The sequence below is a fragment of the Primulina huaijiensis genome, chromosome 5 (genome assembly GCF_012295235.1).
Source record: "Primulina huaijiensis isolate GDHJ02 chromosome 5, ASM1229523v2, whole genome shotgun sequence".
NCBI lineage: Eukaryota > Viridiplantae > Streptophyta > Magnoliopsida > Lamiales > Gesneriaceae > Primulina > Primulina huaijiensis.
The window spans coordinates 953,943-1,014,983 of NC_133310.1; the positions used below are offsets into that span (position 1 = coordinate 953,943).

The 61,041-nt window shown below is 32.4% G+C and overlaps 10 protein-coding genes across 16 annotated transcripts in view; 6 read left to right on the forward strand and 4 right to left on the reverse strand.

Annotated features, from left to right (window-relative positions):
- The window catches only part of LOC140976152 (uncharacterized), a 2,287-nt gene extending 2,049 nt beyond the window's left edge, over positions 1–238 (forward strand). The window contains exon 2 of one of the 2 annotated variants that reach the window (XM_073440072.1): positions 1–238. This exon is cut by the window's left edge and continues 75 nt beyond it. The gene's annotated coding sequence lies outside the window, so the exon portion shown is untranslated. The other variant, XM_073440071.1, reaches the window with a different exon arrangement.
- An 8,142-nt stretch (positions 239–8,380) lies between these two features.
- On the forward strand, positions 8,381–9,338 carry LOC140976155 (basic leucine zipper 43-like). Its single transcript, XM_073440076.1, has one exon. The coding sequence runs from the start codon at positions 8,541–8,543 to the stop codon at positions 9,039–9,041; it is 501 nt and encodes a 166-aa protein (XP_073296177.1). The 5' UTR covers positions 8,381–8,540; the 3' UTR covers positions 9,042–9,338.
- Positions 9,339–10,514: 1,176 nt separating this feature from the next.
- LOC140976154 (probable galacturonosyltransferase 9) lies at positions 10,515–13,546 on the forward strand. The gene is made up of 3 exons (XM_073440075.1): positions 10,515–10,860; positions 11,647–12,885; positions 13,001–13,546. Exons 1-3 carry the CDS (start codon positions 10,702–10,704, stop codon positions 13,274–13,276), a joined length of 1,674 nt encoding a protein of 557 aa, XP_073296176.1. The 5' UTR covers positions 10,515–10,701; the 3' UTR covers positions 13,277–13,546.
- A 2,469-nt stretch (positions 13,547–16,015) lies between these two features.
- On the reverse strand, positions 16,016–16,342 carry LOC140977426 (protein GLUTAMINE DUMPER 6-like). Its single transcript, XM_073442171.1, has one exon. The coding sequence runs from the start codon at positions 16,340–16,342 to the stop codon at positions 16,016–16,018; it is 327 nt and encodes a 108-aa protein (XP_073298272.1).
- A 5,033-nt stretch (positions 16,343–21,375) lies between these two features.
- LOC140977427 (protein GLUTAMINE DUMPER 5-like) lies at positions 21,376–21,705 on the reverse strand. The gene has a single exon (XM_073442173.1). It carries the CDS (start codon positions 21,703–21,705, stop codon positions 21,376–21,378), a length of 330 nt encoding a protein of 109 aa, XP_073298274.1.
- Positions 21,706–28,318: 6,613 nt separating this feature from the next.
- On the reverse strand, positions 28,319–30,692 carry LOC140976156 (S-adenosylmethionine decarboxylase proenzyme-like). 3 transcript variants are annotated; one of them, XM_073440079.1, is made up of 4 exons: positions 30,555–30,692; positions 30,348–30,415; positions 29,830–29,986; positions 28,319–29,721 (listed from the first exon to the last, which is right to left on the reverse strand). In XM_073440079.1, the coding sequence occupies exon 4, from the start codon at positions 29,562–29,564 to the stop codon at positions 28,485–28,487; it is 1,080 nt and encodes a 359-aa protein (XP_073296180.1). In that variant the 5' UTR covers positions 29,565–29,721; positions 29,830–29,986; positions 30,348–30,415; positions 30,555–30,692; the 3' UTR covers positions 28,319–28,484. The 3 variants fall into 3 exon arrangements, with proteins under 3 accessions (XP_073296180.1, XP_073296179.1, XP_073296181.1); XM_073440078.1 differs by having other exon boundaries at positions 30,537–30,690; XM_073440080.1 differs by having other exon boundaries at positions 30,576–30,666.
- Positions 30,693–36,609: 5,917 nt separating this feature from the next.
- Positions 36,610–38,576, reverse strand: LOC140977569 (proline dehydrogenase 2, mitochondrial-like). The gene is made up of 4 exons (XM_073442319.1): positions 37,972–38,576; positions 37,232–37,880; positions 36,924–37,164; positions 36,610–36,811 (listed from the first exon to the last, which is right to left on the reverse strand). The coding sequence occupies exons 1-4, from the start codon at positions 38,521–38,523 to the stop codon at positions 36,772–36,774; spliced, it is 1,482 nt and encodes a 493-aa protein (XP_073298420.1). The 5' UTR covers positions 38,524–38,576; the 3' UTR covers positions 36,610–36,771.
- Positions 38,577–39,608: 1,032 nt separating this feature from the next.
- LOC140976157 (uncharacterized) lies at positions 39,609–42,913 on the forward strand. 4 transcript variants are annotated; one of them, XM_073440081.1, is made up of 6 exons: positions 39,609–39,829; positions 40,040–40,373; positions 40,981–41,126; positions 41,381–41,657; positions 41,804–42,076; positions 42,162–42,913. In XM_073440081.1, exons 2-6 carry the CDS (start codon positions 40,065–40,067, stop codon positions 42,636–42,638), a joined length of 1,482 nt encoding a protein of 493 aa, XP_073296182.1. In that variant the 5' UTR covers positions 39,609–39,829; positions 40,040–40,064; the 3' UTR covers positions 42,639–42,913. The 4 variants fall into 4 exon arrangements, with proteins under 4 accessions (XP_073296182.1, XP_073296184.1, XP_073296185.1 ...); XM_073440083.1 differs by having other exon boundaries at positions 39,622–39,829; positions 40,056–40,373; XM_073440084.1 differs by having other exon boundaries at positions 39,622–39,829; positions 40,063–40,373.
- A 4,228-nt stretch (positions 42,914–47,141) lies between these two features.
- LOC140976158 (2-oxoglutarate-dependent dioxygenase DAO-like) lies at positions 47,142–49,054 on the forward strand. The gene is made up of 3 exons (XM_073440085.1): positions 47,142–47,647; positions 47,849–48,164; positions 48,622–49,054. The coding sequence occupies exons 1-3, from the start codon at positions 47,313–47,315 to the stop codon at positions 48,868–48,870; spliced, it is 900 nt and encodes a 299-aa protein (XP_073296186.1). The 5' UTR covers positions 47,142–47,312; the 3' UTR covers positions 48,871–49,054.
- Positions 49,055–56,346: 7,292 nt separating this feature from the next.
- Positions 56,347–58,243, forward strand: LOC140976622 (glucan endo-1,3-beta-glucosidase 12-like). The gene is made up of 2 exons (XM_073440863.1): positions 56,347–57,797; positions 57,937–58,243. The coding sequence occupies exons 1-2, from the start codon at positions 56,426–56,428 to the stop codon at positions 57,966–57,968; spliced, it is 1,404 nt and encodes a 467-aa protein (XP_073296964.1). The 5' UTR covers positions 56,347–56,425; the 3' UTR covers positions 57,969–58,243.
- The last annotated feature ends 2,798 nt before the right edge of the window (positions 58,244–61,041 follow it).

The window sequence follows — 61,041 nt, forward strand, 5'->3', positions numbered from 1 at the left end:
TTGTTTGCTGATTATCCAAGATTCTTGAGTTTCAAAAAAAGTATGCTTCTATCTTGTCTTCGAAATTTCCCTCGAATTTTTACATTTATTTTCGAACAAGAATCATTACATCTTGATCCATCCCATTATATTAATATTAAATAAATCTTGTGCCTCAGTTGCTGAATTATCATAGCTTGAATTGTGTGTAATCGCTCGGTATCCTTTATGCATAGTCACCTACTTTTTAATTACTGCCTTTTAACTAATTATCCTCATGAGAGCATTCAATATGTCGATATGTATCGCTCTCAACTTGACTTGAGTGCCATAATTGTAATGTCATGTATTTGATGACTATCTTTATTGTACTAACACTGGTCTTTTCGGTTTATATTTTCACTCACACACTCTTTGAGAAACTCTTCAGGGGTGATCAAAATTGTCTCAAGTCAAACATATTTAACTTCAGAGTTTTGTAATTACGAACTCTCGAAAAAATATACATCTTATTGATACGAGTGGTATATATCAAAGCTTTTATATCTCATGTTAGTGTGAAATCAATTTATTCACGCTCCTCGTCGTTCATTCATTGGTGGGATTTTAGTTTTTCAAGTATTAATCACCCATATCACAGACCACATATCGCCTTCGACTCCGTATGCCACAATAATACTATACTCGAGTCGAGCTCAATTCGTGAAAAAATAATACAACTTGAGCTCGAGGTCGAGCTCAAACTCAAATCAACTCCTATTTTCAAGCCCTTCTAGTATTAACATTTTATTTAGAAAACCTTTTTTAAAATTGAGCTTTGAAATATGTAATTAATTATAAACCTTCGGGTAAATGTTAACATAGATAATATACATTTTATCATAATAAATTAAATAGAATGGTGACACTGAGAAAATATCAATATTCTATCTCACAATATTTAATTTTCATTAACTTTTTAGCAAAGTATAACGTAATCTGTCTTTTTTTTTTTTAATATCTTATGCGCGATATATATTTATAAATTCATCACCTTGACGCGTCATATATGCATTAAAAGCAAGTCCACCCTGAAATTCTTTTTTTATGAAATGAATTATTATTAATTTTTCGAAATATATATTGTTGTATCAATGAAATATTTTGCAGGTGAATATATGTACTATGATGAGTTTTGCTTGTGGATCGAGGATATTATTATATTGCAAATAGACAAGAGTTGGCTCCACAAAAGGGTACGTATCCCTAATATTACAAACATTCTTTTTGGATTCGATCCAATTTCGTAACATGCTGATGTTACACTGCTCAATTTCGTGCTACACTAGCTTTATGTTAGAAAATGAACTGAAAATGCGTTTAAAATATATATATCCATTGCCACAATATAATATAAATTTTTATTCAAATTTAAAATATATATATTTCTAAAAGAATATACTGTGTGCCCTAAACTAAATGTTTGGCACCCTGAATTAAAAAGGATGTAGTGCAAGAAAAAGTTAATTCTGAAAGCTGTGAGCTTTTTAACAAGTCGAGGTCCAGCTTTCAGTCTTCTAGCTAGTTCTAAGGTTATGCGAAAGATATAGGAATTCTCAACAATTTTTCTCAACTATGAGTCGAGTTGCTTCACTGAATATTGATTTAGACTATTCTAACATGATGAATCCAAACAGAAGTTAAATTTTTTATTTTGATACGGTATCGATATATATCGTTTTATACCAAAAAAATATCTTTTATTTTTTTAAAATTTAAAATTATTATTTAAATATTTTTAATTTATATATATTATTTCGGTATATATACCGAAAATTTCAAATTACATATCGTTACCGTATCAAATATTTCGGTATCTGTACCATACCTTACCAAAAATTTCGGTATACCAAAAATTTCGATGAATTCGGTATTTTTTTGTACGGTAATTTCGGTATATCGAAAATTCGATATTTTTCGACACCCCTACTCACGGGTCAATTTTGTCAGATGAATTTTATATTTGGGTCACTGATGAAAAAATGTTAAGATGAGTAAGTTTGACCCGTTTCACGAATAAAGATCCGTGAAAACGTCTCAGAAAAGACCTACTCAATTTCAAATATGAAAAATAATGTATACTTTATCCAAAATTTATTTTACATAAATTATACCATACGAATTCGTAGTAATTGAATATATAAATAAAAAGTGGACATGATCACACGTATGACCTTTACGAATCCAGACAAAAACTCGATAGGGCTCACAACATGTTTTTTATTTGTATCGAAATCATTTGCTTTACACAACACCTGAAAGAGAAAACCACATGTAGGTTACGTAAGTGGGATGCATATGCCAACAAATTGACCTTACCACAAATTATTTCATCATAAATTCCCAAGTTCTAATAAATATTTTAACATTTATTCCCAAAATCTTCATGTAATAAAGATTTAATATAATTTCCCGCAAAAATATACTATTAAATATAGATATTCGAGAAGAAAATCAATAGCTCGTCTTAAATTTGTGTCGGTGAGGAAAACGAAACTTTAATTAATTCGGGAAAAAAATCAATAGCTCGTCTTAAATTTGAGAATTTGATGTTAGATGAGAGGTGACGACTTATAACAAGAGGTTAATTATAATGGGAAAGATGATGAGATACGGGAACGATTTTGAAACACAGATAAGATTTGGTTACAGAGGTTGTTCCTTATGATAATTTCTATCATTCACGTCAAAAAGAAGAAGGTTTCCAGCCAACCCTTTTCTTGTTCTTTTTCTTTCCTTGCCTTATATTTTTTGTATTTTTGATTTGAGAAGATAGGAATGAATCAAAAAGCAAAATCTTACGTCTCCAAATCTTTATTTTTAAACTTAAAAAACAATCAAAGGAAACAAATTNTATAAATTGAAATAAAAATTTAAAAGAAAAGCCTCGGAATACATAAAAATTAGAAAAACTAAATTGAGTAAACGAGAAAATTGTAATTTTGATCTCATATGATTCTTCTTTACAATTTTGATAATTTATGTTGTTAAATTTCATTATTAGTCAAGAATCTTTCAATTTTTGGAAATTTTAATCATTTTTTCATTAGAATACTGATGTGTCAAATATGTTTGTGAAACAATTTGAGTTACGTTAGAAAAAATACAAAAAATGTTTAAACAAAGGAAGAAAGGTAGCAGACTAAGATCGAAAATTTAACACGACAAAAATTACCAAAATTGTAACTTGCAAGATGACAATATTTCCTCTAGTAAATTGAAGATAGAGCAAGAGCAACCGATAGCTAGTTCTGAACATCGAATTGCAGTACCGAGTATCAAACTCTTGAATGGTAGACCCCGAGCAGGTGGAAGAGTCAAATCCCAGTTTCTTAATTCAGAACACTCTCGATCCATATAAACTAAAACCTCGATTTAGTGGAGATAAATAGAAGTTGGATCTTACTAAAACATAGTTGATTAGAGACAAGAATTTAATTTTATTTACTAACTAAAATTTATACCATGTGAAACATGCAATTTTCTTGAAATAAATCAGTCTTTTCAAACAGGTACTTTAAGAATCACGGATAACAATTTCCTAAAAGAGTTGATTTCCCGAATTTTCGTGAGACGGATCGATCCGATCCATATTTGGAGTGAAAACTAATATTTTTGACATAAGTTAGGTCAACTAGGAGATTTGTCGTCTCGCAAAATTAATCTGACGACAAGTTAAAGTTGCTTCGGATAGACAAATTAAAAACTAATTAACCAAAGAAGCGAGATAAAATTCAGGAAGATTCAATAATAAGGGAGCTTCTCGTAAGGTAGTCGAAATGAACATATGACTTTTAGGCATTAATCTAACAATACTTTCATATTTATTGTTTATATCACCCTTCCGATAGGATACTGAGAAAATTTGTAAATAACTTCGGTCAAATATTTAATTAAGAAAATAAGGTCATTTTCTTAATTAAATAGTTGACCGAGGTTAAAAAACAAAATATCTTTTCCGATATTATATAAAATGAAAGGGTTTAATCCATTAAATAGCTCATTGCAATAAAACAGACGGAAAAGTTCGTCTCTGAAGACTGATTTTCCGTCTCAAAAGAGAGTTTGGGACAGAATATTTCATTTCAAAAAATCTGTTGCTGAAGACCTTGTCTCTGATTTTGAAATGGAAATATTCCGTTTCAATATTTTCTCGTTTATTTAAAATTCAAGCCATGTTTTCTATTCAAGTAATCCAACTTTTCCGACAGTTGTTTGTTGTTCTAAACACGAAGGAAACAATCATGAAAATTGGAGATGATATCAAAAGCACAGATAAGTACTACTTGTTTATTAAAAAATTCCTTACAATTATTAAAACGTATGTATTAACAAAATTAGGTCTCATAACACAACCTTCCATTGTTTATAATATTAGCATGATTAATATTAAATCACATTCATTGTACTTATCCCGCTTTTAACATCTTTCCCATTACATATCGAACATTAATTAAACACTAATTAAATAATATCACTCTTTTGGATAACACAAAAATTCTTGTGAGACGATCTCATTAGTTAATTTCGTGAGATGGATCGTCAATCCGATACGATTTATGAAAAATTATTATTTGTCATGCTAAAAATATCAATTTTCGTTTTAAGTATGAATCAGGTTGATCCATCTAACATGAAAAAAATATGTGAGGCTATCTTATCAGAAACCTAATTTTAGAGGGAAAAGGTCTTCTGTGAGACGGTCTCACGAATTTTTATCTGTGAGACGGGTCAACCCTACTGATATTCACAGTAAAAAGTAATACTCTTAGCATAAAAGTAATACTTTTTCATGGATGACCCAAATAAGATATCTGTCTCATAAAATACGATTCGTGCGACTGTCTCACACAAATTTTTGATGTTTAGAAGAATGGATAGGAACTATCATTAACTTTCATGTAGCCATTTAGGTATAATATATCTACATATATACAAATCATTTATGTAAGACATCCTTTTCTATCATGTAAAGTTGCACTCATGGCTCTCTGATTTCCAATAACAGAATGAAATAAAACATATGACACTTCGCACGAAAAAATATAAAACCCCTCGTAAAAAGATAGTGGACTCATAAAATACTACATTTTTTAAATATCAGGGATACCTTTTTTATAAATGTGTCTGATTTTTAAATATACAAAATTTAAAAAGATAATTGTAAATTGAATTCATTTTTACAGAGGTTGAAGGGAAATATATTTTCTTTATTTAAATGATATGATTTCTTATCTTAAATAATTTTCCTAATATTATTCTTCCTTGTTGATATGATATTTAATATTTAATTATGGTTTTGTCTTTCTAGATAATTATGTTAAGATTTTATTGTGATATAATTTCTTCCTTAAATTTAATTTTCTATTGATGAGATTATGTGGAATATTGGGTTTTACCTTTCTAGATATTATAAAGATTTTCTAGATATGGTATTTATGATAATAATTTGTATGATATGATATCTTATTCTTGATAGAATTCTTGTTTATCATATCTTGTAGGTTTCCTTGTGGAGATAAACTATAGGAGAGATGAAGTCTATAAATAAGAGAAACAAGGACATTGTTGCGTGTGCTTGAGAGTTTTCGAGGAAGAGAATAAAGGGGGCGAGAAGAGTTTAGTTGGAGGAATTTTTTGTGGAGATTTTTGTGTGAGTTTTCGTGAGAGTGTTTTTCGTGGAAGAGTTTTTTCGTGGAGGAAAGATTTTCGTAGGAGCTTTTTCGATCTATTGATCGTGTGTTTTTCACTCTTCACTTGAAAGTTTTCGTTGCTGCATATTGTGTGCACTTTGCTCGTCGTGAATTTCAGAGAAAAATATACTACAAGGACGTTGCTGTTTTGAAGAGTGCAGTTGCAAGTGTTGCCTTGAATGTTGCCAACATCTTCAGACAACATCCGTAACGAAGTTGACTGAATATCGTGTTTCGTTGATTTTGCTTTTGGGCTTACGTTTTTTACTTTCTTGTTTACGTTTTATTATTGTTGGTTATTTTAGAAAGCATTTGTTTTATCAAAGTATTGAGTTGCCTTGAATTCGTGGAGATCACTAGTGATAGGTTTTTGTGTAAACGATTTGGTTTTCTAGTTATTAATTTTTGTCATAAGGCACCGCACAAGTATTTATACTTGTGCATATTTAATTTTGTCCATCGATTTATTTCAAGTCAATTTGTATTATAAAAAGTTTCCGCTGCATGAAGATGTTGTCCGAGATGTTGTAACATCTGGCACAACATTTAATTCTGATAAAACACAAATTCGCGATTTTACATCCTAGTCTGATATTTTCATTATGTATTGACATCTGTCGACAAAATAATCCTAACAGAGGTGTTAGATGCAGTTCGTCCGAAATAAAACAAATAAAAAAAAGTAAACTTAATTATATTCTTTTTAGTTTTTTTAAAAGTATGAATTTAGTAACATCTTTGGATAAGACAATGAAAAAATTACTTGAGTTAATAGCCAAAAAAAAAATCATTAATTAAATATTTAAAATATGAGATATATGTTTCGTAGAAAAAATAATTTTTTAATAAAAAATTAAAATTGTCAATTTTTGAAATGTAAATGAGAGAAAATAAGATAAAAGGAGAAAAATTATTTTTGAAAATGATTAAAGAGTATTTTTCAAATTATAAAACAATTAAAACCTACCAAAAAGTGAAGAAATTACTACTTCGGCTGACCATTATTATTTGATTGACTTTTAACCCTTTAGCATTTTCTCGCTGAGGCTTTCTCTTCCACAATAAACATTTTCTTTTCCAATTGTCATTCATGTTCCACCCATATTACAAAAATACTTTCTATGTGAAAAGTATAATATACGGTAAATTTCAAATACATGAAGGCAAAAACTTGTGTGAGACACTCTCACGGATCGTATTTTGTGAGACGGATCTCTTATTTATGTCATCCATGAAAAAATATTATTTTTTTATGCTAAGAGTATTACTTTTTATTGTGAATATCGGTAGGGTTGACATGTCTCACAGATAAAAATTCGTGAAACCGTCTTACAAAAGACCTACTCATACATAAAATATAAGAAAAACACAAAAACTCGATAATCAAACTATACAGAGAGTCAAGATTTTTTCGATATTCGAAAAAAATTAAAATTCTTCTGTGTCATTTCTATTTTATATAAGTAATTTTTGTTCAACAAGATTAAACTCACTTAGAGACTCATAATTTTTTTAATTGAGAGGAGATTTCCTTTGATTAAAGAGAATAATATTTTTAGATACAAAATATTTCCTTCGAAAATAACTTTTACTATATTTTAATGTTTTAAATTATATTAAAATATATGCATTGAATACAATAAGACCTAATGTTGTTGTCCGTAGTATTAGTCTCGGTGTTAATTTAAAAAATAGAGAACAAAATATATTGAATAATATATATTCCACTGCTGGCATAGATGAGCTAACTCGCGTTGCGTAGATCCCTCGTCATAATATGTTTTTATTTTTTTTCATGCTGCGACCTAATATATATAATTGAAAGCAAATTTTCTACATTTTTAAAATGAGAGAATAACATTTTTAGTTCTACTACTTATACAATTCTATTTTTGGTCTTATTATAAGTTAATTCATGATTTTAATAATTAACTTATATTTTTTTTTCTTCAATTTATTCATTTTTTTTTATCGGAGTGCTTTTGTGAAATTGAACACGTCAGCGATATCCACGATACTAAGATCTTGAATTGATACTTGATGATAAGGTTGGTGTGCTTTGTCATAGAGGATCCTTGGTTAACTTCTAAATGTCTTCGTATGGTCTACCATGAGATGAATCATGTGGACGAGTCCTGAGGGGCGTTCAAATTTCTATAGGTCTGAGACGGGAGTCCGTAAGCACTAGTAGCACAGGGTGTCGTGAAAGACCTCGAGGGGACCTCGGGTCTAGTCCCTAAAGAGGAAGCTTGAATAATAATTGAACCATGCATATACTATTCTCATCCCTAGTTAAGGTGTTCCAATTAGGTGACGGAGAATCATGGAAGATAGCATGAAATAAAAAAAAATTCTCTCATTTAATTTTTTTTTGAACATCTCCTAAGTTTAAATATTGCTCCACGGCAGAAAATTAAATATTATGACTAATAAATTATTATGCTTGCTTTCTTTACCATTTTTCTACGTAATTGAATTTCAATAATAGTTTTTTTTTTTTTACTTTTAGAAATTTTAGTTTTTTGCGTGTAATATTAATGTGATACTAACATGACAGTGACATATATAGTGCCACAAAAAAAGACCAATAAACAGCCTAAGCCAATTTCACTTAAATACTTGGAGTAATAAATTCTTATTTTGGATTATCCTCTGTGAAACTGAGGTGTAGGTATCCTGGATTAAACATGGGGCAAAAAGTTTCTCCATTTTCATCATACTATAAATTGATCACATCTTCAACCAAAGCTTCACTTCGTCTTCAACCTCCAATTTCTCCTCCATTCAATCCAGATAATCTCAACACATATTCCACCGAATCCAAAAACAATGCAGTCCAGAGAATTTTCAGAGCTCCGCTACCCTCTCTTCCCACAACAACCGTCTCAGTTTCCGCCCCAATTCCCCCTCCCCGGCATCAACCCACCGGCCTACCACCACTTCAACTCGCCGTATCCAAATCATAACTTAATGCAAGAACTCAGCCCCCAACCACTCACGTGTAGTTTCAGCAGCAACTCGACCTCCGACGAAGCCGATGAGCAGCAGCTGAGCATAATCAACGAGCGGAAGCAGAGAAGGATGATCTCTAACAGGGAGTCCGCTCGTAGGTCGCGTATGCGCAAGCAGAAGCACTTGAACGAGCTCTGGTCACAGGCCGTCTGGCTGAGGAATGAGAACAGCCAGCTCATGGATAGATTGAACGACTTCTCGGACCGCCATGATCGAGTGGTGCAGGAGAATTCGCAGCTCAAAGAGGAGGTTTCGGAGCTTCGTCAGATGATCGTTCACATGCAGCTGAACAGCCCTTTGAAGGATTTAGGAGCTTGACGATGAGCGATCCTTGAAATGATTTCGCTTTATGAATGAATAAGCTAAGGAGTGTCTGCAATCTAAATAAAAGTGATTTTTTTTTAAATTTTTTGAAAATTTTCAAATGAAATTCAAATGAAAAGTGAAGAATCACTTTTATTCAGATGTTGCAAACGATCTTCCCTAAGTGTTCAGATTAAGAGTTCTCCAGAATTCAATTTCTTGTTTATTTTTCTTTTTTTTCTTTCGTTATATCGAGGCTGTGGTACTATATGATCATATTAAATGGACTACTATTATCAAGTCGTTAGTTGTATCCAAAGTAATGATTTGTATAAATTTTGGAAATGGAAATCTCCGAGCATTTTTTTGCTTCATAATATAATATCTCGTCTTACAAAATTAACTCATATGTGGATGAAATATGAACGACAAAATATTGAGCGTAAATAACGTTCATCCATTCAATATACAAAATTCAAACTCATATATATATATATATATATATAAAATATGTATATATATTATTATATTCAATGAATATACTGTCCAAGAATATCTTTGTCATATTATGATGCTATGAAACAATTATTGGTTAATATTGATATTTCTTTTTTAAAAAATTTTTCTAAGTTAATGATGATCAATTTATCCTTTTATTAGTTTGCTTATCGATCATTAAATCGTTTATTATATGAATACTGAAAATATTAATTTTATTTGGCTAATGTTATTTGTCTAACTTACGAAGAATATTAGAGTAATTTTCTTCATAAAATGAAATGTAAACAAGAATAAGAGTAATTTTATTTACAAAATTAAGGTATATCACAAAAGTTGGAATGCAAACAACATAATATTTTGACATATATACTAAACTATGCCTTTACTTGGTCTTTTGCTAAAGTAATCTTTTCATGTATTCTTTTGGTTGGGTGGACATAATATGGTTTAAATTGGAAAATCAAAAATAAAAAATTGAACTGAATTGTAACACTATAAAACCGAATCAGACCGTTATAAAATGATTTGGTTATCGAATTCGGTATTTCTAAAATCGTAAACCGAAAAACTGAACCGTAATTACATATAAACCGATCCAGATAGGTGGTTGCTCCTAGTTTTTTATACTTTAAATGTTCCAAGTAAGACAATCAAGTAGTCCTAATAAACACAAACATTTATACTAACTAAAGATGTCTTAATACGAGGCACAAGTGTTCACATGGGAAAAGGAAATGCAGTTTTTTTAAAAGGCTTTATTGTGTGTGTGTGTGTTTTTTTTCAAATAGTCATCTTCTTTGAATTTCAACATATATAGAATGACTATATTTAAAATAATGAGATAATTTTCTTTAATAAAAAGCGAAAGAGAGAAGAAATAGGAGTCTAAATAAAAATCAGGAAAGCATGTGGCCTTATTGCAATTCATAAGAAATAGTGGACCATATTGCTAATATCAAATTATTTATTTAAATAAACCCACCGACGCCAATGCGGCTCGGGTCGAACCGGCTACTGGTCCTTCTGTTCCTCTTCTTCTTCACGCTGTCAGATCTCAATTCCAGATTTTTCACACAAAACCTCTCACGTATCTACAGCCCTAACATTATTCTACGTTTTATATCATCCACTCGAAGAAGGAGAGAATTGAGTAATCTGTGGTTGGACGATCGTGATGGCGGTTGTGGTCCGCGGTGTTCGGGTTGGATCTGGCGGTGGATCCGGAATTCGAAGCTTTTTCAGCTACCGGATCTTTGTTTCCGCCATGTTTACGCTCCTGTTCCTCGCCACTCTCTCCGTGCTGTTCACATCTCATCCCTCCCACGACGAAGCCGTAAGTGCTAGCCTTTAGCTCGCACTTTGTGTATTTTTTCTCTAGCTGTGTCTACATTTGCACCGTTGTTGCATTTTCGTGATTGATTTACCTTTTGCTTGGTTCAATTGACGTTGACAAGGAAACGGTGCGTTTGTTTTATTAAATGGAGTAGTTGATAAGCATCCCGTTAGACTCCCCTGTGTTTGTTTACTTCAAAATTTATGATAGTATTTGCGAGAATGTGGATTTATTTGTGCCGATTGGGGAGATTTGAGTTTGTTTTTCTCGATAATCATTATTTATGCATAGTTGAATGATAACTATATAAATGCAGCAATTTATTTTCTACTTGATGAATTTGGATTATTCTCCCCATGAAATTATGCAGTGACGTGTATTTAGCTTTGTTTAAGATCACCAGAGACTACTATACTAGTTTGCGGCGACTTGAAAATTGGTACTGTTCTTGGGTTAATAATGTGGAAGATTGTTAAAATGGAATAAAGATAAATGTATTCGTTGACACCAATCACTTTATTATCAACAACAAAATTCAATAATACTTGTCCTACACCAGAAATCTAGATCCAAATTCTTTGCAGTTAGTGCACCATAGGGAATGAAATAGATTCCTAAACTTTTAAAAATCTTGCATGCTTTTCCTCTGTGCTTTTATTTAAAATCAGATAAAGTGACGTTTTATTCTTAGGTTTTTAATACACCAAAAAAATCCAAGTGCCAAACATAGAGTTTTATTTATATCCTTGGTGTACCTAAAAGCATGCGTTTTTTTTCTATAAACAGATTATGGAGACAACAGGAAATGCATATGTAAAACGAACTTTTCTAGCATGGCAGTCTGATCCACTGAAGACAAGGCTGGATTTGATACAAAATCAAGCAAATAATCATGTTGCATTGGTGAATGCATATGCTGCTTATGCTAGGAAGTTAAAACTTGAGATATCCAAGCAGCTTAAGATGTTTGATGATTTAGCTAATAATTTCTCGGAACTTCAATTGAATCCAAAGTATGTCACGGCATTGTTCGAATCCAATGGGCCAATTGATGAGGATATTTTGAGGCAATTTGAAAAGGAGGTTAAAGATAGAGTTAAGGTAGCTAGGTTAATGATTGTTGAGTCAAAGGAGTCATATGACAATCAGTTAAAAATTCAGAAATTGAAAGATACAATATTTGCTGTGAAGGAGTTGCTGGTGAAGGCCAAGAAAAATGGGGCTTTTACTAGCTTGGTTTCTGCAAAATCGACTCCCAAGAGTTTGCATTGTCTTGCCATGCGGCTTGTGGAGGAGAGAATTTCACATCCTGAGAAGTACAAGGATGAAGAGCCCAAGCCTGAGTTTGAAGACCCGAGTTTATACCATTATGCGATTTTTTCGGATAATGTGATTGCAATATCTGTTGTGGTTAACTCTGTTGTTAAGAATGCAGATGAGCCATGGAAACATGTTTTTCATATTGTTACCGATAGGATGAATTTTGCTGCGACAAAGGTTTGGTTTAAGATGAGGCCAATTCAAGGGGGAGCCCATATTGAGATCAATGCAGTGGACACTTTTGAGTTCTTAACACCCTCATATGCACCAGTACTCAGACAACTTGAATCCACAAATCTGCAGAAGTTCTACTTCGAAACCAGGGCAGAGAATACCACTAAAGATATGAGCAGCATGAAGTATAGAAACCCAAAGTATTTATCAATGCTCAATCATCTACGATTCTACTTGCCTGAACTTTATCCAAAACTGCATAAGATTCTTTTTCTGGATGATGACGTCGTAGTTCAGAAGGATTTGACTACTTTATGGAAAATTGATATGGATGGAAAGGTGAACGGTGCAGTTGAGACATGCTTTGGTTCTTTCCGACGCTTTTCTGAGTATTTAAACTTTTCTCATCCTCTGATCAAGGAGAAGTTTAATCCCAGGGCTTGTGCCTGGGCATTTGGCATGAACATGTTTGACCTAGATGCTTGGCGTCGAGAGAAATGCACCGATGAATACCATTATTGGCAAAATTTGGTAAGCTGTATATTTAGTTTTTTTATCCTTGCTTGTTTTTCGAAAAATGTTATGTGTTGTTCTTCAGTTTTAAAACACACTTGCTGATTTTTTTTATTGGTTGATGAATAATCAGAATGAGGACCTTGCATTATGGAAATTGGGAACATTACCTGTAGGGCTTCTAACTTTTTACTCTACTACCAAATCATTCGATAAAGCATGGCACGTCCTGGGTCTTGGGATCAATCCGAGTATAAGTATGGATGAAATCAACAAAGCTGCTGTAATTCATTTCAGTGGAGACATGAAGCCTTGGCTGGACATTGCCATGAACCATTACAAACATCTGTGGACAAAGTATGTCGATAATGAAATGGAATTTCTTCAGATGTGCAATTTTGGAATGTAAAGAAGCATCCCCACTTCAACTCGACTGAATAAATTCCAGCCTTTTTTAATGTTCATCGCAAGTTGTAACTTTCAAAGGAAAGGTTTTAGGTATTAATTTCTCCTACATTTTTGTTCCACGTAGTTACCATTTTGTGCAGTTGTTATGTGGTGGCCTGAAGCCAAGATTGATAGTGGATTTATGCTCTGAAGCACATTCTTTGTACAAGATAGTTTATATACCATCTAAAACAATTAATATCTATATAATATGTTCAGTTGTGTGAAGCAAGCAATCAGATGGCTCAAAGTGTTCTTCAACGATACAAATTTTTTTTTTGTTTCTTGTTATTTGTGCTAGTTTAAAAATGATTTTTCCCCTGGAAAATTTGAGAATATTTTGTATCTTCCCAAGTCAGTTGTATCAATGACTGCTGGCATCCTTTTCCCTAACCTTTGATGTTAGAAATGACATGCTTAGAGACCTGTCCCTGATTCTCCTGTCTCACCTCCTCACGTATTAACACACATCTGAATTGGTAATTATACACGTTACCATTCTCGAATCTCCATTCATTTTCTGGAATCGTCGATGCCCATGAATTTCGTTTGTCGATGCATTTTTTTCAAAAAAAATTGTTCTCGAACATGTGCTAGTTTACACCCCTCAGATTAATCTTATTTATTTGGTGTTACGGTGTAAACACACTGTGAATACTGAATTCTCACTCAGTTAAAAGTAATATGATATATAGCCTAAGGTAGTTGGAGTTCAGCAATGGCCGGCTTCCATTGAAGCTTATGTTTTCTTGTTTGTAAAGTAAAAGTGGAATATGCCGTACGTTGATTAGTACTAAATACAAGACAAAGTGTTGATAAGAATGATGATTATTCTTTCTTTGGTGCAAAAACCTGATCCGTTGCTTTTGCACGTCCTTTCCGCGGCGTATATGGCTTTTTCTTTTTGATACAAAGGTTCTCCATATTTTATTTATTATGAATATTCTCCTATGGGGGCAGCTTTTTGTGTGACCACAGAAGCATAAGTGCTTGGTCATTTCGAGAGAGAGGTTGTAAGATTTGCTTTTTTGGCTAATAAACTGTGTTATGCTGCTATGGAACTTGTTTAAAGCGATCATCATCAGAGGATTGAGAACCGAGCTCTTCGCTGCTCGTACTAAAATTGGTCGGTCTCAATCAGCACTTACTTCCACTCATTCGTAATAAATATTCAAAATTATTATACATGCATAATAAAATCTCTTTAGTGTGACTATTGAACATAATTTCCTCTGCGCATGCGTTTTATTAATTGGAGTGACCGAGAAACACCATAGTTGTGATCAAAGAGTTTGACTATCAATTAATATTTATATATCTCACAATTTTGAGGTATACTTTGAGCAAAGCATATGAATCATTCTTGCTGCTTGCATGGTAAATATGAATTTTTTTTTAATATAATTTGGGGATAAAGAATTGGAAACACAAATTTGGGACAAGCCACATTTGAGACATCCCACTTCTCTTTACAACTCCTCACTCATCCTCTTCTTCTCTTTTCATTTATCCAACAATTTGATGGAGCAAAGCCTTTCGTCCCGGGGTGATGAGTGCCATACAAGAAATGTCCCTCCGCCGCACCGCAGAACCAAATGCGCCCCAGAATATCCAATAAGAGATTCGTTTGTCCGCCATAAAAGCAAAAAATGGCCAGCAAGTAAAGGAACTAAAGAGCATTAATGATACCACAGGTGTCTCCCACTAATCATAGCGTATGAAAAGAAGTAAAGAAATAGTAATCCCATTTTCTAATGAAACAAAATTCTCCTACGCCATCATTAAATGTTTGCGTACTCTAGCCGCCGCGTCCGCCTCTCTCTCTTCACATGATTAAAAAAAAAAAAAGCCTTTCAATTTAAATAAATATAATTTATTTTGCCTAATTTAGTCTGTAATATTAAAGATCATTATTATGTATTACACATTTGAACAATTTTTTTTATAATTAATTTAATTTATATTCAAATAAGAGTATAATATAATTATAAGAATTAATGAAGAGACGTATTGTATTTGAAATGATTATTATATATTGTAATTCATATTGATTATATTTAAATGAGGTTCATTTCATAATTAACGTAACCGTGGATTTTTTTATGTTATGCATACACTTAAATAATATTAATAGATACTACAAAATCATCATAATAAAAAGTGATACTTTGTTCTGAATATGCAAGTGTAATCACTAATGTTTAGTGTTAACAGTGATAGAAACAATATTGTAAGATGCACAAAAATTACATAAAATTATTCTTTTTTATTGTTTGAGGTGGAAATTAATTCTAGCATATTTCTCTTCGATTTTTCAATTTAAAAAATCGTTATCGTTTTTTTATGTTAACTTGGACAATTAATATTTACCAATTAAAATTCACTCGGTCGGAATTTTTTTTTTTTTTTGAAGTAAGAAACTAATGGAACTATGACTTGGATGCAATTAACATTTAACATAAATGTCAGATTTCCAATTTAGATTGAATAATTTGTAGTACAATTGTTTTGTAAAGAAAAAAGAAAGTAAGTTTCACCAGATCAAAATTTCTTGATATAAGTACTAAACTACAAGCTCTTTAAATCCATTTACATTCCCTGATAAACTCTATGGAAACTGGAAAAAAACCAAAAACCCATAACTGTTTAGTCAAGAAAGTACTATAATCTAACACCACAAAATTTCTGCCAAAAATCTTGATCAAGGCAGCTGTTTGGCGCTGATCGAGAAAGAAGAAGAGATAGGGACTGCGAGTCGGGTTGGATTATCATCTCCGGCCATGATCACCACAATCTTTGGCCTGTTATCCGAGGCAGAGACGGCGGTGGGTAGCTGAGTGGCCTTGTCTCCGCCATGATCGGTGGAGCGGGAAGAGGATTTCCGGTAGGAACATGCTAAGATGATCAAGGCTGTAGCGATCAACAGAAGCATTAAGCCTAAGCCGCCGAATAAGTAAGGCAATGGAGAATTCCAGTTCAAGAATCCAGAAGGATTATTGTGTGCATCTGCTGTTGGTGTTGGCCTCATATCTCCAACCTTTTCTGTGTGTGATTTTACGTGTTTTTCTTTTTTCTTTGTATGAATTGAGAGGAAATGAATATGATTGTGTGTGATTTATAGTGGTGAAAGATGATGGGATTTGCTTTGCTCTGAAATTACTATTATGTCCTTTTTGTGATATCTCATCCTTCTAATCAGGACAATATTTTTAACTATAATTTATTTTGATTACTTGTGTTCTTTTGGGTTAATTACTTCTATACTTTTTTTTTTTTTCCCATATAAGTTATAAAAGACATTTGGGACACTCAAATATCATCAATTACCGCACGTTTCGCATAAGGGATGTCTTGAAGTTATTTAGATCTAACAAAGATCCTTGAAGCCTCGTCCAATGTCTTCTCTCGGTGTCCCAAACTCTTTTTAAAAAAAAGTAATGTGAAACGATTTCATAGATCACATAATTCATAGATCAATTTTATGAGACGTATTTCCGACTTGACATAACTTATGGAAAAATATTACTTCAAAAATATTATTATTTATGATACTTATAGACTGAATAAACATGTCTCAGCATTGTAGATTCGTGAGACCGTCTCAAAAAATACTTACCCACCAAACTCTCGACAAATGTTTAGCTCATATTTTTCTCAAGCCTTACTAGCGAGAAAATTCTCTTGATATAAATTCAGCGTAGTTGTAAATCATAATTGGGGTCATAATCAAATCACAGGTGAATACTATTTAATTTGTTATGGTAATGATATAATAATTTTTTTTTTGTTGAGAGAGCGATCAAAATATAACGTTTGAATAACTATATGATTTAAAATGGTTGAGTTGAACTATTATAACGAGCCATAAATTTTGGTAAAACGACAAACATTTGATCATACAATCGACATCAAATTTGATAACTTATGTTTTATACTTATTAATTACAAAGAGTGTCGTTATAAATAAGAAGAATATTGAGATCCAATAATTATACTAACTAAAAAACAATTAAATGTTGACAAGTATATAATTTAAAAATATATGATATCGTCTCAAAAAACTTACTGTTGACCAATTTGCCACAATTTAATGCTGGGAATTACACTTTTTACTTTCTGGCCTGCGGTCTCTTCAAGCCAACCTTAAATAAATTCACACTACTTAACCAATCCCCTTTGTCATTGGCTACAACAAATTACACAGCCGAGGCGCCACATATTTAATCCAAGACAAAATCTTATGTGAGACGGTCTCACGGGTCGTACTTGTGAGACGGATCTCTTATTTGGGTCATCCATGAAAAAGTATTACTTTTTATGCTAAAAGTATTACTTTTTATTGTGAATATGGGTAGGGTTGACCGGTCTCACATATTAAGATCCGTGAGACGGTCTCACATGAGACTCACTCTTGATCCAATAAGATCATAATTTTTCCCAAAAAATTAAAGGAAATATTTAAAGTTAAGAATATCTTATGAAAATTTTAAAGTAAGGATATCTTATTGAAATGTCCAAACAATACCGTCAATAGGTTGGGCAGAAACGATCGTTATTTTAAAACTATTTTTTTTAAATAAAAAATAATTTATTTAACCGTCGAAATTGCAATCTAGATCTATTTAATNATATGCATAAAGATAAGTTGTGACGTCTTTCTAATGTGTTATACAATTGCTCATGCTAGGAGAGCGATCGAAATGTGATGTTTTTGTTTAAAAAATTGAAATTTAATCTCTACTATCAGTCATAACTTTCATAAAAATGACAAGTGTTTTATTCTGCATTAGTTTTTGACTTGAGAATAGTTTTTTTTTTATGTTTTAAATTTATTATAAAGTTTATAATACTTATTCTGGTTTTTTATTGTTTTTTTCCTCAATGTGATAATGAATTTTAATTATCTTAAAAATATAAATATAGTTTTCAAAATTTTCATTAGTTTTAATAATAAAAGCTTATTTAAGTTCTTGACGTATGTTCATCGGCCAAATTCCAAAAGGAGACTCCAAGTCAATTACTATCAACTTCCATGAAGACCCCGAGAATGGAAGACAGAAAGTGGTGGAACATTACATCAACAATAATTAATAACAAATATATTTATAAATAGTATGCATCTTCTGATACGATGTCAAATATCTTTATTTGTGAGATAAGTCATAAACTATGCTCATATTTATAATAATAAGTCACACCTTTTCATGATTGACTCAAATAAGAAATATGTCTCACAACATTGATTTCTAAGACTGTCTCACAAAAGTTTTTTTTTGGGTTTATTAATATAGTAATTAATGTGTGTGTGCTTGTGTCTTCCACTAGAGAAATTGATGAGAAAATTGAAGCTTCCTTTAGACTAATTTGCGACAATTTATTGCAACGCAATATGACTTTTTACTTACTTGTCTCTTTTCATTAAACCAACCTTTGACAAAATTTCAAATCGTTATCCAATCAATATCTTTTACTCTTTATTTAGAGGATTTAACAAAATTACATGATCGAGACGCCACATATTTCATCTATCTAACCATTTACAATTAGGGAGGAAATCAAATTTAATTTTTCCATCTATCTCATTGGACTGATCCAATTATTGATTTCTTTACGAAAGATATCTCCATGGAAAAATTATTGAGAAATCACAGTTTGGGAATTGGGATGGTATATGATTTAAAATATTTGAACTGCTATGATTCGATCAAACATAAATATTATTAAAGTGATAAGTGCCCACTTTTAAAATTGATATCAAAACGAAAATCATGCATTTGATTTTCATCCATGTAATTTGAAGTAGGGTATGCAATCTATTAGGAATCAACAATCATCTCAGCTGAGAGATTAATCGATATATTACGCTCATGTAGATATAAAGTATAGAAGATTCAAACTGCACAATTACCACAATTATAAATTTTTTTTTAAATAAAATAGTAATTGTTTGTCTTCTGACAAAAAATGATTTTAGAAATACTATATAAGTTTTATGAAAATAAATTAGATTTACACACTATTTCCAAATTTACATTTTGAATACGATTTTTATATAATTGGTTTTTCAAAACAAACAAACAAACAATTTGGGAAAAAATTGAATGAATCAGCCACCAAATCGCCTTAACTTTTTGAGTAGGTCTCTTGAGAGACGGTTTCACGAATCTTTATCTGTGAGACGGGTCAACCCTACCGATATTCACAATAAAAAATAATACTCTTAGCATAAAAAGTAATACTATTTCATGGATGACCCAAATAAGAGATCTGTCTCACAAAATACGACCCGTGAGACCGTCTCACACAAGTTTTTGCCTAACTTTTTTGTATACCCAGAATTCAAGTTTGGAACAAATTTTAAATCATGATAGTGTGATTTTTTCACTGAATTTTCAACTTAGCAACTTCGAACTTTATTTTAAAATAGATATTCTAAGAATATTATTTATTATGTTATTTAGCAATTTTAAATAATAAAATATTAAATTATAACTTAATATTCATAAAAATTTAAGGGCATTTGAATATATAAGTTTTAACTTTAAAAATTAATTTTAGGCAACATTTTGGAAATTTTTTTTTGTGAAAAAATTAAAATTGTTCTATGTTTCAATATATTATTGATAGAACTTTATAAATCTTTTTAAAGAATACGCGAGACAAAAATTTAATAATCACCCAATTTTTTGCTTTAAAAAAATTTTTTAGGGAAAAAAATCCCTAAAAATTAAAATTATATTTGATTAAAATCACCCTCTTGTTTTTATTTTTAATAATAATAAAAACACGTATATAATTAAAGCCTTCAATTGGGAAGTGGACACTTGAAGCCAATTTACGGAGTTGGACAGGGGAGACCCATTAAGCTTTAACAAGGAACGTACTAGTAATCCTAATGTCTGTTCATCACATGTATTCCATTTTTTATTTTTATTTTTTGTTATCATGTATGGTCGATTTTTGATTGGTTTCCTTAAAAATTGTCCGAATAAATTAGTAGTTGTGCTGTCTATATTTCGTATTACAATAGCACCCGACGGTGTAAATGATGATACATTAATTGATTATTATATATTATCGTTTCATCTAAACTCAAGTTTTAAAATAAATTACTATGTTACTCATATATTATATCTGAGTCGTCATCTCATTCAACAAGCCAAACAACATAATATCATAGTTTGACCACAAAATGACCATATATACAACATGAATCTAAAAAATTTATACTATGAAATAATAATTTAAAACAATCAAAAAATTATATTAGTGATTATTATTCTAATTAATTATGAACAGTCATCTCTAACAATCTTGATTCCAATATAATTTCTAATATTNTTTGTGCAAATAATTACTATTTAATCTCATAATTGTTAGCCTCATACTATTTGATAAAATCCACTTAGTGTTGCCTGACGAAACACAAGAAGCATCGGATCCTGAAACGTGGAGAGGGCCTCCCATGAAAAGATAAGAAATTGTGTAGCATCGAACGTTTTGCGTTTTATCAAAATTTATAGTTGATGATAACGGTGCAACTCAAATCTTTTAAACTGTATAACAGGTCAAACACCACGGTTCGTTGGCTATTACAACAGAGTAAATTATTGCGTCCAACAATCTCGCTATCAATAACTGCATTCATTGCTATCAATGTAAATTAAACTCGTGATATTTGCTCTTATATTAATTATAATATGGAACACTTACCACTTTATCAAAAGCTATAAAAAGTGGTAACAATGCATACAACTCAAATTTTTTAAAGGAATTTAAACACCACAGTTCGATCTCTCTTCCAATAAAGACAATTATTACACCCAATAAACTGATATCATCCAACAATTTTAAGTTTAGGGGTGAATTTTCGAGTGTAGCATAGCAAAAGCAGATATCATGATACAAATTGCTCATTAGTTATTTACAATTCTCCGCATGCCAAAATTAGCAGAAAAATAAATAAAGTAACCTAACCAAACTTAATTATTGAAAGGGAATAAACACACTATATCATGGAGCTCTCACTTTAATATGAAGAAAAAGAAAAAAAAAGTTGTGTCAAACTTCTTGCTGACTGCGTGGAGCAGCGGAGATTGGTTTGGCAAGGTGCGTAGGATTAGTTTCACCTGCCATGATCACCACCATTCTGGGATCCATTTCAGGCTGTAAAGCGTGCTCCGGACTTAGCGATTTATCGTCTCGAGATTGATCAGCCGGTGGCGGTTTTCTGTAAGAGCAAGCGATGATCATCAAGGCCGTGGCGACAAGCCCAAGCATGAGAGCCAGGGCACCGAAGAGGTAAGGCATCGGCGAGTTCCATTGTTGCAACTCGCCACCTGCTGCGGTGGCCGTGGCGGTGGGGGTGGGGTGTTCTGGTATTGGTCTCATTTCTAGGTATTTTGTTTGTGTTATGGGACGAGGATGTTTGTGTGTGTATTATTTATTTATGTGGGCAAAGGTTCAGTGTATCACTATTGCCAATAATAATTATTAATTATATACTATGATATATATAAAATATTACGATTTTGAATTGTAAAATTATTTATAATCATGATCATGAGCTTGAACTTATTTAAGAGATGAAGTTAAAAGTCCAAAAAAATATCATATGTATGATTTTTATGTTAAATATTATACCAAAATATAAAACTATATATGTTTCTTTTTATAAGGTTTTTTTCGTAAATTTTGTAATATTTTCTATTCAAACTTGAATTAGATTTAATAATATTGAGATAGTTTCTGTGCATGTTTTAAGAAGTTTACTTTAGATATTTTCTATACGTATATGTATATAATATGATGAAAATTGTGGGAGTGACCCAAACGAACTTTGCTTAAACTTGGGATTCTTTCTTTTGCTTTTTTTTTTTCCATGAAATTTTCAAGAGTATTGATTTCTTTGCAAGTCACTTCATTGACTGAGTTTCCATATTTACCCTTCTAAATTTCACTATCATGGAAAGTTTAAATTGTTCATCCAATTATTTTATTTGATGATTAAGAGGGCATTTTCATAATTTCGTATGTAGATAGAATCATAAGTTACTCCACAAAGCAAACCAAGAATGAGAATGAGTGTGAAGTTGTCCTAATAAAACCAAAACCAATTTCCTCGAAATGGGCTTTATTAACTCATCCCCGTCGGGCCCACTAAGCGTGTTCATTCGGGTCAAGTATCCGCCGAACAAAGTCTTTCCATTTCTTGAATTCTACCCCAAAATAGTCAAAATATAAGTGGACTACTCCAGCTAACAAGCTAAACATTATGTCAAAACTTATAAATGTTGACAAATACCAAATTTCGTTTCTTTATATTTGTGAGATGATGAAGTCTCATACTAAGTGACAGGTAGACATGAGAGACGTTGCACCCAATTGAATGCCGATTAGAGGGGTTTGTTAGGCCGACGAGTTTGGAGAGGGTCGTATTGTGTACTTGATGATATCACATATCATGTAGAAATCACTCTTATCATCTTCTTGTCGTTGACATAGTTCTCAACAGAGATCAATCATATCATTTTCTTGTTTTTGATGTTATTCCAGCAGATATTAGTCTTACTTATTAAGATTTAACGTATGATCTCTTTTAAGGCTCATATAACCAACCAGATTATACAACATAGCATCACTAGCTTGACGCGCAAGAGCTTCTCAAAAGACCGTCCCATCTCAGTTCGTCTCCCTATCATTCATGCGTATCCCAAACATTATGTCGAGCACAAGTGTTAAAAGTTTTTTAAAAAAAACACAAGTTTTGAAGTGATCGAAACTAGTTAGTTTTCCATGAAAAGACACAATCATGGAAGGATGTTGTTGTGCGTGCGCAAAGAGCAGGAGAACACTACCAAATGTTATCTCCGCAACAAATCGCTCACGGTTTACAACAAAATACACATTATATTCTTAAAGTTAATGTGAATGCCGCATGCAGTCCTTGAATCTATGGATCGCTTCACTGTGAGGATTGTGGGCAGGGACAAAAATGGTCGTCTGATTTTTATTGAAGGAAAAATTATTGATGCACGCGTTCCTCTGCAACTAGCGGAGCTAATTGGTGTCAAAGAAGGTACATTGCAGGCTTTAAACTCGAGTTGGGCGAAGGTGATTTCGAAACCATTGCATTCAAAGTACGTAATTCATACATTATTGCGCTCCTTTCTCCATGGCAGAGCCAATTGCAGAGCATATCCGGATTATCTGCTCGAACACACCTGATATTATACAATACATCACTTTCCGAGAATGGCAAACCAAGTAGCTCAAAATCTGACTGAACGAAGTTTACAACTTAGATGCAATTTGGTGTTTTTGCATCAGATTTCTTTGTTTATCTGTAAATCTGTATACCATGATTTATTGAATTGTTAATGGCAATGGTTTCATATTTTTTAAAAAAAATATTTTCTTTTAAAATCATATGTATTTTTGCAAAAATTTTATATATTTTACTAGATTAGTGTTTATTACTTGAATTGGATTTTCCGCACATGGAGCATTTGTGTTGGATCAATTAAATTTTGATGATTTAACAAACTGAGCTAAACTGAAAGTTTTGTAAGACAAATATGTTTGAAACTTACATGATATCTAAGCATATCGAAATGACATCTGGACAACAATTGAACTAAAAGATAGTTGAGTTAAACTGAAAATACATTTTCTGAAGAATCAATTAGAATGCTCAAAGTTACAAAGCTGAATTATTAGATAAATTATTTCGTACAAACAGTCTCTGAATTGTCAGAAATTCACGAGCACTACATACATTGTACAATTTGTCGGTAAGGACAATGCCATGAAAAAGACGAGATTAACGAATACCACATTTAGAACGAATATAATATTTGATTTTACTGATAGTTGGATCAAAGTATGTAAATATATGAACTTGTAAAACGGTTATGCGCTCTGAAATTATCGTAATAAGTCAAATATTCAAGTTTCCAATAGCACAATAGCTGTCAAGTCTTCTTAACACACACTTAATTATTATATCACATAATTAAGAATCTATTTGTACTTAACATTTCGAAATACTTGTAAACTTATATATAATGTACTATTCGGTGTTGTTTAAGTAACTAAGCTAAAATAAGAGTTTCAATTAGGTAGTGATAAAGCTTGATTGAATCGGGTAGTTGTATTTTCCCAAGTCTTCTACTAAACATCCTTTCCACAAGGAAAAAGGAGGGACATAGAAGTAGGGGTGTCAATTCGGATAGGTTGGGTTGGGTTGAACAATATTACTATTCAAAAATTGCCCAACCCGAACCCGAGCCAACCTGAACCTGAACCCGAAGCAACCCGATCAACCCGTATAACCTGATTTTGAATTTTTTTATAATTTTTTTAAAAATTAAATTAAATAAAATTCAAAATAATTAATACCAATATTTTAATTTAAAACATAATAATAAAATCTCCCTCATATATGTGATTTAAATTTGAAAGTCTAATTGTAGAAAAATAAAGTATATTTAATAAATCAAATAAACAATTGTTTAAAAAATAAAAATATCAAAATAAATATTAAATTATGAAAATTTAGGATATAAATATAAAATAAATATTTTTTCAGACATGCAATATATAAAAATGTAGACAGTATTTATAGATTATATTTTTTAAAAAAAAGTAAAATTTTCGGGTCAACCCGAACCCTACCCAAACCGATCATTTTTTCGGGTCAGCTATCGGGTCCAACCCGATCTGATCCGAATCCGAAAACCTCAAACACAAACTTGATTTTTTTAAGGTTGAACCGTGTCGGGTTGGTGGGTCGTGTCGGATTTTCACACCCTTACATAGAAATTGTTCAAATATCCGGACATCCATAAACATCTTTGTGTTATTTACATGTCAGTCAGTCTACTCTTGACAACTCAACTGTTTTTCTTAATTAGTCATTTTAGAGTGTTCAATCTGTCAGGCTAGCTTCTTCCCGCACATAACTTATCGATAATAATTTATCTGATTAATTAATTGACATTGACTTGAAGAAAATTACAAAATTCAAAATTGTCAACTCCACCGAATTTTGGACAAACTAATGTGATTGTTTATTCAACATCTCATTCTAACCAATCACTCTATCTTAACAACTTGTAAGAAGTCTTCTAAATAATTGATTGCCAAATTAGCTTTCTTGGCCTAACGGCTCTTATGTTGAACCATGAAACAATTAATATTAGGTCATTTCATATTAATTAGATTTTTTTTAAAAAACTATATATAATTTCTAATAAAGAACATATTAATTATGCGATCTTAAAATTTACCCTCCGGATATGAAATATCACCAGTACAAGCCACAATTATCGGCTCGTTAATTAATTATTTGCCTTATAAAATTTTGGTTTGCCTATTCTTTTGAGAATATTATAAATTTCTTTTTTAGAGTTTTGTTGAATTACGTCTAAATTTGCTAGCTAGTGATAACATTTTTTTCAATACATAATTTTGTAACTTATAAACAGTCTTAGTGATTAGATAGTTTCTGACGTTTTATTATTTCGAACATGATATAAATGTTTTTTTCTTTGAGTTAGTGGAATATATTGTTAAAATTGAGTCTCGAAACTCGTCTCGATCCATCAACATGCACAACTTTTTCACTATAAAATGGAAAAAAATAATATATTGAAGAACTTGAGGGAAGATTAATATTTATTTAAAATAAATAGAAAACATGCGCACAATGTTCTCATAACTCCAACCACGAAGCAACCCAAAATGGCCAAAATAAAACTCCAACTTTAAATCCTAATGGAACACGAAAAAAATTAACTAAAAACATGAAATCAGACCCATGCAGCCGTCACTTGTTCATGCCAGTGGCATTCTTGACAGATTCAGCTGCACCTTGCGCCTTAGCCTTCATCTGCTGTCCAGCCTAAACGTCCACGAAATCGGCGTATTATCGACACAGTATCCGGAGTCCGGACCCATATTAGCATATATACTTGAAAGTTAAAAATGAAGTATGTAAACTCTTGGTATGTTTCCGTGTCTAAATATCATGAATGTAAGTGGTGAGCATCGTGGAAATTAAGATTACCTCCTGCATTGATTCCTTAGCCGATTGTGCAGCGTTACTAGCCTTGTCCGTCATCTGGTTACATTTTTCCTGCAGTGAGAGAGAAATTTTTAATGCGAATTGGATTTTGGACGCCCCATTTTACTTAAAAGAGAGCAAAGTTCACACCTGTGCTTGGCCCTTGGCTTGGTAGCTCATGTTCTGTGAATTATCCATTTTCTAATTAATTTGATCGATGAGGTTGTAGCAGCTGGTATTTATAGCATCTTGGGGCATGCTCGATGTTCGCCAAGTGTGTTGTACATAGAATTAATATAGGGATTTTTTGTTACTAATTGTATGATCGATTCAAAGGCAATATACTAGGAAATATCGTTTGTTGAAAATATCTACTCATGCACGTTTGTCTCTGGTTCAACAAATTAGTGAAATACTATTTAAGCCACATATATATTATCATTATTATATGTTTTCACTGGACGTCTCGACACCACTCATTTTGCTTTGTGATTAGTTACTTGGATTTATACGGACTACCCAGATCCTGTTAAATCGGGTAATATCTTTTTTCGTCCAAAACCTGATATAAATAAAACTTGATTCTACAGACAAGTTTGTTGATAGATTTTTAACTTAAGTACAGATAATATATAACTAAAGCCTTTTCTTTAATCATTCCGACATTCTTAATATCTGTGTCGAACTTCAATATTTAAGCCCCTCAGACAATAGAGTGTCTTCAAAACTATATTTAAGGATCCATACTTGCTGGCAACTAAATCGACACATATAATCAAGATGTTCAGCTATGTTTTTTTCCAAATAAAATTTGATATATACGAGGCAGATTTTTCTTGCTTCAGGCAAGGCCTTGTGTGAAATGTTGATATATAAATATAGAATTTATACTAAAATTGGAATATGAGATTTTCCTATTCTGATTGGGAAAATTCGATCATCCTTTCAGGTTCCACATGAGTTTGACTGACGTTGATCAATCTCATGTGACAACAGAAGGTACTCAGGATCGAATTTATCTTATGACATAAGCGTAAAAGTACTCTTCTTCAGCCAGTATGATTATGATTTTTCTACCAGCATACATAAAGTCATGTGGGGCAGATGTATGTAAATAACATACAGATAAAATTGCATGTCATACAAATTAGTATGTTTTGAGGTTTTAATCGTGTAATTTGTTAATATTTTTCTCAGACAAACTTATTTTTTTAATTAGTCCTTTTCTCTCAGCCATTAAATCTATTAAAATTGATATTTGACATTGATAATTTCTTAGACGAGAATAAAACATATATTAAAATCTATATGAACAAAAATAAAAGAAAATAACAAGTGTTTTTTTCCCTCACTTTGAAATATTAAGTATCATTTTGCTTTATTTTTCATTTTATTTTTGTTTAAATTTATTTCAAAATGTAATATATATTTAATCTTGTTACGTGAGTTATGAACGAGAGAGAATTAATGTCAAATAAATAATAAAATTAGTGACTTTTGACTAAAGTAAGACCCCAAAAAATCCAATAAACATGGACAAATTATATTACTAAAACTTATATCATGTGAACTTACATCAATAAAATTACAATTTTTATTAATTAATATATAAAAATATGAAAATTATGGTGGTGACAGCGGTCACCATCTTCCACGACGACAATGGGCTGGAATCTTATTCTAATTCTTACGCATCAAACCACCGTAAAAAAGGCCATGACAGGTGCCAATTTCTTGGGGGTACAAATTTGCCATTGGAAATCTTTTCATGGAATGTTCAAATCTCTAAAAAGCCAATTCATTATTGGCGTGAAACATGAAACACAGTGTAGCACAATGAACTCAACCTCGAAACATAATAAATAGCAATCTTAAATCAGGGATGCATGCTTGAACAGAAAGAGCAGATTAACATGTTTTTTTTTTATCCAACGGTAGTGAAAAGTGAGAAAACACAAGCGATATATTTATTCATACCACAACGTTCAAACTCAAAATCCAACGCAGAAAATGCTCGACAATCAAGAAACATACAGTAAACAGTTCCGACATTTATTGAAAATATAAAAACGGTGAAAAACCAAATCTAATACGAAGCATGAAATTATTTCTTAACTTCCTCATCCTCATTCTCACTCCAACATGATTGCAGAATCGACCTGGGTGATCCGCAGCTCCTTGAGCTAGTGAAGCTGCTGTACATCATGGATCCTCCGTTGCCAAGTGCTTCACAGTTTCGTGCTCCACAGCCATATCCCTTCATACATAGAGTAAACTCAGAATCAAGGTCCTTCCCAGCAACAGCTGAATGCAAAGCAACAGAGAACTTTGCTGGCTGGAAGCAAGCCAACACCCTCTCCAGTAGTAGAGACAAATCTTCTCGATTAAAATCGTAGCCCACTGCTTCAAAACTTGCATAACTGAAGCCGTCTTCTGGTGTGATGTGAATTGTAGAGATTGCACCGCCTTCTATTGCATTCATCGAGTAACCACAGGGATCAAAATCGAAATCACATATATCAGAATGCGGAAGGATTTTTCTGATTCCAGACACTTCAGTCATAACAGATGCAGAGCTTGATTGGTTCTTGAAAAACACAGAAGCCTTCTTTCGGTCCAAATTCGTCATGCACATCTCTAGAGTGTAAACAGGGCTCAAACCACTAGTCCCACTGGCACAAGCAGAGTAAACGTGCCATTTCTCAAGGTCATCAGAATCACCCATCACATATGCCTTGCTACTCAGACCAAGGTTGCTAAAATGGTTATCGAGAACAGCAACTTCTTCAGAAAAGCTACGGTGCGGAAATGGCTGCGCGCCAGGAAAAATGAAACTTCCACGAGTGTATCTTACGGAGCTCACAGCAAGACCAAGTATACCAGCCAGCTTAAGGATAGGTGGGATGGAAAGCAGCAGTTTGGTAGTCCCACAAGTTTTCAATATAATTTTGTAAGGGTACACAAAGAGGCTTGATTCTGATAGAACATAGGAGTCTACTTCATCATTCTTTAGTGAAGACACAATGGTGCATTGAGCTGGTTCCAAAATTTCATCCAGTTGGAATTTGGACAGAGATCGAAGGCCACGGCCTCCAGGATCAGCAAATAATCCAGGCTCAGAAAAAGTAATCTCGAGCCTCTTCTCATAACCTTCGAATCCAATTGCAGAGATTGGCACATCCATTTGGACTAGAGAGAAAAGAGTGGTGCTTCCTTGCAGGAATAACAAGAATGAGGAGGAAGAAGAGAAATGAGAGAGCAAAGAGTTAAGACACTATTCTATTGTTAAAAAGGTGGTGGTTAGGAAAATTTGGCTAGTCTCAGGATGGCTTCCGAGCGCACTGTAACAAAGAAAGCCGAATTAATATTCATGTTTAAACAGTGATTTTATTAGCATTCAGAATCCAATAAATGAAACAAAATCGGATCTTTCAAAAGGTGAAACTCACGTTGGAGTATGCAGCAGATCTGAATTTCTTGATTCCACCGTTTGGGCGTACGTCTTCAATGCTGTAACCGAGGGGAGCTTCGTAGAATAAGGATTTACTATTACTAGACTTCTTCTTACCACCCTTCGACTCCATTAAAACATTCAATCCTTCTTGGCTGTACAATAAAAATAGAATCAGAACCACATAAATCAATACAAAACTCAAGCACGAAACGTGAACCAAAAAAGTATTAACGCAACAGAATTCAAAAGTTCACGATTTTAACTCATATGCATCCGATAGAAGATAAGATCTGGAAGATTAAACGTTGTAAATAAAATCAAGGGACACTTGGGCACCGGAGAACCGGAGAAAAAAAAATTATGTAAACCAACAAGTGGATTCCACTTCAACAACCCATGAATAGGACATTGATTTCAGAAAAAACTAAAATTTCTATTGAATCAACAGGTTTATCATAATTCAACGATGAAATTAAGAAACGAACAAGAAGGAAACGAGACGCAACAACTAACCAGAAACGATATATGCAACAATGGCCGAAGAGAACCTATTTTCTTCCCGTAATACTCCAATATCAAATCTGTGAATTAAAAATCAAATAACACCTCATTAACACATCATGCACATCACAAACCACAAACAAATAAAAATCTAAGAACAAAAAACGATTTTTTTTTTTAAAAAAAAAAACTAACACTTACAAATCGAAACCAACAAACCTGAAACGATCAAAAACCAACCCTAAAATCGAGAACCCGTTGTCGTGAAAATCATTAAATTAAAAATCGGAGAGGAATCTTTATTCGGAAAACTTTGATGAAGCGAATCAATGGGGGAATGGGAATTGATACGCCAGAGGTCTGCTTAAATAGGGGAAACGAAAGAAACGGGATGTGTGTAAACTACAATATTGCCCTCCGCTCCATCGGGCCACTGATTTTTCCATTTACTAATTTACCCTTTTGTTTTGTTGCGCGGGGATTAAGAAAATAGATTAATAAAGATTCGCTGGCTAGTGTGATTCTTTTCTTCAGCTCCTTACATAATTTTTTTTTTTAAAAAAAAGTAATTTATTTTTTCCTTATTTTTTATTGGAAAATTGGAGAAGAATCAAAGTCAAAGCATGTTTCTCGTGGGAGACATCATATCACATTTATGAGTTTTTATTTGAGACATTTTACAAATTTTTATTTATTAAATAGATAAATTTTGTTATTTTTATAATAATAAATAATATTTTTGTTATAAAAAAAATAATTTTTCATAGATGAAAATTGATTCATGAGACCGTCTCAAACAAATTTTGTTTAGTATATTATATATTCTTTTATCACTTTTTTACAATCATAATTCTAGAGTGATCGGTTGAGTATGTGGTACACTTAAAATAACACTCTTATCATATTAACACTATTTGGTCCATTAATATGATAGATCAGCCTATTTTTTATTTTGAATTTATATTATCAATTGGACATATTATATTAAAGGCAAAAACTGGTGTGAGACGATCTCACGGATCGTATTTTGTGAGACGAATATCTTATTTGGATCATCCATGAAAAAATATTACTTTTTATTGTGAATATTCTCACAGATAAAGATTCGTGAGACCGTCGAGACCTGCTCAATATTAAAATATATGTTATTGCTAGACTGACCGCATTTGAAGGCATTATTTTGGGGTGATTTATCGTTTTAAAAAAAAGCAATAGCTGACAAAATTCAAATTAATAAAATAGTACAACAACCCAAAACCATGCATGGTTTCACTATCCTGTCGACAGGGATTCAATAATCACACAATTTTCTAATTAATAAAAATAAAACACGTGATCTTAACTCTAATATTATTACATTAACCTAAGCCGCACGTTACCTGTTGACATTAACAGAATTATAAAACAAATAATAAATTTACATTTAATATCACATATTCATTAACTTAAAAATAAATCGTTGAATAAATAATTATAGGACCACAATATATGTCTTGGTAAACCATAAATTTCGTGCCCATTTCGTATACTCCCATCACAAAGCTCTCTCCTATAATTTTTTTTTTTTTTTGGCAAGAAACCAAATGTAATAGACAATCTTTGATTTTGGAGACAAATGTTCACATTCGATCACGTCCACATTACCATCCAACTGGTCCGAAAACTTTCTCCATCGTCAAAATCGAATTTGGATTTAAATAATAATAATAAAAGTAATAAAATAAAAATTGGACTGAAGATTGACACGTATCTTGGGAAATCTCCTCGCATAAATTTGCGTGTTCATCCAGAAATTTAATTTACTCGACGGAGGCATGCATATATATGTTGGTACTTATTTAACCTAATATGTATTTCGTGCATTCGCATCTCATTTCATCTTTACCAATATTAATGAGACGGTCTTAAAAACAATCGTCGATGGTAAAATATATGAGTAAAATATAAATAAAATTTGAAAAAAATTGTATACATAGGGAGAAAATATTACCTTGTTTTCTGAGCTTTAATTTCTGATTCCTCTTTACAGACTATTTTAGGTAAATACGTGGTTATCTTGAATATGTTACTCAGTTCTTTCTTGTCCAATCGTCCGGAAGACGGGTGGATTATAGAGCTAGAGGAAAATTGAGGGTTTGTCCATCTTAGAACTTATGTTATCTGGTATATTTGTCTTTAAGTAATAATAAAATGTATATTTTGATATTATATTAATGATTCTCTTATTCATATACAACGATTCTGACTTTCTTTTTTAAAATAGACGGATCAATAACATTTAGGCGGATGAAATTGTTGATGATTGAGTGTTAAAGCAAGAAAGACCTCTTCCTCCGAATCAAGAGGAATGTTAAAGGTCGAGATACTGTTAGTCACACGTGCGGAGTTACATGCTTCTTTACCCGAGCTTTAGTCCGGGTGGCCCAATTTTTTTTTTTAAAAAAATATATATGTAAATTATGTATAATTTTGGAATAATATAATATTAACCCGGATAGATCGATTTAAAATATTAAAAAATTATAAAGTTTAAAATTCTAATCCGAGCAGAGTCATATTTCTGACTCCGCCAGTCTTTAGTCAATCAATTAATATGATTTGTTAGGTACAACAATTATTAAGAAATAATTTACATGACTTTTAGTTTGAATAGTCTTGAGTGTGACGCAGTGGGAGGACGATCTCAGAAATTTGATCTTCAATATCAAAATAGATCTAAGAGCAATATACACGGAAAGATGTAAAGTGAGCGCCTCTGTTTCTGAAAGCTGCGGTGAGATGTGTCGGCAGCAATCATCGAAAGACCCTAAAACCGAGAATTTTGAATTGTTAGACATAAAATTAATTTTTTTTGTATCAAATAGAGAACAATTTCGGGTTCACTCGTGATAGTTCTTGTGATTAAAATAGCTTAGGAAAGATCCAAAATTTTGATTGAAAATAGATTTGAATAGATAAATCTAGTGAGATTATTATTTTAATATATTAAAAAAAGTACAAATTTACTAAGTACGTACGTACACATTCTAAAATCTTCGTAGTATCAGTATTTTTTAAATATATATATGGATTGATAGATTTGAATCGTGAATTTAAATCATCAACATCAAAACAAAAGTTTGTGTGATACAGTCTAATGAGTTGTATTTTGTGAGACATATATCTTATTTGGGTCATCCATGAAAAAATATTATTTTTTATGCTAAGAGTATTAATTGTGAATATCGGTAGAGTTGACCCGTCTCAAACAAAAAGATTCGTGAGACCGTCTCACAAAAGACATACTCTCACATCAATTATTAATAGCATTTGCAATACAACTGTGAAATCATTTTCCCAAATTAAATTGTTTAATTAAAGTATAACAAAAGAAAGTGGAATATATTCCATGTTTATTAGGATTCAGAATTTAATTTTCTCGATCAATTTGCATGCATGCATTCATGCATGGCCGCCGCGTGTCCCATTTATTAACCACCACACCTCTTAAACTTGACATTTTCTCCTATATTTTCTTTTACTATAATAACCCTCCAATTGACGAAAGCCATCTGAAATACAGCTTGCAATTCCTGTTTTACCCCCAAAAGAACGTAATTCCCTTTTTCTCTTTTTATAATAATAATTCCACACCGTTCGGATTAAATATCACGGGTAGTATTTTGTGATACAGATCTTTTATTTAGGTCATCTACAAAAAAATATACTTTTTATTGTGAATATCGATATGTTTGACCCGTCGTCTCACAGACAAATATTAGTGAGACCGTCTCACAAAAGACTTAGTATAGATCATTAGTTTTTTTTAATTGGATAACGATAATTTTATTATAAAATATTTGCGAATCTAAAATTTAATCAGTGGTGGGTGAGTGTGCCATTAATATAATATTGTTTGAATTGAAACGAAAGATCGGGGGATAAGATTGGCAATCGGTGGAACAATCATCATGAGCTGGTTCCCATGAAACTAAAATTTGGCAACAAACGAAATTATCAAAACACGACGAAAATATATTACGTGCAATAAATAAATTTTTAAAATTTGTATATCATTAATTAATTATTTAATTAAATATATTTTCTTCCTGACAATGGATGCTTCGCCACCCTGGCGCCAAGTCACCCTCACTTCTTTTTTAAAAAATAAATAAATTTATGTTGTTTTCATGGGATTTAAATTTTATTTTTCTTGCTTTTTAAAAATCCCAAATTTTTGTGATTCGATTATGTTATTTTGGGAAAAAATAATTTGGTGAACTCGAGTTTCTTGAATTGTAAATAGGATGGATAGATAATATGTATTTAATGAGATAAAGTTGGATCAATATTTTCGTTATCTAAGATCATGAGTGGATTTTTTATGAGATGGTTTCGTGGATCTTTATGATGACATAAGTCAACCTGACTATGTTGAAAAATCCGCATCACAGAATCGATCCAAAGTCAGTTTCTGAATTTTTTGTGTTTAAAAATTTGACATAAAATCTCTTATAATTGAGGAAAATGTGCATGATTTTTAAAAACACAGAATTTGAAAAAACCCATTAATTTTAGACATTTGTTTTTGTACTTTCGGCATTATTTAGGATTCTTATCTTCGTGTTTAAGGATGTCTAATAAACCACTAATTAATTTTATTGGAGAATAAAAAAAATACAGACGTCACACCCTTACCAATGGGAGACGAGGAAAATATAATTGATTTTAATATTAAAAAATTAAATTTTTTTGCATGAAATTTCTTGAATTAATATGCAAAAATGATTTGATTTAGTCTCTAAGCCTAATATTTCATTAAGAAATTAAAACAAATCGACGAAAACCAAAACGACTCTCGAAAAGTCGAAATAGTGCACGACGAAAGACAATGTGAGATATCTAATTTCAATTGTCGGTTTTAATCATGTATCGATCTAATTCTTATTTATGATATAGAAGCAAGTTTAGATAATTCACTCATTAATTCATTTTTCATAATCATGTATCGATTTAATTCTTATTTATGATACAGAGTCGAGTTAGATAATTCACTCACTGATTTGGGAAATTAATTATTGAGAAATCGTCCAAATGTTTATATTTGTGTACACAAAACAAACCCCATTGACGAAAGCCCAATGGGAAAATAATTTAAATGTTGCCAAGCCCAATAAAAGCAGTGCCTGTCCCAATCCATTTAAGAAGGGGTAAACCGTAAATATTTATTATTGCATCGAATTATTTAATAAGATTTTATTTCATAAATTTTATTTTATTATGATTCTATTGATATTTACGGGAATAATTATTTTTTAGAAAATTTAAATAAGTATTACGTTTAAGTAAAAATTACGCTGTGAGAAGTAGGTAAAATCATATTTATTATATTAGGGAGTGTAGAAATTTATTATAATTTATAGTTTGAGCATAAAACAGAAAATAATATGATTATATTTATTTATTTATTTATTTTTTTGGATTAAAAATGAATAATTTGAAGCAAAATCAGGCTAAATTGACCGTTCATCAATGGAAAACAACTTGGATGTCTTCTTCGCCCCAAGTGGAAATGATTGGCTTGGATGAAGACACTATGACACACACTCCATCCTTTATATGTATTCTCCAAGATTCTTGGGTGCACTAGACAAAATAATTCCACTAAACAATGTAGTCGACAAATTAATTTTTAATTTTATACGGTTTGGGGTTTGAAAAATTGTAAATTTTGTTCTATAGTAGGGTTTTATTTTAGTTTTTGATTCTATAAGTAGTTTAAATTCAGTTTTAGTTAAATAGATTGGTTATTTCATTTATTTTTAGTGACGTGACACTGAATATTACGGAATTTTACACCTACAAGTATCGACACGACGTTGATATAGTTGATGTGGAAGTTACGTGAACAAGCCAATCTACTTGGTCAAAACTTCCTTAAATATAAGAGTTATATGAGTTCGAAATGGATTCCAATAGTTTAAGAATTCTCAATTTCATTCAATGTGAATTTAATTCAATTGAGTTTATCTAGCGTAGACAAATAAAACGATTATTTATAGATCACAAAAATTTTTATGAAACTGTTTCACGAGTCAATTTCGTTAGATGAATCTTTTACTTAAATCCACAGTGGAAAACTTATAACTTTTCATTCCAAATATAGATCAAGTTGACCCATCTCACATATATATAATTATGTGAGACCGTCTCACAAGAAACTTACGACAATCATGTACCAAATTATATATACATAAATATAAGTTATCGAAATGATCATTTTGCTATGCACTCGGTAAAGGCAACTAAAAAGAACAATGTCAAGAAACATGACATTATCCCAGAAAGATAAAAACGTTTTCTTATGTACATCAAATATTCATTAACCCTTTTTTGTGTTTCAATCCCAAATCTACGTACAAATGCAACAATCAGATTCTTGGATTGTTTCAAAAAGTCAAGAAAATCTAGGAGTTAATCTCCGAAACAATTCCTTCCTGCAAAGAAAAAAAGAAACTCAGAACCATTAGATTCAATCGGATTCAAGAATCTTGCTATATTTTTCGAATCTAATTCGAATGAAGTAGTGTGATCGAAGTTTGATTATACCCCATAAGTTGCTTGTCAAGAGATGAAGTAGATAATAACCCTCTGTTTTCCTCAGCTCTTCTTAACAGATAAGGCATAATCTGCTCTATAGGCCCAAAGGGCAAATACTTGCTCACTCTAAAACCTGCATTTCTCAAACCAAAAGAAAGGGTATCTGCCATTCCACAGAGTTGGCCAAATTGCAGATTTTGGCTGTCTTTTTCCAGTCCAAGATCGATGGCCTTAGAAGCCGCAAATTTTCCTACATTCCAAGAACCCCATTACACACAATCGCCGCGAAAATTCAAAATGTTCTGTAAAATGCCTACCTGATTCAACGTTATGAGTAGCCAGCACGACCGAACCGGATCCATTGAAGATTTCTTGAAGCATAAAAGCAGCACAATCGTTGTAACAGGCATGAGTTTGCTGTATTGTGTCATGGATTGGGGACTTGACTCCCAAAGAAGTAGCCAATTGTCTCTCACTCGATAAGTATGCGCCCCTCACCAATTTAAACCCGACACACACTCCCATTACGTCGGCAGATTTCTTAACCACTACCAATCTCTCTTTTGAATCTCTCAAATAAGCCTGAATTGTGTTGAAAATTAAAGGGCCATCGTCATTTTTACGGTATTCTGTCGCTGCAGAGTAGGATAAGTAGTCTATCGCCGGTTGAATGGAGGTATCCTCTGCATCAATTAGCAGAGGCACGTTTGCTTCTATACATTTCATGCAAAGTCTGGCTAATCTTTCGTGGGCTAACTTGAGATTGGTTTCTTCTTCTAAGGTTAGATTCTCTGGCCTCTTCGGAGTGTGAAAAAGCGGGCTCGAATCCGAAAAAAGGGGCAAAGTTTTGAGCTTCCAAGGAAGATGCAAGGATTTATCCTTATATTCCCATCTTAATAGATCACTCAGCCTCTTGAGCAAACTAGGAGGAGCAATTGCTGTAATCTTCAACACAATAAAACTAACCTGGATTGAAAATCTTCTTGTATAAATATTCTGATTCTTGGATAACAAAATCTAACTAATCTCCGATTCAAGAAAGTTAATTAGAACTTACAGAAGAATCAGGTTGCGATTTAGCAGATTCAGCAATTTGAATAAATTGCTCCAAATTCCGATCACAATCCTCGTTATCGATTGCGTGTTCCAAACCATAATCCAACATAGCTCTAAGTCCAGAATCCCAAAGCTTCTTCACAGTTCCGCCAACCTCCTTCAAACCTCTCCCCGCGCAGAAATGATCGTAAAACGAACGTTCTATTGCTTCGAAGACGATTCTCTTCACCAGGGGAGTCCCCATGAGCTTCGAATTCAGAACCCACATGCCGAAATCGACCATATGCTCAATCGAGGCAATGTGAAGAATGATCGACGATTTGGTCAGCTTTGAGGTCGAAACCGTCGTGAAAATCTTTCTGGAATCATCGATGTTGATGGGTCCGTCGCATGGGTTGGTGTGGGTGATCATGCCTTGTTTGGAGGCGGAGGTCTCCGGCTTAAGGTTGAACGAAGGGACGGCGGAGATGGAGGAAGGCGCGGCGGAGATGAGGCGGCGGAAGGAGGAGGGGAGCGTGTTGAGAAGCATTGGATGGACGCTACGGGTGGCCATGATCAAAGAACACTAGTGGTCAAGGCCTAAGGGAGCTCTTTGCAGATATTAAGCTTAATTGGTTATTTATAGAAAATTTAGATCTTTGGCGTTATTACTTTTGCGTAAAGGGAATTAAATAATTTAATTTTCCTATTTCTATTTTTTTTAAAATATATATTTTGGATTTTTATTTGACTTTCGTAATCGGAATTGTGAAATTACATGTTTATAAGTTGTTAGTGTATTTATTATAATTAAATAATTAAATTTTATATTTCTAAAACCTATTTAATTCTATTTTGTGATTTATATATGTATAAAATTGTAAATTAAGTATAAAGTCGCACTGTCTTATCCATCCAGATTTAAATTCCCTTCTAATACAATAAAAATATTTACTTGAGTTTTATATATTTATTTTGAATGAAATGAGGAGTTTGTTATACTTGATTTTTGAATTCGAAATCTCGTTTCAAATTCGATAAGAATCAGTATTTTTCTATGACCACAACGTACGAAAAGTTTTAAAGAATTTCATCGTTGATTTAAAAATAAAATAAAAATAGTTATGTTTCGTATAACACTATGTCTCCAAACATTTTTTTCAAAAAATTTCGTTGTTGTTCTTATTATTATTATTATTAGAAGGTGTGAAGTATATTATTTAATTTTTTTGGGTCGGAATTTAATATTTATATTCAAATTTTTTTGAATTACATGTGAAATTTATTTATAGGCTATAAATTATGTGAGGCTGGATAAAGTTAATTTTAATAGTAAAAAAAATGTTTAATAACAAAATTATGTCATATCATTTTTGTAAAATTTGAATATGAAAATAAAATAATACCTATTAATGTTATTTCAAGTTATTTAATTTTTTTTTCATTACTGCTCTCAAATTTTTATTTATTTTAAATAATAATATCTTTAACTTAATTTAGCATTCGTTTGAGTAGTTATTATTGACTATTGAGTTTGAAATTTTAATTAGAAAATCAAATATTTTTATCAAATGGATATAAAAATAATAATTAAATTCCTAAACGCTTATTTTTTTTTTAAATAATATTAAAGTCGATCTAAAATGATTTTTCCAGTATAAAAAAAGGATTTTTCCTATTAGCGATCGACGGTGGAGATGGAGTTTCATCACTCCAAACTCTAAAAGACTACGTAAATCTTTCTGCTTCACCGGCGGTAGCCGAAAACCTACTCGCCGCCGCGATCGAATCCTTGGAGAAGCTCTTCAAATATCTGCATAATACTCGGATTACAGATTAACAATCCAGCCATTCGAAGAACGAAATTCGGAAGTTTTTGGGTAATATGTTTACCTTTGCTTGTTTATTAGTTAAATTCTTCTCCTGCATGTCAGGAGCCATTTTTGCAGTGTTCGTATAATATGATCTTCGAGGAAGGAATTAGTTTAAATTTGCTGAAACAGCCTATCAGGAGAACTTTCCTGTTTCGTTTATCCATGGATAAGTGAATATACATGTTAATAAATTCTCTCTCGAGTTGCTTGTATCAGGCTGTTAGTATCATAGTACGTAGGAATGGTTAGCTCAGGGGAGGCAAAGAGAAGGGTGGCTTTTGTCCTAATTGATGGACTGGGAGATGTATCACTTCCAAGTTTAGGCTACAGGACTCCTCTGCAAGCAGCTAACGTACCTAACTTGGATGCCATAGCTTCGGCAGGAATAAATGGCTTAATGGATCCTGTTGAAGTCGGGTTGGCTTGTGGAAGTGATACCGCACATCTTTCTATATTGGGTTATGATCCTCGTGTTTATTATCGAGGGCGAGGTGCATTTGAGTCTATGGGTGCTGGATTGGCAATGTCTCCCGGTGATATTGCATTTAAAGTAGGTGCTTCCTCTTTGATCATCATCCTGTTGTGCTCTTTTTCAGTTTCTTATGATTAGCATTCACTATTTCTTGGACTTTATCATGGCATTGATTAGTTCATGTGTGCTGCCTAAATGTTTGGGACGATGTTTATGTGAAGATCATACGTGGTGATTTTGCGAATTTATCAGTTGTCTTACTAATCTGGCTTCAGTATTTCTCCAGGTTTCGATGGCAGAATTTTGTTTTGTGGTTCACTTCTTATCATGTTCAAGAGACCGTAATTATCCCATCAGTAGTTGTAAAGGAATTCATCTAAGCTAGTAATTAATGTTCTCTCTTGGAAAAGAGGATTGGGTTTAGAATGAGATGCTTATTTTTCCATTCTTGATCAGTTTCATTTTCTAGTATACTGCAAAATCTTGGACGCTTCATACACCTGATAATCAGCTATTCGAGCATGAATGTCCCTGATTTTTTTCTACTTTGTATGCGTTTCTTTAAATGGAAAATACTTATACTGACTGTATTGTAAAATTTTGTTCGCACGGTAGATTTTCTTGATACTTCTGCACAACTTTGATTATAGTTGTTGGGCTTAGTGATGACTTTTATTTTACTCAGTCAAACTTCGCTACCTTGGATGAGAAAACAGGAGTAGTTACTAGCCGGAGGGCAGATAGGCATTTTGAAGAAGAAGGACCCATTCTTTCTGCAGCATTGGATGGAATGAAGCTGCCCTCTTTTCCTCAGTATGAAGTTAGAGTCAGGTGCTTGTTTTTCCAGTTTCCATACATTCTCTACACTATGTTATTCATAGGAACAGTGCATGTTTTTCTTGGGTTTTAAGCCTGCAATCCAAAAGTAACTGGTGACTTAAATGAATGATTATGGGTTTAATAATCTATGGTGTTCACTATGTTGTCGCAACTTCAAAGCACTCATTTTTTATATAGATTTCAGGTTGGGTCTGCGATCTTGCGAAGTTAAACTGATAAAATATATGATTAAATGTATGCTTAAGGTATGCAACAGAGCATAGATGTGGGGTGGTTGTAAAAGGACCAAAATTAAGTGGAAATATATCAGGAACGGATCCATTGAAGGATAATCGCCTACTTTTAAAAGCTCAACCACTTGATGATTCTGATGAAGCAAAAAACACAGCTGCGGTTGTTAATGAGTTATCCCAGGAAATATCTCGCATTTTGGTTGCCCACCCTCTGAACACCAAAAGGGCTGCTGAAGGAAAGAATATTGCAAATGTCGTTCTTTTACGAGGTTGCGGTATTCGAATAGAGGTAATCTTTTTGCGACTTAGGTAATATTACTTCCTCTCTCCTGAAAAATATAATATCATATAGTATTTAAATTGTTTGCCGGAATTCATTTAATTTATCTATTGAGATGCCAAGAAACTATATGTTTTCACGATTATGTATTTCAGGTTCCTTCATTCGAAAAGATACATGGTTTATGGCCATGCATGGTTGCTCCGACTAAAATTATTGCTGGGTTGGGTTTATCCCTTGGTATCGATATTCTGGAAGCTCCTGGAGCCACTGGTGACTACAGAACCCTGTTAACTTCCAAGGCAACTGCCATAGCCAATGCCCTCTCAGCTCCTCTGCAGTTATGCCCCAATGTTTTTGTGCCTGGTGAAGAAGATCATGAACCTGGTCGATCTAATGGCTATGATTTTGGATTTCTTCACATTAAGGTGTTGATCTACAAATCTTTCTATATTCATGTATTTATCTATTTAACGTTTTGCTGTAATTCAGCTTTAAATTATGTAATTGTAGGCGATAGACGATGCAGGTCATGATAAAGCGAGCATTTTCAAAGTCAAAGGATTGGAAGCTGTTGATAGAGCTATAGGCCAGCTAGCTAAGCTCCTTTGGCAAGCAGAGTCAAGTGGGGCATTCCAATACTACATTTGTGTCACCGGCGACCACTCTACGCCAGTTGAATATGGCGACCACAGCTTTGAATCAGTCCCTTTCACATTGTGTCGTTTGAAAGACTTTGTTGGTGCTGCGGGTGGGGAATCACATGTCTTGGAAACTTCTCTCGACCCATTTCCACTTCCAATCGTAGCATCTGGTGAAGAGATTGTAGATGAATATCAAAGTCGAGAAAAGAAACAAGGCAAACAAGATCCAGCTTTCAACGGTGACACAGTGCTTGAATTCGACGAGTTGGCTGCAGCTAGAGGATGTCTCGGGAGATTTCCTGGTAGTGAAATGATGGGGATCATTAAAGCATTTATCAAGCTCTAACAGAAGCTACAATTATTAGTCAACCCGTTATTTGGAATCTATTTTGAGTAATAAAATGACAAGACTTTCTTTGCTCACCGACTGACAAAGGAAGCAATAGCAAGCCAGCAATAAATTATTTGCTTGTTCCCATGAGCTTTGTGGATTGAGCTTGTGCTTCCTTGCTATTTTGGTTCAATAAATTGATCTGTAATTATGGGTTTCCATTTATTTTGTTCAGAAATCTGATAACCTTTGGTCGTAAGGTTCTATTATTTTATAATATCCATTTCTTATTTGAAAAGAAAAAAGTTTGGGAAATAGTGAAATGACGCAAATTGCTTTGTTGACCGTCGGAGATATACACGAGATACTTCCAATTGGCTTTCTGACGCACTGAAGATATGTCAACGATATGCCCTTCTGAATCCGAAACGTTAAAGGTGACTTCTATTTATCTTGTACTTGGTCTCTCAATTCACCTCTTCATCAATCTCGCAACGGTTTTGTAGGAAGTTATGTTATATTTTCACTTGCTCTCTGCTAAAAGTTGGCTTCTGCATGCCAGTTCTCTCATGTGTTTGTGAAGAACTGATATTTGCAGTATTAATTAGAAGAGGTCTTGATCGATGAATTTCGAGTTCTTTAGTTATGATTTACGAATAACAGATTCACAGATCATAATTTGAAGGAGCTGCAACCTGCAGCATGAATTCTTTTCATATTTCCCTTTGTTGAAAATACCCCTTCTTGACAGGGAGTCCATGGCTACTCATCCCTTTCACTTTTTTTATTTTATTTTTATAGCTAGATTCATATTATATAAATTAAAAAACAATGTTAATTTTCATATTACACTATTTAAATTTCTCTTGTTACGCAAGTTAAAATGGAGTAACTACTAATATTTGATGTTGTCTTTTGTCCTTCCAAATGATGATCAGATTAAAAAAAAAAAAAGAATATTAAGAGTTCACAAAAGTTATCATGTAATATTTCAAAAACTATTCATTAAATAATTATACTGAACTTATATTATGATTATGGTGCCATCAAACTGAAACAATATTAATATTTCATTCAGATAACAGAGAACAACAAGAAAATAGGTCTCTTGTGAGACGATCTCACGAATCTTTATCTGTGAGACCGGTCAACCCTACCGATATTTACAATAAAAAGTAATACTCTTAGCATAAAAAGTTATACTTTTTCATGGATGACTCAAATAAGAGATTCATCTTACAAAATACGACCCGTGACACTGTCTCACACCAATTTTTGCCCAACAAGAATATTAAGAATGCATGATTTATCTGATGGTAATAGTAGAGTTAATTAATAGTAATGTACTTGCATGGGATATTATAATTACCATTAATGGTTCTACAAACATGGAAAGAGCATTGGCCGGGGCAGTGAAACATTTTACTAGAACCTTTCTTCCGGTTCAAAATTCTGCGTTGAAGCCGAATCTACCAAGGCAATCGAAATTCCTAAGCAGTGGTACAATCTAACATCAGATCTACCAGTAAAACCACCTCCTTATCTACATCCAAAGGTGAAATCCGAGGACTGGCTGCCTTTATTCCCAGATGAATTAATAAAAAAAGAGGCCACAAATGAGCGGTTTATAGACATCCGAGAAGAAGTTTTAGATGTGTATAGGCTTTGGCGTCCAACTCCTTTGATCAGGTTGGTCATATACACTTTGCCCGACTGTGATGTATTATGCTCAACTCGTTGAGGAAAATCTTACGCTTGTTAAGTTGGATGCAGAGCCAAGAGATTGGAAAAACTACTCAATACACCTGCCAGAATCTACCACAAATACGAAGGCGTTAGCCCTGCTTGCTCGCACAAAGCAAACACAGCCGTCCCTCAAGTCTGGTATAATGCGCAGCAAGGAGTCAAGAATGTGGTTGCTTTTGCTTGTGCCTTATTTGGGGTTATAATTTCCTGCTGTAGTCGTTGCTCGTTTGTCGTTGTGGGGACAATGTGATAGTTTGTGTACTGCTGCAGGTGTGCCAAGTCCGCACGTCTTAATAATATTTTTAGCATGTGTTAAGTTAAATAAATTTTATTATACATATAAAAAATTAAATTAAATATACTAAATATATACATGTTCGAAAAAACGACTTCAGGTCAGAATCCACCCCAGCCTTTGAGGTGGCTCCGTCTTTATACATATGTTGCATATTTTGAACTTGGGGCAGATGCATTTGAATGAGTACAAGGATGCGTAATGACTCTTCTACAATATAAGTTACTTATCATCCTAGAATAAAAACGTATACAAAATATTTATTATTAGTGGCCATTGTACACTGCTTAGCTTGTATACCACATTGATAATAGATTATCAAAGATTGTATTTAATAATTATCTGGATTATATAACTGATATGAGATAATTTAATATTTGAGTACAATCTATCCAAGAAGGATTCAAAATTTAAAGCTCAAATTTAAACATAAAAAGATCTTGATGTTCATCTATCCACAACCAAAATTCAAAATAATTTAGATAGCAATCTATCATGAATTCGAAATTTGAATGAAGGATAAAGATAGAGTTCAAGTTCACTTCAAGCACTACATGCACTTATATAAATAGGGCAACACCCCACATTTGAACTCACACCATTCTCAAGCAAGAAATACTGAAAAATTCGAGAGTCACATTGTGCAAGAGTTCGAAGTTTTGATCCAAGTATTGATGCAGTCATCGATGTGTTGTCCACCATCAAAAATTTATTTTCATCGCTTTATTACCAGAATCTAATCTCCATCATTCACGATAAACTATCATATGTTTTGAATAACATATAAAATATTCAGTCAAATCTAACAGTTAGTTTTTCATGTATAGTCTCCATAAGAAAACTACTCAGATTCTATGCGAGAACAACATACATATTGTTTTGCGTCCATAAACTGGTCCGTCTTCTAAACTCGATCTTCACAGTTCATAATTTAGATGAGTTGTTTATAAACGTACTATCCAAATTTAAGCTCGATCTAACGATTCAATAAGTCAAAAATAATTCCGCAATACAACTGATTTTTTTATCGAAATGCGGCCAAGTTTTCGAAGTTCCGTTTACGTGATTCTTCTGTGGTTTCGAATTATTCATTCAATACTAAGGTAAGTTGGCTTTATATATAATTTGGCTCACTTGTTCTTTTAAGTAAGTCAGGTTTCAAAAGTTTCGTTAAAACATGAGTTATTCGTTTCGTATTGTGTTGAAAGTACCTTATGTTTTGGCACTGCGATGATTCAACTGGATATGCGTTATAATCCTAACATACGATAAGTTTATGATATTTACACGTTAGAATTGTAACCGTTATATGGTCTCATCCCCTTGGAAAATTAAAAATTAAGGACTGGTATCAGTAAACCACGGAAAGTAAAATAATCTCAGTGCCTCGACCAGTTTTATATTTACATTTATGCTTATGGTATATGTTATACGAAATATGATATGCATGATATGTTGTTTCAAAGATCATGTATATTTGGTATGCATGTACTTTAACGGCATCCACTTGCTGAGTGATAACCGTATCTTTCATCCCTTACTCTATCCTCCCTTGACAAGTCTGAAGAACATATTGAAGAAGAAAACCAGGACAGTTTTGGGACTAGTGATGAAGATGTTAAATTCAAGAATTTACTCCAATCACATTATTTCAAAATTATTTTATTAAGTTGTAAAATGCTTCCCCAATGTTATTTTGTTTTGGAATTTTTCGTTGTAAAGATGATATTATTTTGAGTTATTTGAGAAATAAACTGATTTTGGTATATATTGTGATACGAGTCTTGTTGTTTTACGATTATGTGACTGTTGAACAACGTCAATGTCGACCAATCTCGAGCTCGGAGCGTGACACATATGCCTCATATTTCTTTAAGATACTAATTCGTGTGTTTTTGTTTCTTTAGGTGGCATAAAATTTGCTAGGAGTGGGGTCGGTAGCAGCACCAGAACCAGTTCATGCCATATCAGCGAGCATAAGAAAAGGTCTACGCTTCAGAGAGACGGGCGAATCCAAAGTGTCGTGGCGATCTGCAGACATGGTCATTTCGACTTAACATCTTATGAAAATTATATACGGGGATCTCTAGTAGATTTTTCGTTTCCCGAGGACAAAATGCAAGCATCATTGGCTAGTATTCCTCAACTAGTTCTTATGCAAACTACAACTAAAATGCGCCTATTGCTCCATTGTAAGAATCTGTTTTATGCTGCATATTTGCCTTAATAAGAGTAAGAGCCATGCTGAGACCGGGTTTTCTAGTCAGTGGTAGTGGTCTCATCCATGTAACTCATAGACATAGGTTCGGTCTCTCTCCCTCACGTTGTACTAAAAAAATCCACACGATAGCGGCAAAATGAGGAAAATCATAAAAATTTTAGGATATTTTAAAGTTATTTTCTTGTTTCCCCCCCAAAAAAATTAAAATGTTATTTTCTTGTTTCGATTTATTTAATTTTCGTCCATTTGGAAATGGACATTTCCCTGACGAAGCCGACAAAATGCGAGAGACTAGAAACGCCGTCTCCGCTAAATTCCGAACCAATCTATTGGTTAATCACACTCCTGAGTCCTGAAACGAACGACTCCAAGAAAATTCCGACGCCATCTCCAGCTACAGCAAGTAAAGCCAAGATTTTCCGGCGTAATGGCGGCACCCGTCCCGGTGATCGATACCCAAGATTTCCCGGGTCAGTTATCCAAGCTTATAGAGGCGTGCGAAGAATGGGGATGCTTCAGAATCGTGAATTTCGATGGGATTCTTCCGGGATCTCTGATGTCGGAGATGAAGGCGGTGGTGAAATCACTTCTGGAGTTGCCGGAGGAAATCAAGAGGAGAAACGTGGATGTGATTGCGGGGAGCGGGTACATGGCTCCTTCGCAAATCAATCCCCTTTACGAAGCTTTAGGGCTTTATGATATGGGGAATACTATAGCCGTCGATTCCTTCTGTTCCAAGTTGGATGCAACTCCTCACCAGAGGTTGGATAATTTCCTTATCTGTAAATTTAACCTCTTTCCATTTCATCAACTGCAATCACCTTATTACAAATTAAATCAATCTGGTTAAACTTCCACTTTTTCCCATTGACATGGAAGTAAAACCATTGTTTGTGTTGAAACAACCTTAAGTAGAGTTCTATGTACTCGTGATTAATCTTTGTAAGATGCTATGATCAACAGGACTGTTGTTCTGAAATATGCTAAAGCAGTGAGTGAACTGATGATGTACATTGGGAAAAGAATGGGAGAAGGGCTGGGGCTGAGTAGCGTTTCCTTTGAAAAGTGGATTCGCCAGTTCAGGATCAATAAATACACCTTCACTCCTGAAACAGTGGGTTCGCCTGGAGTACAAATACACACAGATTCTAGCTTTCTAACTATTCTGCAGGACGATGAAATAATTGGTGGCCTTGAAGTAAAGAAAAGGAGTGGAACTTTTGTGGCGGTAGACCCCTGCCCTGGAACGCTTCTTGTCAATCTTGGAGATATTGCAGCTGTAAGTATGTAAAATCTTTCAGCAAATTCGCCTGTATGATATTTGATGATATGTGGATTATTTGGAAATTCAAAGTCTGTTCCCTCTGTTTCCTGTTTCAATTTGAAAATCTTTAGTCAATACTAGTTCATATGTAGGTATTGTTGGATGAACACATGATTCTCTTTGTCGAACATTGTTAGTTTGATCGACCTTTACTTGTACTTGGCCCATATATCTAGTGAAGTGATGCATGTTCAAATGATTAAAACGCCATTAGAATCTAATACGTTCAACGTGTGTGAAATAAAATCTCAGTCCTGTGAAATTTGAGCTCTAGTTCCCTATTTTTTGGAGCGCCAATAAAGGGTAAAAAATTTACCTGATTGAAATTTGTAAGAAAAACTCTAACGACTAACTACAACCTTTCTTCTGTCTTGAACTTGTTCTTGAACCCCTGTGATGCATATAACTAAAGGTGTGGAGCAATGGACGATTCTTGAATGTGGAACACCGAGTAACGTGCAAGGAAGCTGGCTTAAGATTCTCTATAGCTTCGTTTCTCTTAGGGCCCGAGGAGACAATGGTGGAAACACCACCAGAGCTCATAGATTTGGCACATCCCCGTATGTACACTCCTTTCATGTATCAGGATTACAGAAAACTTCGAGTGTCAAATAATTTTCACAGCGGTGAAGCTCTTGGCCATTTACGTGTTGAGTCGTGAAAAGTTATGCCGAGTGTCGTATAATGTTGTGTTGGTCGGTTGTTTTGATGAATAACTGTTGGTGTGACGTTTATAGGAATCAATATCTCGTGATTCTTGAGAACATTTGACAAGCATGCTGTTTTAATATGTATCTTACATCTTGTCGTCTCGAAATATTAAATGTACCATTTTGATCCCGTCATTTTTTGGCTTTCCACAATATTCTGAGCCTCCGCTTGAGCTTGTTGCAAACTGGAGTGCGAGGAGCCGAGCTGGCCGTCGATAAGTTACAAGTGTTTGAGCCAAGCTACGTTTCTGGGAGCCGAGCTGGCCGTCAATAAGTTACGAGTGTTTTAGCCAAAGCTTGGCTCAAGCTCAACTTTGACCGAACTCAAAGAAACTAGAGTCCGTTCTGAGGTACTCAAGCTCAAAGCTCAAGCTCAAGCGATAATTTTTTTTTATAGATTTTTTTATTAGTATTTAAATGATTAATTTATCTTTAAATTCTCATAGATTATATTCTTATTTATTATTACAAAAATTGAAAGATTATTTTTTATTATTACAAAAATTGAAAGATTATTTTTTACTATATTTTAACTCAAGCCATATTAGTATTTGAAAAAAAATTGAAAATGTCATTACGTTAGGATATAATTATTTTTATTAACACCCTGAAATATTGGAGGAAAATGCCTTCTAATATTTTTTATTCGATGATTTTTTTAAGTTTGGTGATAACATTAATTCTCTTTACTTAATTTTTATTTAGAAATTATTTATTATATTTCAATTTTCTTTTGACAAATGTATAAAAAGAACATGCCAACTTTAAACGATATTGATTTCTCATTCCCAAACTAAAAAGTAAGCACTGATTTTCATTTGTTTTTTGCTTTAAAAATATATATTTCAACTGACTGATTGAATATATTTTTAGAGCCAACAACTTGTGTGAGACGGTCTCACGGATCATATTTTGTGAGACGGATATCTTATTTTGGTTATCCATGAAAAAATATTACTTTTTATACTAAGAGTATTACTTTTATTGTGAATATCGGTAGTGTTAATTCGTCTTACAGATAAAAATTCATGAGATCGTCTTACAAGAGACTTACTCATTTTTAGATGATTCTTCCATTCCGTTTATGCATAAACAAAAATTTATTTTGTTGAGGACTAAGATTAATTAAAATAATTTGTGAACATTTAACTTAAATGTAATAAAGGAAAATTTATTTTCATAAACTTTAAAGTAGTGTCTGTAATTTACTGAGATTCTTTGTATTACAATTTAATTAGCTTTTTCTTATTTTTTTTTCCCGAAGCAATATTGATTAAATTACATCTGGATGTAAAATTTTAAGTGTCAAAAGCTTTATTAATTGTGTCAATCCTGTGTTATTGATATTTTTTTTTATAGATAGGGAGACGTAGATATTTTGTCGCTTCGAGTTTGTCTTAAAAAAAAATCCTTTTAATAAAAAAAGAACAACAACATATATATTGAATATCATGTACAGGAATGATTAAATTTAATGAACAATATGAGATTAAATTTAAATAAATCATGAATAATATGCTAGATTTATAAGATAGTAGGCAGATAAATATATAATCTCAACTTTCTTTAACGCTTTTCAGTTGGGATAGTTGAAAGACTTGTACGACGACACATGTATTGTGTGTATCATATAATATATAAAAAAATTTATATATTTTTATTTTTTAAAATAATTTGTTTAGTTATGATTCTTTTTAAAATGAAGATTTTCATATATTTGATTTAGTTATATATTTTNTATTAAATATATTGTTAGTGCAAAATTGAATAAAAAAACGATTACTTTACCATTCAAAATTATACATAAACGATTATTATTTATTATTTTTTAAATATATGAATCTACACTGCCTAACATCACAACCAACTTTGATTTGTTTGGTTCTGATTGTCGTGCATTTGCCTCTCATCAATGATTCTTGAAGTCCTTTTTCTCCACCTTTTACATTTGGTTGGCTCCTTTCATATTTCTTTACAAATTTTAAGCACATATGATTGCAAAGAAAGAATTTTTTTTATTAAGCGATAAATGTTTGATCTTATGATTGGTGTAAGAGTAAAATCATGTGTTCGATTTAAATGAATTATAAGGAGCACAATTCTTGAGAGCGGATTGAAGGGGAATAATAATTATCTTTGCTACAAAAAACGATGGACACATGATGTTCAGGCTGTTGTGCGCTATGAAATATTAAAGTTATACTATTATCAATAGTTATAACATTCGGTAGAAGGAACCATCATTTAATCCTAGAGTATCTTAATTATAGCTTATTATTAATTTAAATTCCTTTTGTCTTAAAAATAATGTCACAATCACAATATATATACTTGTGATATATTTTACATCTACCACGTACATTTATTTGGATGTGCAATTTTTTTATGTTTCATCACATATAATAGATGAGTAATACATCATCAGTGATCACATAAATGTGCACAATATATAGCTTTGATATGTGCAATTTTATATATTTCATCACATCCAATATATGATGACATCTCATCGATGTTTACATAAAATTTTGATATTTTACGCAACTACCATGCATATATCAATTTATAAATGGTTTGTAAACTCCGTCAAACATCTATTTAAATTATAAAAACTTAAAAAGATTAATCAGATTGTGGCACCCACCCTACCACCTATAACACATGGATACTCGAGGGCCGAGGCATATGGATCCCTCATGTCTTTTGAATTTTGGCCGGTTAACTTACCAAAATACACACCATGTGAGTCACGCACTAAACCAATAATTTGGATAGTAATCTGAAAATTTTTGAAATGAAATTCGACCCAATAAAATCAGTATCAAAATTAAATTTTTTTAAAAAATAATTTACGCGTAAAATTTTAGTTATTTATTGTTCGAGGGATTAATCGCCCTCCTCCATCTCATAATTTATCGCTAAGGAAATATATTAGCAACAATCTTATCCGACGTTTAAGAGAAAATAAAAACATTAAACATGAATTTATTTAATAGCTTTAATATATCATGAGAACTAATTATATATATAACTCAAAAGCATACACCAATGGACCAGTGTATGTATGTATATTAGTATATATAAATCTTTAGAAGTAGTAGGTTCTGGTCTTGGGTGAATCAGCGACTTTAAGTGTTTCTTCGATGAGCTTTCGCGCTTTCCGGCTCTTGATTTCGACCCTCATGCTTTCGCTCTTTTCGATCTTGTCGTAAGGCTTCTTCAATTTCATGGACTTGATTTTCGACTTCAAGCTGCCCAACAACCTCTCCCACCCCATCGTCAGCATGCTAATTCTGCACTAGTACCACAATTCAAAGCATAAAATTACATACACGTATATAGATAGCGCGTGTGTGTGTGTGTGTGTGTGTGTGCGCGCGTGAAGGATTTAATTCATTTGGGAGAGAAAGTGGAAAAAAACCTGAAATAATAAAATGATGGGATTTTGGAAATGGATGGGGGTTTCTTAAATTTTAGTGAAGGAGAAGAGAGAGAGAGAGAGGAGAGGGAGGATAATATGAATGAAGCAACCGTTTTCGCACGATTTTGACACCACAAAAGAAGTTGGAGGACTCGTTTCAGGTCAATTTGGTTTGACCGGAAATTCCTCTGGATGTAATAATTTCAACTTAGGGATTTAAAAGTTATTTCAAGTCAAGAGAGTAAATGACCACTTGACCAATACTCAAGAGTTTGATTCTTGAATTCCACCAACATTTTCATGTTGTATATGGTTTAATCATCGCGGTTTACTTGATTAGTATGGTTTCTATGTTATTGTGTTAGTATACACCGAAAGGTAGAGGTCGTGGCTTCCGTAGTCATATAAAATATAGATTTGGTAAAACGACAAACATTTAATCACATCGAAAAACAAATATATATATATTTGAGACGATGATGCAATATTTTAATATTTATACTCGTGTGGATATTAATTAGCTTTTATTTATTAAAATATTTTTTTGCAATTAAAGATCTGAATGTTATCTTAAAATTTTAAGATTTAAAGATGAATTTTTATTAAAATAATTGATAATTAATTAAGATAATTGTTTGAGTAGGATAATTTTTTCTTTTTAAAATCTATGATGTTTTATAATATATATATTTTTTCAATTAATAGCGACGTGGTTATTTTGTGTTGTGTTATGGTGGTTAGTCTTGACATCTCATCTACTATAATATAGTGTGGTATACATATTTTACTTCATTATTTTTCAATTCTCCTTTTAAATGTTTTCCCTTAAATTCTACATAATAGTGCATTTTATTTTCAAGTGGACTGTTTTCTTTTCTAATTTTTAGATATTAACTCACAACCATCTCTTGACTTTACTACTTATCACGCACTTGAGACCAAGACGTATTGACGTCGTTTAACAATTATACAATCGTAAAACAACAAGCTTCATAGTATAAATTTGTCAAACCAATTCATATAATCAACCATTGTCTTTACAACGCGAAAGAAATCAAAGAGTGCGCAAGTGTATAACTTAACACGTAAATAACAATAGCAATGTAAAAATGGTTTTGCTTGGAACGTGGGTTCATCACCAGCCCCAAGACTCACCTATCTCTTGAATCATAAGCCCACCTATCTCTTGAATCAAACGAAATGTGAGGGACACTTTTTGTTCGGAAGTGGCTCGAATTGTTGCTGGATTGGATGCTGCTCTTGCACTTTGAAATTAAAGGAACGAAACTTTTCTTCGAAAATGGACAACCTTTGGTTCGAAAATTGACCAGAATGTCGGCTCAATTCTGCTGAAACTCGAGAATTACAGCCCCTATTTGCTCGACGTTTTAGGGAGTTTTGGTGCCCATTTGGTGTGCTTTTCCTTGTGCAAGGTGGGGGTTTTTTTTTTTATGGGGTTTACTTTTCCGTCGAAAGGTCATTATACCTAGGAAATTGAAAGGAATAACCATGACGAAATTGGATATTTAAGTACATGAAAAGTCAATAAATTTTATTTTATAAAATTTTAAAAACAACTGCCATTCACATATCTCTTTTATATTTTTTTGAAGCAATAATTAGATATGCAATCAAAATATGATACTTTTAGTTATTGTAAAGTTTAAAATATTTAAGTTTTACTGTTAATTTTAGTTATAGTTTTTGGTAAAATGACAAATGTTTAATCATGTAAATGGTATGAAGAAAAATGTAACATGTTTGATTTTATACATTGTAATCAGTTCAATTTTCAGGAAGAGAATTTTTATTAAATAATAATTGTTTTTGCTGATAGAACGATTGAAATATGACAATTGTATTGTCATATATTAATAAATATTAAACAAGCGGTGTTTAATAACACACAAGGACATCAAAATCAAACAACAAATTTAAAATTATTAAATGTCACATTTAATTGAATAATCCAGCTGCCAATTCATGTCATGCATGGCCTAAATAGCTGGATTATATCTATGTATGTTTGATAATTATCATTTAATAGAATGTTACATATCATCCGCCCATGAATACATATGGTATGATTTAAAAAATTTGAATTACACGATTATTATCAGCTATAAATTTTGATAAACCGGCTACTGATGTGGTCGATCACACAAGATTCATCATCTAAAATCATAACATGCCTAATATATTAATGTATATTAAACCTGATATACTGATAATGAAATCAATCTTGAATTATAATTGCCAAAAAGTTAATTTTAAGAAATGGTATATAACATATTAAAAATGTGAAACTATGTTATTTTCCAACATGGACTTGCCTTCCTTTTATAAATTTTAAAATTCTCTACAATTTTATATTTGCTAATACACGTATATTATATAAACTAAATCTATAATTATATGCTTTTGAGAATTAAAAATAATTTTTTAAATGTTGAAATTCAATTATATATCATTAAACTAATTCGTTTTTAATTTGTTTATGATATGGATTGATTGGATTTTAAATATATGAATTGGATAATTATTTGCATAAGTGAGATTTGAATTAAATCTCAAGATTTATTATTTGAATAATGGATCAATATTTTGACATTAACATGGATTAAAAATTAAAAAATATATGGTGTATTACGAAAATATTATATTTATATATATCTATATTTATACTATTAATTAAAATTGAGCCATTTATAGTAACCGATTTGGTCTGTCAAATATATTTTAACTAAACTAATGCAAATATTAATAAAAAAAAGGGGGGAAAACTACCAATCCTAAAAAAAGGGAAAAACTTATTCAATTAATCAAACTGGAAACCATATTATAATTTTCAAAAATCATTTTTTCAAAAATTAAATATTATATAAAACACATCGCGTGTGCCAATCACTAGTATGAATTAACTCTTCATGCTACTTAAAAATAATAATTAAGAAAAGTATTCATTCATCCTATCAAATTTTTGTCATTTGTTTTTCAAAACTAAATTGAACTATTATAAAAAAAAGAAAAAATTGCAATTTTGATAATGTATATTTGTTTTTTTTAGAATTTTGATCTTCTGTATTGTCAAATTTTAGTCTTAATATTCTAACTTTGTTTTGTTTATAAATTCAATCATTTTCTCGACATAGTGCTTATATGGAACCGATGCACCATTGTCGTGGTACCGATATGATGACAATGCGTGTACACCTTCACATTAGTACACCGAAAATCGTAAAAAAAAAATCCAAAATTGTTTAGGCTTCTTCACTAGAAACCTCATAATATACATGAGCAATCCTCCTTCCTCAAAACATTTCCAAACAACCCCTTAATTCCTCATCGACAGATCACTAAAAAGCTCCATATATATATCATGGAGCTTCACTCCAGGAAAAATCAAGCACCAACTCAAAAAATAAAGAATTGCTTTACCGGATTAATGTAAGAGATTGTAATTGAAGCAATATTAAAGCATAAAGTGTCAAACCAACTCTCACAACTTTTGGATTATATCATTGTGTCTCTTGGCTGTATCATTTGATTCCAAAATGCATCTATATCAAATATTTACTAAAAGTTGCATTGTTAATGGATGTATAATTCATGGAAAGACACATTCATTCATGAAAAGACACGTCCATTAATGGAAAGATACATTCATTCATAGGAAGACACTTCATGAAATGACGTAACTCTCCATTGTGTGAAGCCTCATTGCATGTTTTTCGATTGTGTGAAGCCGAGAAAACATAGTCAACCCAACAAGGTTAGCTAGTAGGTTGTGTCCCGTATATATACACAAAACATGGTATGTGGTCTAGCTAGAGCAAGGGTCCTCAATTAATCACAGGAAAAATGGCAATTAGTCAAAAGATTCGACAAACAATAATTACAATCCAGCACGAAAGAATTTATTAAATTGATGGTGGGACTCGTTTTCTAAATCCCTCCCCAAAAAAATTAAGTAATATATATTTCAATATTTGATTTACATTTAAAATTTAAATAAAGCTGGATTTTAGGCATATATAGTAGCAACTAGCAAGATACTGTCACTCACTCTAGCTTCAAAGAAAGTCATGCAAAAACCAATTGCAATGTCCCTTGCAAATCTCCTCGTATTTATCTTCCCTTTTCTCCTCCAACTCAGCCCGCTGCCACAAGTTTCCGGCTTGGGCATCAACTATGGGACAGTCGGAAATAACCTCCCGCCGCCCAAGAGGGTGGCTCAGCTGCTTCAGTCCACCCTCATTAACAAGGTCAAGATTTATGACACCGACCCAGAAATCCTCGAAGCCTTCTCAAACACAGGCATAGACCTCATTGTTGCTGTTGAAAACTCACATGTTGCCAACTTGAGCTCCGACCCTCATGCTGCCGATGAGTGGTTCACCAGCCGCGTCGCCCCCTTCATTCCGGCCACCTCCATAGTAGCAATCAATATAGGAAATGAGTACTTAACAGCAGACGATAAGCTTGATCAGAAAGCTCTTTTCCAAGCCATTCAGAACATGCACTCAGTCTTACTTGCACGTGGCTTGGACCGGAAAATCAAGGTCACAACACCGCACAGTATGGCTGTTCTTGCTTCCTCCTTTCCTCCATCCGCTTCCACTTTCGCTGTCACGCTCCTCCCTGCCATGACAGCTATTGTTGGATTCTTGGCAGACACCGGTGCCCCTTTCATGGTGAATGCATACCCTTATTTCGCATACCGAGACAATCCTAGAACAATCAACCTAGAGTATGCGTTACTAGGCAATGGCACCAGGGTACAAGATCCTAAGGGGTACGTGTACACCAATATGTTGGATGCACAAATCGACAGTGTTAGATCAGCCATTACTTCATTAGGATTCGGCAACCGTTCAATCAAGATTGTCGTGTCCGAGTCTGGTTGGCCATCAAAAGGCGAAGCCGGTGAGACAGCAGTGACACCTGAAAATGCAAGGACTTACAACACAAGATTAATCGAACGGGCGCAGGCAAATAAAGGGACCCCCATGAGGCCGAACGAAAATATAGACATTTTCCTTTTCTCTCTGTTCAACGAGAACAAGAAACAAGGAGGTGCAAGTGAAAGGAATTTCGGGATCTTCAATGGCGACGGCTCTAAAGTGTACGAGCTGGATCTGAGCTGCCAGTTTTGTTCTGGCGATAAACTAGAGTTTGGGGAGAAAACATCAGTGGCAGCAAGCACTAGGGGTCCTTCCGTATGGTGCGTGGCGAAACCACACGCAGATGACAAAGTGATTCAGGCTGTCCTGGACTTTTGCTGCGGACCTGGCGGTGTAGACTGTAGGGAAATTTATGAAAATGGAGATTGTTTCGGGCCGGATAAGATACACGCACACGCTTCATATGCCATGAATGCATACTATCAGATGCATGGAAGGAACTACTGGAACTGTGATTTCAAAGGAACTGGCCTTGTTACGTTCAGTGATCCAAGTACGTTTCTCGATATTCCTATGCTACACATTTGCCCCATACAATATTCTTGATTAGCATACGTTTTAGATCGAATGAATGTTGCATTTTCTTGCCTATTCTCTCTAATGGATGTCCATCTTACACATGTTTGTTTCAGGCTATGGAAGATGTCGATATGCACATCAGTAACAGGACATATCCACTTTCTTGTTCTACGTCAAATTATAATCCAAACGAGTCTGAAATGGGGCAGAAAGTCTATCATGGGGAGAAGATAAAGTTAATTCCTCCACAATCAGAGGCTTTTTAAGTTTGAAAAACGAAAGTGTCTATTTTTTAGAGAAGAAGAAAAGTGTCTTTTGTCTGTGGCATGTTTCCACATTTTCTGAGAAAATAGCTCCACTGATCTTGCAGGAAATGAATTTCCCACCTATTAAGATTGTTCTATTTGAATTTTTAAGCATCCGAGGAGGGTTTTTTTTTTTTGGTAAATTTCATTTTTGGTAAGTTTTTTTTATTTTTGGTCGGTAATTAGCATTTTTTTTTTCAATCTTAGTCTTTTTTGGGAGGTGAGACATAGATACATATCAATGTTAGTCACCACGTCACTATTTTCCAATACCACTCGAGCAATTCAATGAAAAATTACTAAAATCGAAATAAGTGTAAATTAGACCGTTAATATCGTAAATTGACCGACTAACCTGACGAAAATGAAAAAGATTATTTTCCTTAACTTGAAAAACAATAATTTAAAATAAAAATTGATTACTCATAATAATAAATTTTAAGAAGCACCGAAAGAGATTAATAATATTATATAATAGAATTAAATGGTACAAATCACTTTATCAACATAAATAAATCAAGCTAGTTATTGAAATGTTTATTGTATTAAATGGAATGAAAGCGTGTTTTATTATTAGTCATAACCAGTTCATTATAAGTCCCCGTTTAATTTCACAAAAACGAGTGGAAAGGTGGATATGAGAAAATTAAAAGTCATGTAAGTTATTTTCTACTCGTAAAATCAATGAGTGAGCTAATTATTGAGTGCAATAATTGTCCGTTGGGTAGAGCAATCGAAGCACGATGCTTGAAATATTGTACAATTTAAAATATGTGAGTTGCACTGTTACAAAAAAACTATAGCTTTTAGTAAAGCAGCAAGTGTTTCGTCATACAATAATCTTTATAAATACATTATTGTGATGATAATTGATTAGCATTTGTTAGGGTATTAAAACTTTTCATAATATATATTTTATATCTTTGTTTTATTATTTTGAAATCAAAGTAATTAATTCAATAAATACAANATTTTTAATCCAATGATTTAGATTTTTTATTTACCTTTTCATTATGTAAATTAAATTAATTAAAGTTTAGAAATAACTCATTATTGAATTGTGAATTTTCTTTGGAATCTTATTAATTTTTTTCCATGTCCTCATGTGACAGTTTTCTAGAATTTATGTGTTTAAATTAAAGTTTTTTGCAACCGAAATTTTTTTGCGGTTTATATTTATAAATTATTTAAATAAAATACGGTAAAAAATCGTTGCGATTTGAGCTGTCAATTTGGGTTGGTTCTATCGGTTTGGCATACACCGCCAAACAGTTTATGTGAGTTGGGTTGAAATTTTGTCGACTCATTTAAAGGTGAGCGTAAATGAGCTCGCACGAGTTTATATTAAATATCTATATGTATAATATTATCAATTTTCAAACGTGAATTTTTGATATAAAATGGAAAATATCATTTGATTTCAAAATTGTGATGTTACTATCTTGTCCAAAAATTGTGGGTTGTTGAGACATTTTGACAGTCACTCAAAATTGACTGTCAAAGTTGACATTTGAGTTGTATATTTGGATTTCTGACAATATGTTCGTCAACATATTATTTTTAAGTTAGTTTTATCAGTATTGTGATGGGTAAATATATTTATTACAATATATAAATATTATCATCTCTTTAAATTAATATTCACTTTCATGTTTGACATATTATGAGTCTTGGTAAAATGAGGAATAATAAATTCAAACAAATGAATATACAAAGCGAAACCAGAATTATATGGTAGCGGAGATTAATATATAAATTTTTAGTGAATTTATCGATGTTAAGATGTATAACAAATCTTATATCATAATATATAAAATTTCAACCTTATAAATGAAATAAATCAAAAATATATGAAATATACAAAATTTTATTACATATACAATCAAGTAATTTAATATAATTGTATTTTATTATACAAGAATTCTTGTCAAACTCAGTGATTGCGGATTTAACATCTATTAAATCAGCAAACTAAAGAGCGCGTCAATTAAACTAATTGAGTAGTAGTCACATATTTTTGAATTTCTTAATTAATTTTTTATCTTGATAATTTGTTTCATTTAATATTTTAAATTATAAGACACCGTTACTATAACTAAAGACACATTTTTTTTAAAATGGTCATAAGGACTCAATCACTAACTCATATAGAAAAACATTTATCGACATACTATATTAAAAACATTCTAATTAATTCAGCGCATTTGCTGAAAATTTTCTAATTAATTAAGAAAAATTCATTTACAATAATCATATTTAATCTTTTTGAGCTAACACAATTTATTTTGTAAGATATTCATCGCAATTCTTTATTTGTATGTTAATCTTTAAATCTGAATTATGGTGTATATTGTTTTTCTAAAAGTTCTTAAATAATGATTCAATACATTTATTCGACACTTCAATATTAACATTTTAAAATATATTAATTTTATATTGTATGCGTGCAACACTTCTAATCATGATTATAAAAATTCTAAAAATGAATTAAGTAGAATATAAAAAATTACACAATTAATCAAAAGACAGAAAATAAAAATTAAATAATTGTATATTACCTATAAACTACTAATACCGACTTCTAAAGATTGAAGTCGGTGAGAGTGGAGGCCACTATGTACTAAAAAAATAAAAATTTAATGCTTGAATGAGTCACACTGCAAAGTTAGTGAAGTAAAAACGAAGGACAAAGTCGGTTAATAAAAATATTATAATGGACTAAGTTGAATGAGACTCATATATATAAGTATCTCACTCGGTCTCACCTTATCTTTTGTCATTGTACAAAGCGAAAGTTTATGCACTGTAGTGTTCTACATTTTTTTAATTTTTCATCATCTATTGGTCTTTAAAGATATATTAGAATTCTTTCCAAACATCTAATCTTAAATGTGATCAATTAACCAAATAATT

Excerpts from the sequence above, each read along its gene's own strand:
- LOC140976155 (XM_073440076.1), top strand. The coding sequence starts at position 8,541 with ATGCAGTCCAGAGAATTTTCAGAGCTCCGCTACCCTCTCTTCCCACAA.
- LOC140976154 (XM_073440075.1), top strand. The coding sequence starts at position 10,702 with ATGGCGGTTGTGGTCCGCGGTGTTCGGGTTGGATCTGGCGGTGGATCC. Across the intron at positions 10,861-11,646 it reads ATCCCTCCCACGACGAAGCC|ATTATGGAGACAACAGGAAA; the intron begins GTAAGTGCTAGC and ends TTCTATAAACAG. Across the intron at positions 12,886-13,000 it reads ACCATTATTGGCAAAATTTG|AATGAGGACCTTGCATTATG; the intron begins GTAAGCTGTATA and ends ATGAATAATCAG.
- LOC140977426 (XM_073442171.1), bottom strand. The coding sequence starts at position 16,342 with ATGAGGCCAACACCAACAGCAGATGCACACAATAATCCTTCTGGATTC.
- LOC140977427 (XM_073442173.1), bottom strand. The coding sequence starts at position 21,705 with ATGAGACCAATACCAGAACACCCCACCCCCACCGCCACGGCCACCGCA.
- LOC140976156 (XM_073440079.1), bottom strand. The coding sequence starts at position 29,564 with ATGGATGTGCCAATCTCTGCAATTGGATTCGAAGGTTATGAGAAGAGG.
- LOC140977569 (XM_073442319.1), bottom strand. The coding sequence starts at position 38,523 with ATGGCCACCCGTAGCGTCCATCCAATGCTTCTCAACACGCTCCCCTCC. Across the intron at positions 37,881-37,971 it reads AATCGCAACCTGATTCTTCT|GTTAGTTTTATTGTGTTGAA; the intron begins GTAAGTTCTAAT and ends TTTTCAATCCAG. Across the intron at positions 37,165-37,231 it reads TACTCATAACGTTGAATCAG|GAAAATTTGCGGCTTCTAAG; the intron begins GTAGGCATTTTA and ends CTTGGAATGTAG.
- LOC140976157 (XM_073440081.1), top strand. The coding sequence starts at position 40,065 with ATGGTTAGCTCAGGGGAGGCAAAGAGAAGGGTGGCTTTTGTCCTAATT. Across the intron at positions 41,127-41,380 it reads CAGTATGAAGTTAGAGTCAG|GTATGCAACAGAGCATAGAT; the intron begins GTGCTTGTTTTT and ends TGTATGCTTAAG. Across the intron at positions 42,077-42,161 it reads TTGGATTTCTTCACATTAAG|GCGATAGACGATGCAGGTCA; the intron begins GTGTTGATCTAC and ends ATGTAATTGTAG.
- LOC140976158 (XM_073440085.1), top strand. The coding sequence starts at position 47,313 with ATGGCGGCACCCGTCCCGGTGATCGATACCCAAGATTTCCCGGGTCAG. Across the intron at positions 47,648-47,848 it reads GATGCAACTCCTCACCAGAG|GACTGTTGTTCTGAAATATG; the intron begins GTTGGATAATTT and ends TATGATCAACAG. Across the intron at positions 48,165-48,621 it reads ATCTTGGAGATATTGCAGCT|GTGTGGAGCAATGGACGATT; the intron begins GTAAGTATGTAA and ends ATATAACTAAAG.
- LOC140976622 (XM_073440863.1), top strand. The coding sequence starts at position 56,426 with ATGCAAAAACCAATTGCAATGTCCCTTGCAAATCTCCTCGTATTTATC. Across the intron at positions 57,798-57,936 it reads TGTTACGTTCAGTGATCCAA|GCTATGGAAGATGTCGATAT; the intron begins GTACGTTTCTCG and ends TGTTTGTTTCAG.